Source organism: Pelophylax lessonae (genome assembly GCF_965119305.1).
Source record: "Pelophylax lessonae genome assembly, chromosome: 10".
In the NCBI taxonomy this organism is placed as follows: Eukaryota; Metazoa; Chordata; class Amphibia; order Anura; family Ranidae; genus Pelophylax; species Pelophylax lessonae.
The window spans coordinates 34,480,674-34,552,762 of NC_138777.1; the positions used below are offsets into that span (position 1 = coordinate 34,480,674).

Genomic DNA, 72,089 nt, shown 5'->3' on the forward strand with positions numbered 1-72,089 from the left:
TATATTTGCTATAGATATTAATGATATAACAATATTACTCCCACTGACACCAATGCTGGGATGCTTTTCCTCACAGTGACACCAACAATGGGACACTATTCCTTCCACTGACACTAATGGTGCGGCATAATTCCTTCCACTGATATAAATGATGAAACGCTATTCCTCTCACCGACACAAAGATGGGCACTATTACTCTCACTAATACCAGTGATAGGGCACTATTCCCCCTACTGATCACAGGCACTATGTAGATCTTGTCCTCCCACTGATCACGAAGCCTGAGGTATTGTCCACTCTTTATGATGCTGGGGCATTTTCTACTCCCACTGACCACAGTTCGCCCCCTTAAAGTCTGAAGGACAATTAACTAAATCTTTGCTTAGAAGGTTTGGTGACCCCCCTGGTATTGGATGTAACAATGCTTCTTGGGTGGGTAAATGGAGAAGATAATGCCATGTGGTGCATGGCTATGGCAAGGGTATTAGTGCCAGAGCATAGACATGGAATGCGATTGAAAAATCATATCGTCACTTTTGAAACTAGAGGGTGTATATAGTTGCTATGGATTGGTCTATTGGACCCCCAATGTCTCCCCGGCCCTCCAATGTAGCAAATCAAGACCGATGAGACTGATTTATATTGGACATTTGTAAACACCCCTAAGAACTTCACAGATACCAGATTTCACTTGATTGTGTCATCAATCCAGGAAGTAGATGGAGACCCTGGCTTGTGCCTTAGCAAAGATGGTGCCCTCCTTCTGTAGAGAAATGTAAAGAGGAGTACTATAATCGGAAATATCTGGAAGTGTTACTCTAATGCATTATTGAGCATGCATGTGTTTAATATGAAACAATATATTTGATGCTAGGTCCACTCTAAATGATATTGTCATGTCACGTCTTTCCACAGGCCCGATTAAGGATGGTGATGGCGTACTTGTTTGCTCAGCTCAGCCTCTGGACACGTAGCTTACCAGGAGGACTGCTGGTTCTCGGATCAGCTAATGTGGATGAAAGGTTAGATCGATCATTTATATATTTAACCAATGACAATAAATGTAGAATATGAATTCTGACACATTTTTAAGGAAATATTCTTTAAAATGGTTGAGAAATCCAGACATCTAGTTTAATTCTAGTCAGAATTCTAGCCGGAATATTTTTGGGGGGAAAATAGCCTGTTCTCCAGCCTTTTGTCTAGACCACAATAACGTCCATAGCTGCCCCAAGCCTCCAGGAATAATGTAAAGAAAAAGGGGTTTGAATAACCCCTTTTTCTAGATGGGATGGTGACAGGCTAGCTTAACGTTAAGGAAGCCATCTTAGGGGTTTTGGTGGGCATAGCTGTTGCTAGGGCAGGTTAGATAAACAAGGCTACGTTTGGTTAGAATAAGCCCCAATCAGAGTGGGAATTCACTGTAGCTAGGGAGTTTAGGCTGTTAACCAGTTTCTTCCTGTTTTTCCCGCCTCCAGAGCCTGCCTGTGGGATACTTAAGGGGGCTCAGTTGGAGATGTTTTCACTCACCTCAAGACTAGCTTCGTGTCAAGACAGCAGCGTTCTGTTCCAGTTCGGGAGCTGTCCGGGAGTCTTCTGAGCCATATTGTCGAACGGGCCGGTGTAGAGGGAGCGGAAGAGTGGATAAAGAAGTTTCTGGACATGCCGCCCTCTTCGGTCAAGCTGTGCCACCGGGAGCCGTTTTTCGTTTCTCCCCTTGAGATGGAGCCGGCGGTCAGATCAAGTCTAGGAGCGGATGTCGTCAGCGGAAGAGCGGATGTCGTCAGCGGAAAATCGGATGTCGTCAGCGGTAGAGGTCGGAGGGCACCGTCGTCACCGGATTCGTACAGAGACGATCGTTTGTCTGCTATGCGCAGGCGTAGTACGGTGAAACCTTCCGGCTGGGGAGGCCGTCTGAAGAGGAAAAGCGTCATTCAACACTGGAGCCGGACGGGGATTCGCGGTCGTCGGCGGAAGCGCGCGGGAGCGGCGCCCGGGGCTTTCTTCTATCTGTCGGTGCGGCGGAAAAAAGATGAGAGACACGCGCCCCGCCATTATTTCCCCACACCACATGGGCCCGGTCTATATCCAGGCGGACCCCGCTATCATCACGGAGTAGCAGAAGAAACAGAGCAGCAAGATGACCTCCTCCAGTTCCATGCCCTGAAGTTGCCGGAGCATCCCTCCCACCACGGGACAGGTGAGGTGGCTAACCCCTTTATGTCATTGCAGGGCTTCCTTCCTTTAGCTCCTGCCAGCGGGTCTCCCCACAGAGGAATTGCGGCAGCTAGGAATAGCTGGAGCGGTGAGTTTTCAGCTTTGTCCTCCCCTGTGGTAATTTCTAAAGCTGTTGCAAGATTCTCTGAATGCATTTAGGTCTCTTGTGATTGTTTATGCTGCCTGTGCAGCAGTTTTTTACATTTCTCCTTTTGACGCCTGGGCGCCATCTAGTGGCCCTTGGGCATTAGACACATTTTCACATGATTTAATATAGTTTTAAAAAAAAAAAAAAAAAAGGGGGAGGAATTTTAAATTAATTAATTCCTTTATTTAGGTTTATTTAGGTTTATTTAGGTTTGTTGAGCATTGGGTCAGTGGTTCAATGCTTGAGAACCTGACTGCTAATTGGGAAGCCTGGGTTCGGTTCCCGGACAATGCGGTAAAAATTTTACGTTTTATGTTTGAAACATTGTGAGCTTAGTACTTTTAAACACTTATAGATTTTGCTGTCACAATCGACAGGTCTATGGTGTTGAAGGTTCTGAGTTCAAGCCCAGGTGTCTCTTCCTTAAAAAAAAAAAAAAAAAAAAATATATAATAATAATTAATTGTCCTTTTAAAAAAATAGAAAACCCGACTGCCAATTGGGAGGCGTTTATGGGCTTGGCAAGGGGTGTTTTCCCATAGCGGGTTATATTAAATCAATAAGCTATCAAACTAACGGATTGTGGAGCGATTTGCGGACAGGCTTCGGAAGTAGACTGCTGCAAAAAAAAAAAAGAGTAACTAAGCCTATAGCTTAGTGGTTAGAGCAGCGGGTTCTCAGTGAGCAGGTTATGGTTTCTAGCCCAGGTAGGGGACACCATACTATATTTAAAAAAAAAAAAAAAAAAAGAGATTTTGTTATTGCAACGCTTAAGTACTATAGTTTGTTTTTCGATATTCAGCAATTTTGTGTAGTGATCTAGGCTTTCAGATATTATGGTAAGTATCCCCGCCTGTCCTGCAGGAGTCCAGGTTTCGTTTCCCCGACCGGGAGGCATACTTTTAGGCGACGATGATAACACCATGTGTGCTCACTATTGTATTATGTGGTAAATATTTTGGCTAACATCTGTTTTGGAAAACATAGCTGTTGATTGAATCGTGGAGGTATCTCCCGTCGGGAACATTTGTTGCCGGTCCTTTTGCTCCTCCGACAGATAGGGAACCATATACATATGGGCTTGTTTTACCATTTGTTACCCCCCTTTGGGAAATTTCATTGATGTATAACAAGGATTTAGCGTTTATCCAATGCTCCATTTTATGATTAGAGCGGCTCTGTGGCAAAAAAAAAAACAATGGATAGTGCATTGGACTTCTAGCAGCCCCCCAACATGGGATGCTTCTTTCATGTTTATTTTGAATGTTTTCTTCCTTTCAGGTGGATCACCAATTTTATGCTTTCTAGTTCGGACCACCTCAGGCTGCTGATGATCCATAGGAGCTAGGTATTGTTTGCAGAAGTACAATCGTTCTTAGGTCCATCCCTTCGGTATATTATTCTCTAGTAAATCGTATTCAGTCATTTCTGGTTTTGACTCTTTCACAGCTTATGTCAGGTTATCTCTGTTGGTAAGGTTTCGGTTTCTGCTTTATTTAAGGCAGGGCTATTTGGCAGGAGGAATTTATCCTTGTTCAGGAAATTGTTTTGTGGTTTCGATATATCTGGCACACCTATTGGTACGCTGAATCTTGGAACGGATGGGTGCAATTGGGTTGCGCTGACATCAGTGTCCTCCTAGAATTTTTTCCCTTAGTGGTTGCCCTAGGACTTTAGGGAATTGCTTTCCGAATTGACGCATTATGGTTCGGAAGATTAATAGGGTATTTTATTTTCGCATTAATTGTTCGCCCTCCGAATCGCCCACGTGATCGAATTTTCAAGTATCTTGTATCCAGATGTCTGTTTTGGTTATCTGGAGTGAGGCTACTTTTGCCGCGTCGGACCCCTTGTCTAGTACACGGACTGGAAATATCTTTCAGCTGTTTCCCAATGCTGATCAGGCGAGTTTCGGTACTATGCCCATATGCGGAACTTAGTTTGAGTCTCGTTTGCAGCACCGTATCTCAATTTCTTAGCCCCAGCTGATATGGCTGACTATTGATTGGTATGGTCAATTTGACTGTTTTATTTTGCGAGCCACAGGAACGCTTTTTTATGCACTTGTGGTCTGGCCATTTTAAATTTTACTTTGAAACAATACTCTTGGTCTTACATCGATGAGACAATAGCTAGTGTTTCTTTTGGCCATTTAACGTCAGGCAGGATTTAACGAGCTACCGTGGGGTTATTGGCGTCGGGATTTTAAACAACCCGTTGCAACAACAAAATTTTTTGGATATGCTGTGTACGGCCTTGGTGGCTGTCTGTTATTCGTTCTATAAGCCGACTCTGTTTAAGACGGCCTTTTTTCCGCTAACAATTTTTTGCTGCCTTGGGGATTTTGGAGCTTTTGCCTGTTTGGAAGTATAAGGTTTGGATTTATTGCTATTGGATGTTTTGCTTCTTTGGCTCAATCAGTTGACTATTGAATGATTTGACACCGACCAATTGGGTGTGGGTAAGTAGCTACATCTACATTAGTTTAAATGATTCTATGATATGCCCTGTTATATAAAAAAAAAAAAAAAAAAAAAAAATTTTTGTTGATTCAATTCCCTGGTACATTCAATTGGGATCAACGAAGCTAATGCAGCTGCCAGGTTGTACGTTGATGTTAGGCTTTTATAAAAATCTGTAGATGAAAGTAGAGTGCTTACATTTTATTACATTTGCGCTAATTCTCTTTATTGATATTTTAGGACACAGGTTTTCAGTTTGGCTCGTTGGCCATTCATTCGGGCATTGGGCCCGGTCGAGAGTTAAAAGGAAGATTTCTACTGGAAATGTTGGTCTACATTCTCAAGATTTCAAGGTTCAATGGTTACAGTAAGCGGGAGTGTGCTGGTCTGCATTCATTTAAAATTTTGTATGTTGTTACAAGTCATTTACCCTCAGGACGTTCTTATGGTTCCTCTGAAGGGGTATTACCGTCAAGCTACAGTTAAATCTTTACACATTGATTTCCAGAATTGTTGATGTTTCCAATTTCTTAAGTTATCCAGTTTTCGGATAGTTTTATTTTCTATGAAATGGTACTCCCCTCAATGTTATGTTAGCTCATCTGGGGGGTAAAAACATTGGCAAGTTCAGAACCCTTGATCTCGTATTAAGTACAGTGGTTTAGCGAGCAGGGCAGAATTCTTACCCGGGATTTGTAGACTGTCGCAGGTTCCCCCCCCCCCCCCCCCAATGTTATGTTAGTTCATCAGGGGGGAAAAAACATCGGTAAGTTTAGTAACCTTTCTCTCATATTTACATTCGGGCGGACTTTAGTTATTTCAGGTCCGCCTATCCGGGGTTTAAGTTTGTTTTCTTGGGGATCTTTCACCGTTTAGTATGGTGGTGTTTAAGTTTGTTTTCTTGGGGATCTTCCACCGTTTAGTCTGGTTAAAGCACCTGCATAATGCCGATTGAAAAAGTTCTGAGGCGAATTTCATTGGCATTAGCTAAAATGTTGGGTAGTGCTGGCATTCTATCATTCAGACCTTGCGATCTGGAGGATGGAATTGCCAGTTTTTATAGGTACGATGACACTCACCTGTTTGATCGTGGGCTCAATATTTTAATGCCAATCTAGGCACCTGTGTTAGAAAGGCCGCGTGGTGGGGTGGTGACAGGAGGGCTGGAGCCTCCTGTCTGTTGGATAATTTTTGGATGTTATTATTGTATTGGTTTAACCTGGATCTTAGTGATCGGGTTAATTTTATATGTTATTATATATATTGGTTTAACCAGGATCGTAGTGATCGGGTTAATTTTATGTATATGGATGTTTTAAAGTATTTAAACAAGCATTAAACGGCCGCGGCCTTTAAAATCCAAATTGGTGTGGAGTGTCATCATTTCTTTTAGAATAAGTTAAAGTAATAGAATTTAAGTCCTGTCTACCATCCCATCACTTTATGCATCCCAGAAGGCTTTGCGGCAATCTAGAACACACCTTGCATGTGAATGTCACCAGGGGGCCTGGTTGCACCCGGGAAAGACCGCTGGACACATGATGGTAAGTACAGAAGATGGCAGACGTGGGCTCAGTGTGCAGCGGAGGATTGGTGGGTTAAAGCAGGACAACACTGGACTTGTGTGAGTATGTATTTTGAAGATAACCCAAGAAACCTTAGAAGGTGAGGGGATAACAATGGGGGGAGGGGTGAAGTTCCTCTTTAAGACATGATGCCCGAGATACTGAAAAATAGATCTGAGGTTTGTAAACTCTTTTAAAACCAACATTGTTTTAGGGTTTTGTGGCGACTATTTTTTTTAAATTCGCTGTGCAAATGCCTCAAGCATTCGCACAATCCTCAATAAGAATGCTCTTAACATAATATCTTGCGCTTAACATGTCTAATAAGTTTTATTACCTAGGATTTTTCAGTGCCATTCTAGTGCCCATAATGTGGTATTTTCCTAAATACCTCAGTCAGGAAAATACTACATTATGGCCACTAGATGGCGGTGGCAATCCTAGGAAATAAACATATGAGGCAGATTACTGTGATTTTTCATGGTGGCTGTCTGAATGCTTGAAATATTCGCACACACAAATTGTTTAAAAAAACCTTTCACATCACTTTTTACCCCCTGATGTTTTTGAAATAACCTTTAAAATGATTTACAAATATTGAGTTCCAGTCAGCATCATTTTTATACTTTTGTTTATTAAAGCCATCGAGGATACCTGACAAAGTATGACTGCTCCAGTGCCGACATAAACCCCATTGGTGGGATCAGTAAAACAGATCTGAGAAGATTCATCGGCTATGCTATCGATACATTTCAGCTCAGCGCACTGACAAGGTGGGTGAGGATCAAACTTCCTTCTCAATAAATGTGGTGCAAAACAGGACAGTCCACACAAATCTGCTATTGTGGACTGTTTGTTTCTGACTGGTACTCCATACAGAGCTGTAAGAACCAGAGACAGGGAGGGGCTTGGATCTTTTTAGCTGTGTGTGTAATCTGAATAGACCTGAGCAGGTGCAGATAAAATTGCCTTCTGTTTGTAGCATAGCGGTAAGTTGCAGGAAGCTTGCAATCATCATTCTAGCACTCCACCTGCTCCCTGAATCTACTCGTGTGCACTATTTCCTGATTGTCTTTCTAATATTTTCCTGATTTCAAAAATAAAATGTGTACTTCTTCGTCCTGATCTGATGGACTGAAATCATCCTGAACTCATCATGTTTTTAATATTCCAGTATACTGTCTGCCCCGCCAACAGCAGAACTGGAGCCGCTCACAGATGGACGCATATCGCAGACCGATGAGGACAGTCATTGGTCTCTTATTATACAGTCTCTTCCTTGTTCTTGTCCATAGTTAACTTTATTTTTTTAAAGTTTTTTTAACTGTTGTTTGATATCCTTTAACCACTTTACCACCGGAGGATTTTCCTGCTAAAAGACCAGGGTTTTTTTGCGATTTTTTACTGCGTGACTTTAACGGACAATTGCGCGGTCGTGCGACGCTGTACCTAAACGAATTTCACGTCCTTTTTTTCCCACAAACAGAGCTTTCTTTTGGTGGTATTTGATCACCTGTGCGATTTTTTGATCACGCGCTATAAACAAAAAAAGAGCGTAATTTTTGCAAAAACAACAATATTTTTCACTCTTTTTTTATATGAAATTCCCCCAAAAAAAAATGTAAAAATCAAAATTTTTTAACATTTTCGGCCAATTTGTTTTACGCTACCTATGTTTGGTAAAAAAAATCGCAAAAAGCGTATTTTGATTGGTTTTGCGCAAAAGTTATCGCGTTTACTAACAAAGGGAAAGATTTTTGTCATTTTTGGTGTTTTTTTTTTTTAACGAGTAATGGCGGCGATCTGCGATTTTTTTTTTGCGGTACTGCGACATTGCGGCGGACAGATCGGACCCTTGACTGACATTTTTTACACTTTTGGGGGTACCAGTGACATTACTGCAGTAATCAGTGCTATAAATATGCACTGTTACTGCAAAAATGACACTGGCAGGGAAGGGGTTAACAGTATTGGACAGGGAGGGGTTAAGTGTGTCCTAGGGGCGTGATTCTAACTGTGCAGGGACAGGTCTACTAGTGTAAAAACAAAGATCAACAGTTCTACATAGTAGAACTGTCTGATCTTCACTTTTACACAGGGAGAACTGACAGGCGGCTTGTTTACATAAGCCGCTCTGTCTTTCTCCCGCTGTACCGGCGATCGTAGTGTGACCGGCGGACATCGGGGTCCGCCGGTCACACGCCCGCACTCCTCCGTGAACGAGCCTCAGCGGGCGCGCGCCTCAGCGGGCGCGCGCCCGCCCGCTATTGGCTCTAGAAGGAGTGACAGGCGAGCGACGTAGACCTACGTCACTCTGCCTGGCCGGGGCCGACTGCCGCAGTAAATATACTGTGCGCAGTCGGCAACCGGTTAAATAAATGGTTCTAAAATCATTATTAAAAAAAAAAAAAAAAAATATATATATATATATATATATATATATATATATATATATATATATATATATATATATATATATATATATATATATATATATATATATTTAATTAAAAGCTATTATCAGCAAAGTGAACAACCTTTGCTCCTTAATAGCATTAAAACACAGGCCAACCTTAGAGAACTAGATCACACAGCTTATAACAAGTATGGTGAGTTCCATATGTAAAAAAAAAAAAAGTGTGTATGTATATATGTGTGTGTGTGTGTGTGTGTGTGTGTGTGTGTGTGTGTGTGTATATATATATATATATATATATATATATACAGTGTATGTATGTATGTATATATATATATGTGTATGTATTTATATAATTTTTTTTTTTTTGTAAGCTCCAGGGTGCAGGGACTGATTGTATAAATAGTATGTATGTTACTGTGTGTGTGTATACATATACATACACACACGCCTACATACACAGTGTGTATATTTATATATATATATATTTATATATATATTGACCTATAAAAAATGGTTATAAACTGTGTGGTATGGTATGCCAAATAAATATATATATATATGTTGTGTGTGTGTGTGTGTGGAAATAAAAAAAAAAAATATATATATATATATAATATAGAAAGGCCAGCTGTCTGCTTTGTAATCCGTAATAGTTGAGGGCTTCATTTTTAGTTTTTAATAGTCCTATTTGCTGCAGCAAAGGTTAGTATAGCTAGTTCTAGAGAGGCCCTGAGAAGCGCTGTTGATTGGAGCACAGGGCAGAAGAGTCTAAATGCTGCCCTCAATGTTAAGCAGTGGCTTGACTCTCTAAGATGCTGATGGCATGGGCTGCTTTAACCCATGTAACAGCAACAGGACTCTGTAACAGAGAAGCCCTCAATTATTAATGTTTATGTGGACAGGTTGCCTTTCTTAGTGAAGTGGTTTTTTAGACTCATTGGCGTGCACAGGGGGTGTACTCATTGGCGTGCACAGGGGGTGTGTCAGGTGTGCCTGGGCACACCCTAATCACTATGTGTGATGCCGATTCCCCCTATTGCCTGGGCCTCCCCCGTGCTACGCCCCCCCCACAGTGCTGCTGGCTTCCCTCTTCTCCCCCTGGCTGCTGTGGGGGATGTTTCAGAATGGAGAGTGGGGGCAGGGGCTAGTAAATATGTAATTTACCAGCCCCTTCCTTTTCTAAATGAACACAGCGAACAAACTCACTCACTGTGTTCATTTTGTTTACTATAATTCAGTTGGCAAATGAACAGGAAGCCACTCAGCACAGAGTATTATCTTGTTCATGCACTGTCCAGTGCAGCTGAGGCTGCAGAGAAAGGCATGTGTGTTTGAGCTTTGGGGTGCGCACCCTAATGCAATGGGCTGCACACACCTATGATCAGAATAAAGTATGTTACATGTTAGCGGATTTCTAGCCATGCTCAAATAATTTTCTAACCAACGTGCCCCCTACAGGAGGATATGGGAATGACATATGATGAGCTTTCAGTCTATGGAAGGCTAAGAAAAGTTGTAAAAACTGGACCGTACAGCATGTTCTGCAAACTAATTCTTATGTGGAGGATGATATCACCTAGACAGGCAAGTACAAAGTCCATTGTGCCCTTTAACAGGTTCAAACATAAGGCAACCTAATACTTGGGTGCAAGTGGGAAAAGGGTTAGAACTTCTTCATTTTTTTTTAGGTAGAATTCTGCTTACTTAGAATGATACATAATTATGGTAAAAAATGTGAGTCAAAAAAGTTTGGGATAGGACCAGCCCTATATTTATTTGTACCAAGAAAAAGGAGGGGAATGGATCTAACCCCACCGGAAAGTGGGCTTTTAAATGGTACCTCCCTAAAGATATATAATTATACAAATCTTTTGTTGAAAATTTAACAAAAATATAATAAAAAATCCTATACATAGCCTTATTCCAACCAGGGCCACAAGAAAGAGGAGCCCCTGGGACAAAATACATACAGCGACATCAATAATGTACGGCGACATCATATATTACATACAAAATACATACATACAGCGACATCAATAATGTAAGGCGACATCATATATTACATACAAAATACATACATAGACATCAATATATTTTTGTACATTTTTAACAAGATCTTTGTATTATTTATCTTTTGGGAGGTACCATTTAAAGCCCTCTTTCTGATGGGGTTAGGCCACTCTTTCTTACCCTCATTTTTCTTGGTACAAATTCTGCTTACTGTACTTCCTGTGCTGGTGACAGCTAGCAGACAAGCAAAGCAACCTGAAATAGGATGCCTTCTTTATGCTGTCCTAAAAAGGGAAACAAAGTTGCTTTTGGAGTTGAGCATTAAAGGGTCAGACCACTCAAAAGTGATATTTTAGGTAATGGTGAAATCAGTCCCCGGGGTGTCTTGGTTATTCCGAAGAAATCTCCTTGCCATTGTTCCTGTCTACCCGGGAATTTTATATGTTCTGCCACCTTTTGTGTGTTCCAGCTCCTCCTGTTCCAGGCTACCAAATATTTAATGACTAAACAAACTGGGTGAGTTGGTAATGCTTTTAATGGTCACGGGAGGTGTGCAGACCCAGGAACCTAGCACCGAGATCTCACCAATAAAGTCCCTAGGAGATACTCAATATGGCCAAAAGATACACTTGACCATCACACCAACTGTATGACTAAAAGTGTGTGGGCAGCTCTCCAAATTATTCACTTCAGGCATTTTAGTAAAAATAATTTTTAACTACCGTATTTATCGGCGTATAACACGCGCCGGCGTATAACACGCACCTCAATATTTGGAGAGAAATTTTAGGAACAAAGCTTAAATTTTAAAATAAACAGCTTTGAACTCAGAACATTTTTTTTTAATCAAATGACATCTCACCAGTGCCCATGAATGCAGCCTCATCAGCAGTGTCCATATATGCAGCCTCAGCAGCAGTGTCCATATATGCAGCCTCAGCAGCAGCGTCCATATATGCAGCCTCATCAGCAGTGTCCAGCAATGCATCCTCATCAGCAGCGTCCATATATGCAGCCTCATCAGCAGTGGCCATATATGCAGCCTCAGCAGCAGCGTCCATATATGCAGCCTCATCAGCAGTGGCCATATATGCAGCCTCATCAGCAGTGTCCATATATGCAGCCTCATCAGCAGCGTCCATATATGCAGCCTCATCAGCAGCGTCCATATATGCAGCCTCATCAGCAGCGTCCATATATGCAGCCTCATCAGCAGCGTCCATATGCAGCAGTGGCCATATATGCAGCCTCATCAGCAGTGGCCATATATGCAGCCTCGCAAGCGCCATTGGAACTATCCAAATCTGTTTTAAAAAAGGCCGGGAAGCAGCGCCGAGAGCAGAAGGGGCGGGCCGGGCCGAGGAGAAGGAAGGACGAGCGAGCGCAGTCATCGGAAGTCCCGCCTCCTCTGCCGAGACGTGTGACGTCTCTCATAGGCGCGACTTCCGATGACTGCGCTCGCTCGTTCTCCTCGGCCCGGCCCGCCCCCTTCTGCTCTTATGACAGCTTGTCCTTTCTTCTCCTTGGCCCGGCCCGCCCCTTCTGCTCTCGGCGATGCTTCCTGGCCTTTTTTTTTTTTTTTAATATCGGCGTATAACATGCACTGCTGCTTTTTCCTCCATTTTTAGGAGGAAAAATGTGTGTTATACGCCGATAAATACGGTACTTCAGCTCTGGAAGGTTTTACCCCCTTCATGACCAGGCTGTTTTTTGCTATTTAGCACTGTGCTACTTTAACTGGATATTGCAAAGTCATGCTACACTGCACCCAAATGAAATTTGTATCTTTTTTTTTTCACACAATTTTTTTTTTTGGTTGTATTTGATCACCACTGGGACCAAAAATTATGAAAAGAAAAAATATTTTTTACTTTTCTGTTTTATAAAACGTATTAAAAAAAAATCAAATTTCTTCATGAATTTAGGCCAAAATGTTTTTTTGCTACGTCTTTGGGAAAAAAAATCCTAATAGGTGTATATTGATTGGTTTGTATGAAAGTCTACAAACTATGGTGTATATATAAAGAAAATGCGAAGGCGCCTGGCCCTTTTCAAAGATGTTAAAAAACCTGCTGCCCTTTTAATTGTTAGGTAACAATAAATAAATAGATAAATGGTTAAAAGGCGCTGGTAATCTTAGGTGTAAAATATAAATTATTTGAAAGTGTGTGATCTTATTTAACCACTTGCCGACCGCCGCACGACTATCTACGTCGGCGGTCAGCCCCTCACAGGCAAACTAACGTAGGTCTACGTCGCTTGCTTGTGAGGGTCTAGGGAGCAAGCGCGCGCCCCCGGAGGCACGCTCCCGCGTGGTCACGGACCCCCCCCCCGCGCATGTGACCAGCGGACCCGATGTCCGCCGGCCACTCGGCGATCGGCGGGGGAGAGGGAGAATGTCAGGCAGCTTGTGTAAACAAGCCACCTGTCATTCTCCTCGCTGTAAAGACACTGATCACATGGATCTACTATGTAGATCCGTTGATCAGTGTCCTTACAGCTCAAGCCACAGCCAATCACAGTAGAAATCACGCCCCTAGGGACACACACAGCCCCTCCTCCCAAATAAAGTTAACCCCTTCACTACCAGTGTATTTTTACAGTAACAGTGCATATATATAGCACTGATTACTGTAGAAATGTCACTGGTAACCCCAAAAGTGTCAAAAATGTCAGTCAAGGGTCCGATCTGTCCGCCGCAATGTCGCAGTACCGCAAAAAAAAACGCAGATCGCTGCCATTACGCGTTAAAAAAAAAAACAACAAAAATGACAAAAATCTTTCCCTTTGTTAGTAAACGCGATAACTTTTGCGCAAACCAATCAAAATACGCTTTTTGCGATTTTTTTTACCAAACATAGGTAGCATAAAACAAATTGGCCGAAAATGTTAAAAAATTTTGATTTTTACATTTTTTTTGGGGGGAATTTCATATAAAAAAATGTGAAAAATATTGCTATTTTTGCAAAATTGACGCTCTTTTTTTGTTTATAGCGCGTGATCAAAAAATCGCACAGGTGATCAAATACCACCAAAAGAAAGCTCTGTTTGTGGGAAAAAAAGGACGCCAAATTCGTTTAGGTACAGCGTCGCACGACCGCGCAATTGTCCGTTAAAGTCACGCAGTGCCGAATCGCAAAATACCCCCTGGTCGGAATGGGGGTAAAATCTTCCGGGGCTTAAGTGGTTAAAAACTTACTAAAAATTCACATAACCAGGTACAAATGCCAGTGGTGCATACATATACAATATATATAAATAATGAATATATAAAGTGCAAGTGCTGTATAACAATTTGTGCAAAAATAAAAAGTGCTTAAATGTGCAGCCAAGGATATGTTAAATAATATGTACCATAAATAAATAATAAAACATTAAAAAAATATTGTGACTACTATTTCAGTGCTTAAGTGATTTTTTAAAGTGCTTATGGGTAGTTCATAGTCCAAGTCAATTCATGCAGGGAAAAAAAACTTGAATGTATTAATTGCTTGGATCTTGGGTGCTCCGGTGATGGGTGTGACACTCTTTGCTTCTTACCAGATTGAAGCAGGTCGCAAAGACCCCCAACGCCTGCAATCCCTTTTATATAGGTGGATCAGACCTTACGGACTCCTCTTTCTTTAAACAGAATATACTGCTCCTTTCTCCTATTTTTCCTTGTGTATTACTCATACGGGTGAGGGTAGAGCCCACATATAGAAAGACACATAAAACAGCCAAAATAGTGTAATACTGTTGATTTAATATAGGTGCATAGTAATTACAATGATTGGCTCCTTACATTTAGTTGTGCCCTCCTGGCACTGGGCAATTCGCATTGGTTGCTGCGGGTATCAGGAAAAAAAGCTCTACGAGGATCTGCAGTACCCTCTCTTGAGTCTCCTTCCCACCTTCTAGCGTGCGGCGGTCGGCGTGCCTTAAAGATTAAAGGGTGGCATTAATCTTGCCAAATATTGAAAACCTTCTAAATGGAAAGACACTGCTGAGATTTGAACTCAGGATCTCCTGTTTACTAGACAGGTGCTTTCACCAACTAAGCCACAGCGCCTCACTTCACGCCGACCGCCGCACACTCAATCATTTATTTCGTAAAATAACATCACAGAAAAAAACGCAATATAACGGGGAGAAACTGAACCGTAATGGAGCGGGGGTTTACTGTATCTTTGTTCCCTCTCCCTGCGCGCCCTGTACCCGAAAGAGGCCAGCGACGTACAGGTACGTCAGTGTGGCTTTAGGAGCCGACCGTCTGCAGTACAAAGCAGACCGGCAATCCTAAAGAGGTTAATACAAAGACATTTTAGACAGTTGTGCTCTCCTAACCTTGTGGTAACAGTTTGAGGAAGGCCATTTTCTGTTTCAGCATGACTGTACACCTGTGTACAATTCCAGCTCCATGAAAACATGGTTTGGTGTGGAGGAATATAAGTGTCCTGTACAGAGCCTTGACCTCAACCCTACTGAACACCTTTAGAAATTGAAATTTGGAAAGCAGATTGCAAGCCAGGTCTTCTCATCCAATGTCACTACCTGTCCTCCACAAATGTTTTTTTGGCTGAATGGGCACACATTTTCACCAACGTCTTCCACTGGACAACCTTTCCAGAAGAGTGTACGTTGTAATGGCTGTAGGTGGAAGCCATGGTCATGGTTTTGGAATGGGATGACCAACAAGCAAATAAAGGTGTGATGACCAGGTGTCCACCGACCTTTGGCCATATAGAACATAAAGAATATGTCAGGTTCTCTAACAATACCGTGGCTACTAAACTCCAAAATATCAGTTTTGGGTGGACTGATCCTTAAAACTGAACTTCAGCTTTTGATATTTACATAGTTACATAATGGCTGAGCGCTGATACGCTACTGTGTTCCGGGTATGAGACCGGAAGTCTCGACTCCAACCCGGAACACAGCATGGTATGCTGTATGTGGCCTCAGCTCAGGGCCGGCGCTACCACTAAGGCAAATTAGGCAGCCCCCTAGGGCACACTGTAGCCTAGGGCGCCCGGCCGCTGGTTTCCCTACTCAGTCCCACTGCTGCCTGTGCTGTGCAGCCGCCCTGGACCATCACTATATGTAGCTGCCGTGGCAGCACTGAGGAACAGACCTGATGTCACGGTCTCCCGAGTCCTGAAAGTCTCCGGAGACCTGACAGTGACAGAACAGAGGCAGTCTGCGCCTCAATGATCAATGACAGACAGGACAGTCTGTGACTTGTCTGTCTCTCTCTCTCAGAAACTCTCTGGTGCCATCCAGCTTTGGAAGTGGTGATCGTTCGATTCGTCTGTCCCTGGCTAGTCCCTCCCATCAGTGCCATTACTCCCATGATGAGCTCTGCTCCCCCCTTCCTCCCCCCCTCCCCCCCTTCCTCCTCCTCCCATTTTCTCCTCCTCCCTATGTCTCTGTGTAACCATGTACTTTTCTTCAGGATGTACGCCATTAACCGGCACAAAATGACGACCCTGACGCCTGCATACCATGCCGAGAGCTACAGTCCAGATGATAACCGGTTTGACCTCCGACCTTTCCTGTATAATGCATTGTGGGCGTGGCAGTTCCGCTGCATTGATGAACAGGCAGGTCTCTTTCTATTGTTGTGGCTGCATGAGAGTTCTATTGAGCTTTTATAATGAATCTGTAATGAGAGATATACAGGGACTGCCATTGCAGACCTCCTTCTGAAAATTCACCATACCTGGCTGTTATGCTGAGCCCCTGGCTTCGGTACTTGAGTCACTGACAAGTCTGCACAAAACATTGCAGAAAAGTCAGAAATCCCTATCTCTATATTTGATCACCGAATCATTGTTGAAGCAAAGGATCTGTGTGACAGCCAGACAACTTAACTTTCAACAGAGATCTCTGCTGTGACTACTGCCATGTTTGCCTCATGACTGGTTTCCCTTCTTGTAGATGTATTTCTTCTTGATAATTACCCACTTGAGCCCCGGAAGGTTTTACCCCCTAATGACCAGGCCATTTTTTGCGATACGGTATTGCGTTACGTTAACTGACAACTGCACGGTCGTGCGACGCTGTACCCAAATAACATTGATGTCCTTTCTTTCCCACACCTCTGCGGTTTTAATTTTTTGCGCTATAAACAAAAAAAGACCGACCGTTTTCAAAACATTTTTTTTTCTATCTGCTATAAAACATATCCAATAAAAAAATAGAAAAAATCGAATGCCTTATACATTTAGGCCACTATGTATTCCGCTACATAGTTTTGGTAAAAAAAAATCCCAATAAGCATATATTGATAGGTTTGCGCAAAAGTTATAACGTCTACAAACGATGGGACATTTTTATGGAATTTTATTATTTATTTAATTTTTTACTAGTAATGGCGGTGCTCAGCGATTATTTTTTTTTTTTTTTTTTAGTGGGACTGCAACATTACGGCGGACAGATCAGACACCAACACTTTTGACACTTTTTTGAGGCCCAGTTACACTAATACAGTGATCAATGCTAAACTGTACTAAAGACACTGGCAGGGAAGGGGTTAACATCAGGGGTGATCGAAGGGTTAAATGTGTCCCTAGGGGGGGTGCTCTGACTGAGGTAAGACAGAGATCCATGTTCCTGCTTAGCAGGAACACAGGATCTCCATCTTCTCCCCTGTCAGAAAGGGCGATCTGCCTTGTTTACATAGGAAGACTGCCGTTCTGTCTCTCCTGGGAATGATCGAGGGAGACCGGTGGAAATCGGGTCCGCCGGATCCACTGATTGGCAATCCCTGTGTCCAATCAGCACACGACCGCGCCTTTGGCGGCGCACGTGCACCCCCCAGTGGCTATTGCACAAAATTACGTACAGGTACTGTATGTAGTAGAATTTCATGTGGTCGGGTAGGGAGAATCGTTCCTGTAACTGCGCAAATGTTAGCATGACCCCTCCATGGAGGATATGCCGCAAATGAGTCACCCCCAAAGCCCGCCATCTGTCCGCCTGATCTAATTTGCACAATTCCGGGTAGGCACGGTTACCCCAGATCGGACTAAATTTGGTATATCCCGTCACCTGTTGCATTTGTTTTGTCTTATCCCATACCTTCTGTAGGAGGCGATACGTCGGGTATCGCCGATTGGGTTTGGTGAACAGCTGTTCCTCCAGTGCCTCTGGCACCCCAATTGCCCCCGTAAATTCCTGCATAACTGTCAACGCTGCACCAGCCGGAGCCCCCGACAGCGCACCCGCCAGGTGCTGCAGCTGGGACGCCAGATAGTACAGCCAGGGGTTGGGCGGGGCAAGGCCCCCTCCATCTCTGGGCTTCTGCAGTTGCTCCAAGCGGATCCTAGCCACCTTTCCCTTCCACAGCAGGGACCGGAAGAGGGTATTAACACTTGTTTTTTTTAGTGTTCACGTATTTTTTGTGTTCTGTTGAGCAGGCAGCACAAGCAGACACGCACCCTTCTTGTATTGTTTATCAGCAACTTCAAGAGAATCTTCCACTTTGCTAATTCAGAGAATAGTGACAGGCTCCCTTTACAGGCTAGTCACGCACCTTGTAATAAGAAAAAAACAGAGACACACACAGCGGGTAAGACCAGTAATAGAAATAGAGATGTAAAGACAAGCTTCAGTCTCGTGCCACACCCACTGACGCATTTCACCCTCTCACGATTAAGCCTGTGGAAAGGTAAAATGCATCAGTAGGGCATGGCATGAGAGAAGACTAGCTGAAGACAGTCTTTACATTTCTATTTCCGTTGCTGGGCTAATCTACTGTTTGTAGCTCTGGTATTTCTTTTTAGGGGGTAGTGATACTGGGCCAGACAGGCCGTCTAAGTGTTGGCATTTTAAAATGGTTCTGAAGCGTTAAGGTTTTTTACCCTAATGCATTCTATGCGTTAAGGAAAACTTTCTGTACTGCAGGATTTCCCCCAGCCTCCCCCTTTATCGTACCTGAGTACGATCAAATTCTGCTCTCGCCACTCTCTCCCTCCTTATTGAGCAGATTGTTAGCAGCTGGAGCCATTGGCTCCCGGTGCTGTTAATCAAATGCTATGTCAAGGGAGAGGATGGCGGGACAGAGCCGCCCACTTTGTGTTAATAGATGCAGACAGGGTGGTTCGGGAGCGAGCGTGCACGGGTGCCCCCCGTGGAAAGCGGGTTTCCGTGGGGGCACTTGTCTAAGAGGAGGTGCTGGAATGACAGTGGGGGACCCCAGAATAAAAGGATCGGGGCTGCTCTGTGGAAAAGCAGTGCACAGAGCAAGTAAGTAGGACATGTTTTTGTTGTTCATTTAATTTAAAAAAAAAAAAAAAGTTTATTATCACTTTATGTGATTTTGGAGTCGCCAGGAGGGGAATACACAGTTGCGCAGACTGGTGCATTTTGCTATACATCCTACCATTCTTTCACCACTCCATCATTCCATTCTGTTTTTGGGGCCCTTAGAACTACCCGGTACTTCCAGGTATGAGGGAGCATCTTACCTTTTCCCTGTATCAGTATGTTGTGATTGGGCCTGAGGAGGAGGGCAGAAGAATATTAAAGTATAACTAAAGGCAAAACTTATTTTACATTTTGGATAGAGTAGAGAGGGATTAAAATGCTTGCCAAGTTTTATTGCTGTCTGTGTTAAGGAGATTCACCTGTCTGTCCTTTTTACCATTATCAAAAGTGAAAGTAAAAAAACATGTTGGGTTGTCTCCAGGAAAATAATAGAGAGAAAATCTTCCTATGGGGACACTAGTTCTGGTGACATGGGGGGAAGGGGGGTCCCCAAGGGATTCCCTTAATTTGCAGGGATTTCCTCTCACTTCCTGTTTGGCTATGAGACCAGAAGTGAAGAGAAATCTCCTCAATGGAACACAAATGGCGAAACAAATCTGACAGCGGTTATAACCCTCCGTTATAAATAAAATTACCTATAGTTCTACTTTAAAGCTAAGCTCCAGGCTTTAAAAATATAAAAGTTGCACCTCTGGTTGTAGTCCCCTTTTAACACATCGTTGTACACAGTTCTCTTCTTCACCACAAGATGTCCTCAGTCTTACGGGTTCAATGACACTGTGAGACTGAAGGGTGTCATGAGCCCCCTGAACCCGACACCCAGTATATTGATGCAGAGTGCTGCTCTGATGTCCCCACATTAGCTCCACTCTCTCCATCATCCATGACTGCCCATCACTAGGAGAAGATCAAAGAGGATCCAGCATGTCATGTGCTGGCCAGTACACATTGGAAAAACAAGCAAAACATACAGCTGTAGTGGACTCAGTGGAGGAAGTATGCCTGTCAAGAGAACCAGTCATTCTGCTCTGAATAGGCAAAGTGACAGATTCTCTTTAACAGGAGAAACGCCTGGCTGACTATTTTGCTGTCTGCGTCGTAAATGTACATACTGTAAGCACTAAATGTCAGCTGAACCCTTACATAAGAACGGTTCAGGTTCCAGCAGGTATAACATTATTTTGCTTTTGTTGCATTGTATTAGTGGAAAGCCAATTTAAATACGACCACTGATCGGTTCTACTCAACTGTCCGCTGCAGCAGCCAGTTGTACCAGATGGCCCAGCATGGGGATGAGTGTAATTTATATTGTGGTGATAGAAGTAGTTGCTTTTTAGGAGTAATTGATGGTGAAGAAATTGGCATAAATCGTTAAAATATATTTTTTTTAATGGCTTATTTTTATTTTATGTGTCTTCTCTATTTTGAAAGTAAAATGGGAGAGGTATCTGGAGAGATGTTTTTAAAAAAAAAAAAAAAAATCCGGCCGCCTCCGCCCCTTATAGCTGGCCAATCACGCTCCTTTTTGTGAGATGTGTTTAAAAAAAAAAATATCTGGCCTCCTCCCCTTATAGCTAGCCAATAATGTTCCTTTTTGAGAGAGAGCTGTGTAAAAAAAAAAAATATCTGGCCTCCTCCTCCCCTTATAGCCAGCCAATCACGCTCCTTTTTCTTTTTGAGAGATGTGTTTGAAAAAAAAAATCCAGCCTCCTCCTCCCCTTGTAGCCGGCCAATCAAGCACCTTTTTGTGAGATGTGTTTTAAAAAGAAAAAAATCCAGCCTTCTCCTCCCCTTATAGCCAGCCAATAATGCGCCTATTTCTTTTTGAGAGAGAGCTGTGTAAAAAAAAAAAAAAATAATAAAATCTGGCCTCCTCCTCCCCTTATAGCCAGCCAATCACGCTCCTTTTTCTTTTTCAGAGATGTGTTTAAAAAAAAAAATCCAGCCTTCTCCTCCCCTTATAGCCAGCCAAAAATGCGCTTTTATCTTTTTGAGAGAGAGCTGTGTAAAAAAAAAAAAAATCTGGCCTCCTCCTCCCCTTATAGCCAGCCAATCACGCTCCTTTTTGTGAGATGTGTTTAAAAAAAAAAAAAAGAATCCAGCCTTCTCCTCCCCTTATAGCCGGCCAATCATGCTTCTTTTTGCAAGATGTGTTTAATAAAAAAATCCGGCCTCCTCCTCCCCTATTAGCCGGGCCAATCACGCACCTTTGGCTCATTTTGGCTGTGTGAACTTCTCCTTTTCCCCTGGTGCTGACTCCTGGGTTTTTCTCTTCCCCTTTGGATGCCGCTCATTGAGCAAGTGCATCCTGGTGCAGTGGGTGCTACCCAGGTGGGGTGGTGAGTCTGGTAGGGTCCCTCCCTCCCTCTGCTGCAGGTTGTGCGGTGCTGTTTGCTGGCGACCTGGTGGTGCTAGCAGCGTGGTGGCGGTGTCCCTTTGCAGTGCTAGACACTTTGTGGGGGTCCCCCTATTTATTGATGGTGTCTCTGGAGCATGTTTACCCACCTGACTCCCTCTTAGAGGCTGCAGGTCCCTTCGGGGACCCAGCCATCCATTGATGCACTGACGGCGGTCCTGGAGTCCTTTGTGTCCTGGGTGAAGATAGCTTTTGGGCGGCGGGCTAGCATAAAGCATCCCCCGCTTACCCTACTTCATCTGTCTCAATAAAATCCTGAATCTAATTCGGCCGCTGCGGACAGGGCCAGAATGGGACTAAAAACCAGCCCTGGAAATAATTTCATACCAGCCTCAGTGGCGTAGCGTGGGCTGTCAGCACTCAAGGCAAATCATTTGTGCCCCTAATCAGCGGACGTTTAGCGCTCTCTGGGTCCCTACCACTCATACAGAATTAAAACCTCTTATGGTACATTTTAGGATTTACCACTCCTCTTTGTTCTCCTTTCTTTCCCTTTTATCTTTCTCTATCCTAATTTCTTGGGTTTTTTTTTCCATCTCTCTCTCTCTCTCTCCCTTTTTCTTTGTTCCTCCCCCACTTTTCCTCTCTTCCATGTATTCTTTCTTTTTATTCCTTCTCTTACTCCTTGTTGGGGGAGGGGAGACTGGGAGAGCGGGGTCCAGGCTCCAGGGATTGCACAGCTGGGAGGCCACAGGCTCTAGGAACAGCCCAGCTGCCCCCCCTCCCCACTATCTAATACACTGCTGACCCCCCCCCCCTCCCCGCTATCTAATACACTGCTGACCCCCCCCCCTCCCCGCTATCTAATACACTGCTGACCCCCCTCCCCGCTATCTAATACACTGCTGAACCCCCCCTCCCCGCTATCTAATACTCTGCTAACCCCCCTCCCTGCTATCTAATACACTGATGACCACCCCCTCTCCCCACTATCTAATACAATGCTGATCCCCCTCTCCCCCTAATACAATGCTGTTTCCCCCCTGGCCCCCTCCCCCTAATACAATGCTGATCCCCCCTCCACCTAATACAATGCTGTTCCCCCCTCCCCCTAATACAATGCTGTTCCCCCCTCCCCCTAATACAATGCTGTCCCCCCTTCTCCTAATACAATGCTGATCCCCTCCTCTGCTCTCCCTAAAACAATGCTGCCTGCCCCCCCCCCCCCCAATGCAATACTCAAGGTCCCTCCTTCATGACTCTTACCTGTACACTACAGGGCAGCTCAGCGCGCCGTCGGTCACCGGTGTCTGTATGGGAGCCTGGGAGGGAACTTCAGGGAAGGGATGCCGCCATGCTGTGCAGCCAGCTAATGACTAGAGATCCGCTGACTACTGCCACGCATCCTCTGGATATGACATCATGCCGCTCACATCCGGCAGCTAGCTCGACTCTGCATACCCAGCGGGGTGGGCCGGCGGCCGCGATTACAAAGGGGAGTAAAAACTTTCTTTCCGGCTATATCTCAAAGCGGCCCACCGGGAAATTTCCCAGTATCCCGGCAGGCCAGTCCAGCCCTGGCTGCGGACGTGGCCTACTGTGCAGAGTCTGCGGCCACCATCCCCGAATTATCGGATAGTGAGGATAATTCCTCCACACCTTTGGCTGCGCACAAGAAGGCACTGGTGGACGCACTGATGGTATGTGTGCGTGAAACTGTTAAAAATTGGCACTCACAAACCATCTTACGCTGCAAATGTGTTTCCTTATCCCTTATCTCACTTGAGAGCTGCTGGTCCTTTCAGGATAAAATTTTAGAATGTAAACTAATGCCCTTGTCCCTGAAGGTGATTAGCTGTCATTGCCCACACAGCCAGTGCAACGGATCTGAAATCTATAGTTATCTTCCCCTTCTTCCTGTAGTGCTTCTGGGATGGATCAGGGGGATTCTGACTGGTTTGTTATGTTGGTAAATGTTAGTATTTTTATGGGGATATGCCCTTGGTGGTGCTGTTACTTTACAGCTTCCTCTCTTTGGTGTTGTTTGAATTGCTGAGCGTGGAGCGCTCAGTATTGATATAGATAGAAGCTGTCTTCAAAGTCTGTGAGGCTGCTTAAGTAGTTAGAGTTGTCTTTGATTAGAGTAATCGTGTACTCTAGCACCTCCTGCACGCTGTCATCTGGGTATCCTTGTATACCAGTGAGGGTGACAGTCTTGTCTGGGCAGACAACCCATTCAGCAGCTTTGACACAGCAGATGGCCTGCAGTGATGGAGGGACAGAGCAGTAATAGTACTCTGTCAGGCAGAGTTTAACAATTGCTTTTGCACATACCATCAGGATATGGTTCTCCTCCACTGTCTGTGCAGTGAGCTCTGCACTGGCCATCCGCTTCATGATAAGATGCTGCAAGAAAAAGTTGGTGGTTGGAGCAATTAGCCGGTAGCTGAGTTTCCTCATGATTAATGCCTCCATAGTCCACATTGTGGTGTTGGTGAAATGTCTGCGACAACCCAGAATTATCTGGTCCAATTCTTCACTATATGTCTCTGATGTTTTTAAGGCAAGTACCATTGAGGTAATGGCCATAATGTTGTAGGTGCGCCTCTCCACCCTGAGGTTAAGTAGGAGCCTGTCCAGGTAGTTTATGGCCAGGCACAGGGACTCCAAGCTCAGGGAGTGCTTTGAGTGGGATTTGATAAGGCAGCGCACCATTTTTCTTCGGTCTTCTTCATCCAGTTCTGTACGACTAAGACAGTTCGCAGGTAGGAAGTAGAGTTCAACACTCCTCTTGCAAGCATAGTTTTCGTTTCCATATTCCATTACATACTGCAGGTCTCTTCTCAGGCTATGGAGGTTATATTGTCCCACACAAGGGTTCATTGAGCATATAGGGGATTCATAGGGCTTCAGCTTTTTGAAAGTAGGTTTAACAGAAGGGGAACTAAACTGGCTAAATGTCCCTCTGTCGTCCATCTTTCTTTTGCTTGGCTGAGTGAACTCCTCTAGTTCAGATGTGAGCTCCTCTTCATCGAAATAGCTTATAGGACTGTTGGTCTGTGAGCTGCTAGAGGTATCGGGCTGAACAGATGTGTCTTCATCGGAATAGGTCACTCGAGGTTTCAGCTGAAGTGTTCCAAGCGGAAGGGACTCCTCTTCATCAGAAAAGCTTACAGGACTGTTAAGCTGTGAGCTACTGGAAGAATCAGACCTACCAGATGTGTCTCCATTGGCAAAGGTCACTCGAGGTTTCGGCTGAAGTTTTAAAAGCGGAAAGGTCACCTCTCCATCAGAAAAGATTTCAGAACTGTTCAGCTCTGAGCTTCTGGCTCCATCAGACTGAACAGATTTGTCTTCAAAGGAAAAAGTCACTGTAGTGCTCAGCTGAGATGTTTCAAGCTGAAAGGACTCCTCTTCATCAGAATAGCTTAGAGGGCTTGTAAGTTGCAAGCTACTAGAAGAATCAGACCTACCAGATGTGTCTCCATTGGCAAAGGTCACTCGAGGTGTCGGCTGAAGTTTCAAAAGCGGAAAGGTCACCTCTCCATCAGAAAAGATTTCAGAACTGTTCAGCTCTGAGCTTCTGGCTCCATCAGACTGAACAGATTTGTCTTTATCGGAATAGGTCGCTCGAGGTTTCAGCTGAAGTGTTCCAAGCGGAAGGGACTCCTCTTCATCAGAATAGCTTACTGGGCTTGTAAGTTGCAAGCTACTGGAAGAATCAGACCTACCAGATGTGTCTCCATTGGCAAAGGTCACTCGAGGTTTCGGTTGAAGTTTTAAAAGCGGAAAGGTCACCTCTCCATCAGAAAAGATTTCAGAACTGTTCAGCTCTGAGCTTCTGGTTCCATCAGACTGAACAGATGTGTCTTCATCGGAATAGGTCGCTCGAGGTTTCAGCTGAAGTGTTCCAAGCGGAAGGGACTCCTCTTCATCAGAAAAGCTTACAGGACTGTTAAGCTGTGAGCTACTGGAAAAATCAGACCTACCAGATGTGTCTCCATTGGCAAAGGTCACTCGAGGTGTCGGCTGAAGTTTTAAAAGCGGAAAGGTCACCTCTCCATCAGAAAAGATTTCGGAACTGTTCAGCTCTGAACTTCTGGCTCCATCAGACTGAACAGATTTGTCTTTATCGGAATAGGTCGCTCGAGGTTTCAGCTGAAGTGTTCCAAGCGGAAGGGACTCCTCTTCATCAGAATAGCTTACAGGGCTTGTAGGTTGCAAGCTACTGGAAGAATCAGACCTACCAGATGTGTCTCCATTGGCAAAGGTCACTCGAGGTTTCGGTTGAAGTTTTAAAAGCGGAAAGGTCACCTCTCCATCAGAAAAGATTTCAGAACTGTTCAGCTCTGAGCTTCTGGCTCCATCAGACTGAACAGATTTGTCTTCAAAGGAAAAAGTCACTGTAGTGCTCAGCTGAGATGTTTCAAGCTGAAAGGACTCCTCTTCATCAGAATAGCTTACAGGGCTTGTAGGTTGCAAGCTACTGGAAGAATCAGATCTACCAGATGTGTCTCCATTGGCAAAGGTCACTCGAGGTTTCGGTTGAAGTTTTAAAAGCGGAAAGGTCACCTCTCCATCAGAAGAGATTTCAGAACTGTTCAGCTCTGAGCTTCTGGTTCCATCAGACTGAACAGATTTGTCTTCAAAGGAATAGGTCATTGTAGTGCTTAGCTGAGATGTTTCAAGCTCTGACCCCTCTTCATCGGAATAGTTTAAAGGACTGTTTAGCTGAGGGCTACTGGCTCCATCAGACTGAACAGATGTGTCTTCTTCGGTATTGGTAATAGGAGTGTTCAGCTGAGGGCTACTGCCTCTCTCAGAATGAACAAACTCCTTTCCATCAGTATAGGTCACTGGAGTGTTCAGCTGAGGTGTTTCCAGCTGAAGGGACTCCTCTGGTTTGCCATTAGTGTCAGTTGGCCTGGCAGCAGAGTTTCCTCCACTAGGCACAATAGGCACATCATGGCAGAGAGAGACATCAGACTGATATCTCTGTTGTTTTCCAGCCACTAAAGGCTTAAAAGTAATTTTTACCTTTGCCTGTGACTTTGGATGATAAGCTGTCTCATCAACACGGGTGCGTTTTTTTCTACAACAGTTTCCCATTTTTTTTGGAAATCACAAAAAAAATCGCAATAAAACCAACTCAACAAGGTTAAGAACTAACAGTGTGCTGCTACTCCTTCGCCTCTCACTGCTGGTTTGATCCGTTGACTCAGCTGCAGGTCTATTTATAGTCTCAGACTCACCAACTGTCACCGCTTGCTTGTTGCCATGGTGACAGTAAACAAAGTGACCTTTGCAGTCAGGCAGTTTTAAGGCTCCCTTTACTATGGGACAGCGGCAGTTAGGGAGTTTCAAGGCTCCCCTGAGTGAGAGGTTTCAAGACTCCCCATACACCTGTAATAACACATGAGGAGCCTTCTAGAAGGGTCAGCTGATTGGTGGGATGAACTTTGTAGGGGTCACTTGACCTCCTGGGCCTTCTGGAACGTTTTGGGGGGGCTATTTAAAGGGGGTTCAGACCCCAAGAGTTTACTCACCTCCGGAGGAATCTCTGTGCTGCTCCTCTCCCTCCCGCCTCAATTTTTGTCATGGCCTGATATTACGTGGTTGGGTCACCTTTTGTTAAAAGGGGGACTTTTGTGTTGTATAAGTTTCCAGCTTGAGTTTTGATGACTGAGCTGATATGGTAATTTAGGTTTATGAGTTATATTTATGGGATGGTTTAAACTTCCTATGTAACGTATGGCTTGAGTCGTAGTGGCTGAGCCATTGTTTAACCACTTAAGCCCCGACCCCTGACCAGGGGTTTTTTTGCGATTTTTTTTTTTTTTTTTTTTTTTACTGCGTGACTTTAACGGACAATTGCGCGGTCGTGCGACGCTGTACCTAAAACAAATTTGACGTCCTTTTTTTCCCCACAAACAGAGCTTTCTTTTGAAGGTATTTGATCACCTGTGCAATTTTTTTATTTTTTTTTTTGATCATGCGCTATAAAACAAAAAAATAGCGTCAATTTTGCAAAAATAACAATATTTTTCACATTTTTTTTATATGAAATTCCCCCCAAAAAATGTAAAAATCAAAATTTTTTAACATTTTCGGCCAATTTGTTTTATGCTACATATGTTTGGTAAAAAAAGTGTATTTTGATTGGTTTGTGCAAAAGGTATCGCGTTTACTAACAAAGGGAAAGATTTTTGTCATTTTTGGTGTTTTTTTTTTTTTTTTAACGAGTAATGGCGGTGATCTGGGATTTTTTTTGCGGGACTGCGACATTGCGGCGGACAGATCGGACCCTTGACTGACATTTTTGACACTTTTGGGGTTACCAGTGACATTACTGCAGTAATCAGTGCTATACATATGCACTGTTACTGTAAAAATGACACTGGCAGGGAAGGGGTTAACTGTATTGGAGAGGGAGGGGTTAAGTGTGTCCTAGGGGCGTGTTTCTTACTGTGATGGGACATGGAGACTAGTGTAAAAACAGAGATCAACGGTCTTACATAGTAGAACCGTCTGATCTCCATTTTTACACAGGGGAGAATGACAGGCGGCTTTGTTTACATTAGCCGCCTGCCTTTCTCCCTTCCCGGTGAATGATCGCGAGTGACCGGCGGACATCGGGTCCGCCGGTCACACGCACTGACTTCTTAGGGAACGAGCCGTGGCGGGCGTGTGCCTCAGCGGGCGCGTGCCTCAGCGGGCGTGCGCTCGCCCGCTATTGACTCACAAGCCGGTGACAGGCTAGTGACGTATATATACATCACTTTGCCTGGCTGGGGCTGACCGCCGCAGTACATGTACTTGCGGCGGTCGGCAAGTGGTTAAGTGATAACAATTTAAACTTCAAATAATATTGTTTCAATTTAGAATTTTGAATAAAGTGTTTTTATTAAAACCAATAAAAAAAATGGCCGTGGCCCAAGTTTACTCCCAGAAGGTTGTTTTTGGTGTTTATTAATTTAGTTAAAATACCAATAAAACTCCAATACTGTAGTCTCTGATGGTTTATCTGTATACTGGTGACATTTTTAAAAAGCCTCATGCTTTCTCTCATAGCGATTTTCTTATGATGTCTGTGAATGGAAGCTGAATTTCTGTAATTTGTGATAGAATTAGGAAGCATTAGAAGTTGTTTTTCTTTTTTTGCTGCCTAACATTTGGGAAACTTTTCTTGTGTGCGGTGGAGTCACTGGAGCAGAAAATAAGGAAAAATCTCTCCAATGGGAACACAGGTATCAATAAAAACACAGCAAAAGCTCTAACCCATTCTGATTCTATCCAATGATTCTAACCCTGTTAAAGTGTAACTCCAGACAGATATAATAAACAATGCAAAGTTAAGGGCCATACACACTATAAGATTTTCTGAAGACTTTTTCCTTCAGATTTACCTTTCTATGTAGTGTAAGGGCCTGCCAGATTGCAGACAAATTGAAAGTGTTTAGGTTTGACCTCATATTATATGGTTTTGGTAAATCTAAAGGAAAAAGTCTTCAGAAAATCTTATAGTGTGTATGGCCCTTTATGCCGTTACAAGGTTTGTTATTTTAAATGCAGCCAGAGTTAAAGTGGACATGACATTGCTAAAGTAAAAACAATGCTTACCTGCAGCACCTTGTGGTATCTGTAGCCCCACGCTTTATCATTGTATGCCAATGAATGTTAGCTGTTAGCTTTAATGGGCAGAGACGCTGGCATTTGACAGGTGTAATGACAACGAGTGGATGGGGCTTGATCTCAACTTGGTCCTAGAAGCCAGGAGACTTTTTCTTTTTAACCACTTCAGGACCAGGCCTGTTTCTGACACTTGTTGTTTACAAGTTAAAATCAGTATTTTTTACTAGAAAATTACTTAGAACCCCCAAACACGTTTTTTTTGGCAAGAGACTATAGAGATTAAAATGGAGATGGTTGCAATACTTTGTCACACTGTATTTGCGCTCGGGTCTTAAAAACGCATTTTCTCTTACGTCCTCGGACAGTCGCCGCCCCCTTCCAAGTCCTCACCAATGGGTATTGACCTTTGCTCCGTAGGAGTAGCTAGGCAACAAGAATTGTTAATACAAAAGCTTTTAGCATAGACACACCCCTAGGGGCTGTCCCCTCAGTCAATACCTCCCTGCACCAGCATTCCCAACTCAGTTTGATCTTGCCTAGCTTATGAGTAGCTGGCTTTCCTGTGCTGGGGCTCAGTCTCAGCCTTCTACCCTTTATTTGATTTTATTTCAAGTATTTTTCTCTTTTCCTTGCTAGCTGTTATTTTGTCAGCCTTAGTTTAGGGATCTTCTGATGAAGAATCATCATGCGGAGCTGGGTCTCGGACTGGCCGCCCTGGATCCCAGGGCTGAGAGCCAGATGGATCCCCAGCCTGCCAGCTTAGGTTTTACCCTGGCACATTGGCCCTGTTCGCTGCAGGGATACTGCCTGTGAGGTGGCTACCTCACTGGACGCCATGACTGCGGTCCACAAGCGTCATGGCTGCGGCACTCCCTGTCTGCCCTGATAGCGGTTTGTCGCTGGAGACGGCTCCCCATGCCATCTGGAACGGTAAGCACCTTCTGTGTGGGGACCTTCTGTATGGGTGTCAGTCTGTGGCTGTGTATTACCCTCCATGTCCCTGTCAGATCCCTGTGTGGCTGCACTGCCTGTGGGCTGCGGGGGGGGGGGGGGGGGGTATCCTGCTCTGCTGTTTATTATGCTCTGGGTGCAGTTTGGTGTGCAGACATGTGTGTGTGCGGCGGTCGCTGCGGCGATCCGCCATTTTTTCTTTGCCTGAATACTGTGACCGGCCCTGTCCCTATGCAGCGCCGTGTTTTGGCGCCATTCGCCGCCATTTTGGCCGGCGGTACTCATCCATGCACATGGCGGCGCCATTTTATTGTAGCCTTCTCCCCCGGCCGAGCGGCCATTTTGCCGGAGCCTTCAATAGGCTATATCAGTCAGCCAGCATTGCATCACTTCCTCTTTCTCTGGGAACAGCGATCGGTGGCAGCAGTCTGGTGTGCTCTCTCCAGGTTTTTACCTTCTTGTCCTGTCATTCCTTGCTCAGTATTGTCTATCCCTGCAGGGTCAGTGCATACAGCAGTGTGCGGTGGGCTGCGCTCGCCGTGGTATTAAAGGGCCAGTACCTTTATTACTTTTCTGTACTGGGGCATGGATTCTCAGGATAGCAAGTTTCCCCCCGCCCTGGTGGGGGACCAGGGGGCTGCTGCACCCCCCGAGGGGGCCGATCTGACCACTGTAGTGGCTTCCTTAGTGTCTCAGGTGCAGATGCTGATGGCTGAACGATCCGCAAAAAGGGCCAGGTTATCCATTTCCTCTGATTCAGAGGGCGATGTGGCTGCTGTGGCTGGCGTACCCTTCTCGGGGTCCCGCTCATCTTTGGACCTTATGGGGTCCGAGGGGGAGGCTGAGGTGGAGGGGGTTGATGTTTCTCCCCCTGGCTCGCCTGAAGAGCTTGCACTCATGAATGAGCTGATTGCTTCCATAAATGATACCTTGCACCTGGAGGATGAGCCTACTCCTCCTGCTAGGGTGTCTTCTTTTGGAACACAGAGGACTCGCAAATCAGCGCAGGTTTTTCCCTGCCCTGCTGAATTTCACCATACGGTTAATGAACAGTGGCGCAATTTAAAGAAGCCCTTTACTGTGCCAAATAAGTTTAAACTTCTTTATCCGTTTGCGCCTTCCACCGACGAGCGTTGGTGTGTGGCGCCTCCGGTGGATCACGCGGTAGCCGTTTTGAACAAAGCTACTGCGGTGCCTTCTGAGGATACCCCGGTTTTTCCGGGACCCTACGAACAGGAGAATAGAGTCTCTTGCCCGTCATGCCTATATGGTGGCTGGTTCTATGCTGAAGCCTATTTTTGCTTCCATTATGGCGGCACAGGCTGTTGCTGATTGGACCAAGATGCTCAGGCGCACCTTGGTGGCTGATTCCACTTCACCTACCACGTTGACTATGGTGGACCAGATCCATCAGGGTGTCATGTACTTGTGCGATGCGGACTTGAATTTAGCTCCCTTGGCTGTGCGCCTGTCCAGCGTGGCGATACTGAATCGTTGTCTGATTTGGCTGAAGAATTGGTCGGTCGACCAATCTTCTCGCAAGACGCTGGCGGATTTTCCCTACGCGGGGTCTCGCCTTTTTGGCGAGGCTTTGGATACCCTGATAAAAGGGGTTACGGGGGGCAAGAGTACTCTCCTGCCCCAGTCTCACAAGCATAAGTCTTTCCGTGGCAAGCGGAATTCCTCGTCTAGGCCCCCTCAGGGGTCCTTTCGTGCCTTTCGGTCGCAGTCCAAGGGCAAGCCCTTCAAAGGCCAAGGCTCCCAGAAGAAGCCGTCGGCGGGAAAGCAGAAGTCCGGCCAGTCCGGTTCGGCTTCCCATACCACTTCTGCCTGAAGGGGCGCCCTCACCCGTTTCTGGGGTGGGGGGACGTCTGCGCGGTTTCCTACAACCTTGGCTGGCCCGCATTTGGGACAGATGGGTTCAGGAAATCATTCGATCTGGTTACAAGATCGAATTTCTCTCTCGGCCGGCGGGCAGATTTTTCCCCTCAAATCTTCAGCTGTCTCCAGAGCGCTTGCAGGATTTGCACCTGGCGGTGCGGGACCTGCGGGCCCAGGGGGTGGTGGTCCCGGTGCCTCATCGGGACAGATTTCGGGGGTTTTACTCCAATCTGTTCACTGTGCCCAGAAAGGAGGGCAAGGTGCGTCCGATTCTGGACTTAAAGGCTCTGAACCGCTTTGTACGGGTTCGCAAGTTTCACATGGAATCCCTGCGCTCAGTGGTGGCTGCCCTGAGTCCGGGGGAATTCATGGCCTCCATCGATCTGAAGGATGCGTACCTACACATCCCCATTTTCGAGGGTCACCAGAGGTACCTTCGATTCGCCATTGCGGAGGATCACTACCAATTCGTGGCGTTACCTTTCGGTCTCGCTTCGGCTCCGCGGGTTTTTACCAAAGTGCTGGCGCCGGTTCTGGCCCTGTTGCGAGCACAGGGCATTGCTGTCTTGGGGTATATGGACGATATCCTGATACGGTCAAACGCCAGTCAGAGCCTGGTGACCGACCTGTCCGCCATGATGCGGACACTGCAGGAGTTCGGTTGGACTATAAACGTTCCGAAGTCGACTCTGTGTCCTTTGGTTCGTCTTCCCTACCTGGGAATGATTCTGGACTCTGTCCAAGCGAAGGTCTTCCTGCCGGAGGACAAGCTTCAGACTCTTCAGGACGAGGTCAGGTCCCTCAGGGACAACCGGCACTCGTCTCTCCGGACATGCATGAGATGTCTAGGTTTAATGGTCTCGTCTTTCGAGGCGATCCCCTTTGCCCAGTTTCACACGCGGGGTCTCCAAGCGGAGATTCTGGCCGAGAGGGACGGGCGGCCGCAATCCCTGGAACTGCGGATCTCGTTGAGCCACGACACCAGAAGGGATCTTCTGTGGTGGCTCCAGTCCCCGGCGGTGTTGGGGGGCAAGTCTTTTCGTCCATTATCGTGGACGGTGCTCACCACGGATGCCAGCCTGTCGGGCTGGGGTGGTGTTCTGGGCGTTCTGTCCGCCCAGGGATCTTGGTCGGAGGAGGAGTCCTCCCTTCCGATCAACATTCTGGAATTGAGAGCGATAAAGTTTTGCCTTCTGAGATGGACGGACCGGCTTCGGGGCCGTCCAGTTCGGGTTCAGACGGACAATGCCACCGCGGTGGCCTACATCAACCACCAAGGGGGCACCAGGAGTGCCCGAGCGGCTCGGGAAGTAGCCGACATTGTCTTGGGCCGAGACACACGTCCCGGCGATAACTGTAGTTCACATTCCGGGGGTGGAGATCTGGCGGGCGGATTATCTGAGTCGCCAGACCCTGGACCAGGGAGAATGGTCCCTTCACCCGGATGTCTTCCAGATGTTGTGCGCGAAGTGGGGTTCCCCGGATGTGGACCTGTTCGCGTCTCGTCTGAACAACAAGGTGGAAAGGTTCGTGGCAAGGACGCGCGATTCTCGGGCAGACGCCTCAGACGCGTTAGTGGCGCCCTGGCATCAGTATCGTCTGATGTATGCCTTTCCACCGATTCATCTGCTGTCCAGGCTTCTTCGCAGGTTAGCCTCGGAACCGCACACAGTGATTCTGGTGGCGCCGGACTGGCCTCGCCGGTCTTGGTACGCAGACCTCGTAAATCTGGCAGTCGACGCTGCGTGGCGTCTGCCACTTCGAGAAGACCTCCTGTCTCAAGGGCCGATATTCCATCCTGCTTTACAGTCGCTGGCTTTAACGGCCTGGCTGTTGAAAGCCAGGTCCTGAAGGATAGGGGTCTCTCCCCTGAGGTCATTCCCACTTTGATCAAGGCTAGAAAAGCCTCTTCGGGGAAGATTTACTACCGTACTTGGAAGGCATATTTTGCCTGGTGTGAGTCCAGGGGGTATTCCCCTCGCTCATACTCGGTGTCGAGAATGTTGGATTTCCTTCAAATGGGAGTGGACCAGCGTTTGGCGTTGGCCACGATTAAGGGTCAGATTTCTGCGCTGGCCGTTCTCTTTCAACGCCCTGTGGCGTCTAATTCATTGGTTAGCACCTTTGTTCAGGGGGTGCGACATTTGGCTCCTCCTAGGAGGGACCCTTTACCTCCATGGGACTTGAACTTGGTTCTGTCCGTGTTGCAACAGGCTCCCTTTGAAAAGATCAGGGAGATCTCGTTGTCTCTGTTATCCAAGAAGGTTGCCTTTTTGGTGGCGATCACTTTGGCTCGCAGGGTGTCGGAGCTGGCGGCTTTGTCCTGCAACTCTCCCTACCTGGTGGTCCACAAGGATAAGGTGGTCCTGCGGCCTAACCCATCTTTTCTTCCGAAAAGGATTTCGGAATTTCACCTGAATGAAGACGTTGTCTTGCCTTCGCTCTGCGCGAAGCCTAAGCATCCGAAGGAGGTTGCCTTACATTCCTTGGATGTTGTCCGGGCGATCAGGGGTTACCTGTCGTCCACTAAACCTTTTCGCAAGTCGGATTCCCTCTTTGTCCTTCCTGAGGGACCTCGGAAAGGGCATGGCGGCGTCGGCTGCGACCATCGCCAAATGGATCAGACAGATCATTGAACAAGCATATGCCTTGAAGGGGAAGGTTCCTCCCTTCCCTGTGAAGGCGCACTCTACCAGGTCTTTGAGTACGTCTTGGGCTTACCATCATCAGGCTTCTGTGGCCCAGGTGTGTAAGGCGGCGACTTGGTCGTCCGTTCACACCTTCTCAAAGTTCTATAAGGTGGATGTTCAGGCATCGGCTGATGCCTCCTTTGGCCGTAAAGTTCTCAGTGTGGCAGTTTCTTAGGGACCCTTGTTTTTGTGGACCCTTGGTTATTGGGGTGTTTTACCCCTGGGTTACTTGTTTTCCTGGGTTGTTGCTCCTGTTGAGCACGTTTTCCTGTTGCCCAGTTGGTTCTCTTACTGTGGTAAGGTTCCTTTCTCTGATGTGGGTACTGCGTTGCCTTTCTACGGTTGCGTCTCCCACCCCTCATGTCTTCACTGCTTTGGGACGTCCCATTGGTGAGGACTTGGAAGGGGGCGGCGACTGTCGGAGGACGTAAGAGAAAACGGAATTTTTGTAAAATCTTACCGTAAAATTCCTTTCTCTGAGTCCTCCGACAGTCACCGCCCCCCGCCCCTCTTTTGGGGTTTTTGTGTACTCTTACTGCTATGCTACCAAACTGAGTTGGGAATGCTGGTGCAGGGAGGTATTGACTGAGGGGACAGCCCCTAGGGGTGTGTCTTTGCTAAAAGCTTTTGTATTAACAATTCTTGTTGCCTAGCTACTCCTACGGAGCAAAGGTCAATACCCATTGGTGAGGACTTGGAAGGGGGCGGCGACTGTCGGAGGACTCAGAGAAAGGAATTTTACGGTAAGATTTTACAAAAATTCCGTTTTTTTTTTTTTTTTTTAAAATGCACTTCTTTTTATAAAAAAATAGGAAAACAGAAAAGTTAGCCCAATTTTTGTTTATGTTTAGTAAATTGATATCCAACACGTCATGCTTCAAAATTGCGCACGCTCGTGGAATGGCGACAAACATCGGTGCTTAAAAATCTCTTAATTTGCGACGTTTTCTACAGGTTACCAGTTTAGAGTTTCAGAGGAGGTCTAGGGCTACAATTATTGATCTCTCTCTAACGTTTGCAGCGATACCTCACATGTATGTTTAAACACTGTGTACCTATGTGGACGTGACTTGCATATGCGTTCGCTTCTGCACGCAAGTTTGGAGGGACAGGGCGCTTTAAATTTATTTTTTCCTATTTATTTTACCTTTTTGTTTTTATTGTTTACACTGTCCCATTTTTTTTTATCACTTTTTCTTATTACAAGGAATGTAAATATCCCTTGTATAAGAAATAAGCAGGACAGGTCCTCTTTAATGTGAGATCTGGGGTCAAAAGGACCTCACATCTACACTTAAAAGCAAAAAAATAACATTTTCATTTTTTTTTTTTTTTTTTTTAAGTCAAACTTATGACGTCGCTCTGGTCCTCCAAAGTCATAGAGTCGAGTGGGGGCCCTCATTCGACTTCCTGCCTTGGACCCGAGAGGACCGGATTGTTTTCCCAACTACTGACGGCTCCGGTAAGGGGGCACCTCTCCCGCCGCCCATAAAAGTGATCCCACGGCGAATCTGCCACTGGGACCACTTTTATGTGAAAGAGGGCCGCTGGCCACGTAGCTGCCATAAGCCTGGTATTTAACGTCAAAGTAGCAACATAAATATGTGCCGGGCGGTCTGGAAGTGGTTAAAGTGAACCTGTGCCCAGATTACGTGCTCAAAAATATTTACATGTTCTGAACTAGCAGTTATAGTACATTATAAATAGGTCATCCTTTATCTTTGTATCTATAGACATTGTGGAGTATATTGTAAAAATCTTTTGGAATAGAAGCTGTGAAATCTCAGCTGTTTTCTATGGTGGTCAGAATGTTGGCAGCTTGCCAGCCTTCTCATGCCAACAACCTGCAGATATTTCTACCATATTAGGCACTTGTTGACCAGGCCTTTTTCTGACATTTGTTTACAAGTTAAAATCAGTATTGTTTGCTAAAAAATTACTTCGAACCCCCAGACATTATATATATATATATATATATATATATATATATATATATATTTATTTATATATATATATATATATATATATATATAAATATATATTTATTTATATATATTATATATATAAATAAATATATATATATATATATATATATATATATATATATATATATATATAATATATATATATATTTTTTTTTTTTTAACAGAGACCCTAGAAAATAAAATGGCGGTCGTTGCAATTTTTATGTCACGCGGTTTTTTCAGCAGATGTTTTTTAAACACAATTTATTTGGAGAAAATACACTTAAACCACTTCCCGCAAACCGACGTACCGTGGTTGTACCGGGATGATTCCGTGCAGCGGCAGCCATCAACCCGGTACCATTTTGTTAAAGCCAGCGGTCGGCTTTCAGGAAATAACAGCCAATGCGGCTCTGCAGCCACTCGGCCGTTATCCCAGCGAGCTGGAGGGGACTTCCCCCCTTCTGCCGCCTTGAGCGGCTCTGCCAGGGTCTCCAGTCTCACCGGAAGGCCCGAGCAACCAGCCAACACTTCTGCCGGCTGGTTGGAGTCCCGAACAAAGTTGGATTCGGCTTCGATCTGGCCTCTGATCATGTAACCCAGAAGCGACGCCACAACCTCACTTCCGGTTTACTTGGCTACCAATGGCGCTGATTTAAAAAGAATTTCACTATTCAAAAATGCCAATTTCCGAATTTTTAATACTTTGAAGTGCAGTGGAGGGGTCTGCTAAAATGAATATGTAAATAAAATAAATAGGAAAAAAAAAAAGTAAAGTGCCCCTGTCGCAGTGAGCTTGAGCACGAAAGAAAAAGTATACATAAGCCAAATGAAACCCAAATGAATTTGAAACGTTGTTCAAATCACACATGTGAGGTATCGCTGCAATCACCAGAGCGAGAGCAATAATTCTAGCAAAATGCCTCCACTTTAACTCTAAACTGGTAACCATTAAAAATTTTAAAACATCCCCTATGGAGATTGTTAGGTATCGTAGTTTGTCGCCATTCCACGAGTGTGCGCAATTTTAAACCGTAACATAATAGGTATCTATTTTACTCAGCTTGATGACATAATCTTTCACAATATACAAAACAAATGGGCTAACTTTACTTATTTTTTTAAAATGCAGTGAAATGTTGTATTTTATTTCGAAAAAAAGACCAGTGCACGAAAATGACAAGCTAGTCTTTACTTTACTACATATATATATATATATATATATATACAGGTCCTTCTCAAAAAATTAGCATATTGTGATAAAGTTCATTATTTTCTGTAATTTACTGATAAACATTAGACTTTCATATATTTTAGATTAATTACACACAACTGAAGTAGTGCAAGCCTTTTATTGTTTTAATATTGATGATTTTGGCATACAGCGCATGAAAAACCAAAATTCCTATCTCAAAAAATTAGCATATTTCATCCGACCAATAAAAAAAGAGTGTTTTTAATACAAAAAAAGTCAACCTTCAAAAAATGATGTTCAGTTATGCACTCAATGCTTGGTCGGGAATCCTTTTGCAGAAATGACTGCTTCAATGCGGCGTGGCATGGAGGCAATCAGCCTGTGGCACTGCTGAGGTGTTTCGGAGGCCCAGGATGCTTCGATAGCGGCCTTGAGCTCATCCAGAGTGTTGGGTCTTGCGTCTCTCAACTTTCTCTTCACAACATCCCACAGATTCTCTATGGGGTTCAGGTCAGGAGAGTCGGCAGGCCAATTGAGCACAGTAATACCATGGTCAGTAAACCATTTACCAGTGGTTTTGGCACTGTGAGCAGGTGCCAGGTCATGCTGAAAAATGAAATCTTCATCTCCATAAAGCTTTTCAGCAGATGGAAGCATGAAGTGCTCCAAAATCTCCTGATAGCTAGCTGCATTGACCCTGCCCTTGATAAAACACAGTGGACCAACACCAGCAGCTGACTGTGGGAACTTGACACTGGACTTCAGGCATTTTGGCATTTCCCTCTCCCCAGTCTTCCTCCAGACTCTGGCACCTTGATTTCCGAATGACATGCAACATTTGGTACTTTGGACCACTGAGCAACAGTCCAGTGCTGCTTCTCTGTAGCCCAGGTCAGGCGCTTCTGCCGCTGTTTCTGGTTCAAAAGTGGCTTGACCTGGGGAATGCGGCACCTGTAGCCCATTTCCTGCACACGCCTGTACACTGTGGCTCTAGATGTTTCTACTCCAGACTCAGTCCACTGCTTCCGCAGGTCCCCCAAGGTCTGGAATCGGTCCTTCTCCACAATCTTCCTCAGGGTCCGGTCACCTCTTCTCGTTGTGCAGCGTTTTCTGCCACACTTTTTCCTTCCCACAGACTTCCCACTGAGGTGCCTTGATACAGCACTCTGGGAACAGCCTATTCATTCAGAAATTTCTTTCTGTGTCTTACCCTCTTGCTTGAGGGTGTCAATGATGGCCTTCTGGACAGTAGTCAGGTCGGCAGTCTTACCCATGATTGCGGTTTTGAGTAATGAACCAGGCTGGGAGTTTTTAAAAGCCTCAGGAATCTTTTGCAGGTGTGTTGAGTTAATTTGTTGATTCAGATGATTAGGTTAATAGCTCGTTTAGAGAACCTTTTCATGATATGCGAATTTTTTGAGATAGGAATTTTGTTTTTTCATGAGCTGTATGCCAAAATCATCAATATTAAAACAATAAAAAGGCTTGCACTACTTCAGTTGTGTGTAATGAATCTAAAATATATGAAAGTCTAATGTTTATCAGTACATTACAGAAAATAATGAACTTTATCACAATATGCAAATTTTTTTAAGGGGCCTGTAGATTGATATACAGTATCTCACAAAAGTGAGTACACCCTCACATTTTTGTAAATATTTTATTATATCTTTTCATGTGACAAGACTGAAGAAATTACACCTTGCTACAAAGTAGTGAGAGTACAGCTTTTATACCAGTGTAAATTTGCTGTCCCCTCAAAATAACTCAACACACATTAATGTCTAAGCTGCTGTTAACAAAAGTGAGTACACCCCTAAGTGAAAATGTCCAAGGTGTCAATATTTTGTGTGGCCACCATAATTTTCCAGCACTGCCTTAACCCTCTTGGGCATGGAGTTCACCAGAGCTTCACAGGTTGCCACTGGAGTCCTCTTCCACTCCTCCATGAAGACGTCATGGAGCTGGTGGATGTTAGAGACCTTACGCTCCTCCACCTTCCGTTTGAGGATGCTTCACAGATGCTCAATAGGGTTTAGCTCTGTAGACATGGTTGGCCAGTCCATTACCTTTATCCTCAGCTTCTTTTAGCAAGGCAGTGTTGGAATAATGCCCTGCGGCCCAGTCTCCGAAGGGAGGAGATCCTGCTCTGCTTCAGTATGTCACAGTACATGTTGGCATTCATGGTTCCCTCAATGAATTGTAGTTCCCCAGTGCCGGCAGCTCTCATGCAGCCCCAGACCATGACACTCCCACCAACATGCTTGACTGTAGGCAAGACACACTTGTCTTTGTACTCCTCACCTGGTTTGCCGCCACACACACTTGACACATCTGAACCAAATAAGTTTATCTTGGTTTCATCAGACCACAGGAGATGGTTCCAGGATTCCATGTCCTTAGTCTGCTTGTCTTCAGCAACCTGTTTGCGGGCTTTGTTGTGCATCATCTTTAGAAGAGGCTTCCTTCTGGGACGACAGCCATGCAGACCAATTTGATGCAGAGTGCGGTGTATGGTCTGAGCACCGACAGGATGACCCCCCACCCCTTCAACCTCTGCAGCACTCATTCGTCTATTTCTTAAAGACAACCTCTGGATATGACTATGAACACGTGCACTCAACTTTTTTGGTCGACCATGGCTTGGCCTGTTCTGAGTGGAACTTGTCCTGTTAGGCTCCATGTACATGGGACGTTGTTAAAAGTCCCTTTGAATGCTGGAATTTTTAGGATGTTTGAAACGTCCGTTCGGTCGCGTTTGTACCCGCGTTTAGCGGGCGTTTAGTGGGCGTTTGTGGGCGTTTGCGTTTAGAACTGTTCCTAGAGGTCAAAAAAATGATTCCCCTCTAAAATGGAAAAACGCGAAGGCTAAACGCGGGTCATCGCATTCGGACGCGTTCAGACGTGTTCGGACGCGTTTGTGCGTTTGAAACGCCGGTAAACAGACGTTCGAACGTAAATAATTGCGTTCTAAAAAAAGTCCCTGAACGCAACTGCCTGCAAATGACTGTAAACGACCTGGTGTACATGGACAGATAAGATAAAATGTAGATGGGTTCAGGGGGCTTCTGAAAAAAACGCCCAACTGCTCCTAAACGGCCATTTCCAGCGTCCCGTGTACATGGAGCCTAAAACCGCTGTATGGTCTTGGCCACTGTGCTGCAGCTCAGTTTCAGGGTCCTGGAAATCTTAGAGCCTAGGCCATCTTTATGTAGAGCAAATATTATTTTTTACAGATCCTCAGAGAGTTCTTTGCCATGAGATGCCATGTTGAACTTCCAGTGACCAGTATGAGAGTGAGAGCGATAACATCAAATTTAACACACCTGCTCCCCATTCACACTTGAGACCTTGTAACACTAACGAGTCACATGACACCAGGGAGGGAAATGGCTAATTGGGCCAAATTTGGAAATTTTTACTTAGGGGTGTACTCACTTTTGTTGCTAGCATTTTAGACATTAATGGCTGTGTGTTGAGTTATTTTGAGGGGACAGTAAATTTACACTGCTATACAAGCTGTGCACTCACTACTTTACATTGAAGAAAAGTGTAATTTCTTCAGTGATGTCCAGACTTGTATAAAGTACTCGAAATTTCTACTTGAGTAAAAGTACAAGTGCTCGATCAAAAAGTGACTTGAGTAGAAGTGGAAGTGCTCGCAGAAAAAGTTACTTAAGTAGAAGTACTAAAGTATTCAACATTTTTTTTACTTAAGTATTGCAAGTAGTTTTTTCAAAAAATTTGCTACTTAAGTACTAAAAGTAAAAAGTACCAGTAGTTTTGAAAAAAAATTTCTTCTCAAGTACTGAAAGTAGAAGTAGAAGTACTGTGTTATGTAGTTATTAAAGAAAGAAGTCAAAAGTTTGAACATCATATTGTTTTTTATTATTTCAAATGATTTATTCAAATGATTAACCTGTGTTTGTTAGTAGTTTCTTGATGCACTTTAAGCGCTGTAGCACCATTTATTTGTTGGTTTCATATTTTCTTTTTATTGGAAAGATTTGGTATAGCAGCTTTTATTATACACAGCCTTTATTTTCATATGCGCTGATTTACAAATTACATTATACACATTTTTTTGAGCTTTATGCAACCTGCCATCTACTGTTCTGGCAGTGGTAATTTTTTTAAAAGTAACGAGTAACTATGCAGCACAAAAAAAAAATATCGGAGTAGAAGTATTGAAATCATCGAAAAAATGTAGTGAAGTAAAAGTAGAAGTAGGAGAAAAAAAATTCTACTCTAGGAAAGTACAGATACCGCATTTCGGTACTTAAGTACAGTACTTAAGTAGTTCTACTTCGTTACTATACATCTCTGGTGATGTCACATGAAAAGATATACTAAAATATTTACATAAATGTGAGGGGTGTACTCACTTTTGTGAGATACATATGCACAAACTATGAGATCATTTACAGCCCTGGGATTGTGGATTCATTCACCTAAAATGTATAGAGTTGTGTGTGGCCATGTCTAATGATAACGTTTACAAACAAAAAATCTGGTACCTACATCCCGATCAGAAATATATCGAAAAATTGGTGGGTGGTCCGTGAACTGCCCCACTCCCTACAGTCCCAAGAGGGGATGTTGAGTAAGGTAGGCAGCTACAGGGACCACTGGGGGACTACTGGGACTTTTTATGGTACCATATCACATATTGTTAGGACAGTATAGGTAAAAAAATCTCAAAGTTTATTTAACCTCCCTGGCGGTAACCCCGAGCGTGACTCGGGGTGGATTTTTCATACCAGGATCGGTAACCCCGAGTCACGCTCGGGGTAGATGTGCAGAGAGCGCAGCGGTGTTCTCTTACCTTCTCCTGGCGATCCAGCGATGATCTCTCATTGCTGTGACCGCCAGCCGAGATACCCGCCGCTCTCCATCGGTCTCCGTCGGTCTGATCACTTCCTAGTTCCGTTCCCTGCAGCAGCAATGCTGCATGGGAGCGGAACTAGGGAGGGAAATTCAAAAAAAAAAAAAAAAAAGTTGCACAAAACACAAACACATTACACATTTTATGTTATATATATTATATGTATATATATGCATATATATATATATATATATATATATATATATGTGTTTATATATATATATATATGCATATATGTATATATATATATATATATATATATATATATATATATATATATATATATATATATATATATATATGCACACACACACACACATATATACCTATATACACATATATATATATATATATATATATATATATATATAAAATTATATTATTGATTCGATTATAATTCATGCGTTTGTGTTTCAAATTTATCACATCTGGGATGTCTACTAGACTCTTGTTTTGGTCAGGTTTAAGTCAGTAATTACTAAGAATTGTAGGCCTATAATACATAACGCCAAATTTCCATGAAAAGAATTGTACCGCTTTTGGTACAGAATTCCTGACAGAATCATACCGCCAGGGAGGTTAATAGACCGCCAAAATCTAATATTTTTTATTTTTAGTGGTGCTTGGTCTAATCATACAGAGGTTTGCTAATAGATGTACTCAGCCTGAATAACTGGAAAAGGTAATGATAACATCACCCATTGTCAAAGCTCCAATTAGGACGAGCCACTCAGTATCCCTGCCAACCAACCAGCATGTCACATCCCTGTGGATGCCGCTGCTCCTAGGCTCTGCCACATCTAAAGAAGCCTAGGGATGAGCTGCTTCTAGACCCTGTCACATCTAAATGGATGTCCCACTGAGTGGTTTTCCTCACCACTTAAACACCCCCCCCCCCACCCCCACCCCCACGGATCCTCGGCCCTGTCATATCTAAAGGAGATCCAGGGATGTGTTGCTCCTAGACTATGTCATAACTAAAGGAGTCAGTCCTGGGGGTGTGCTGCTCCTAGGCTCTGTCACATGATCCCCGGAGATGCGCTGCTGTCTGTGTGTCTATGTCCTCACCATCTAACACCCCCCCCACAAATGAATCAGGTCCTTGGATCTGTCATATCCAAATGAGCTCCGGGGATGCGTCGCTCAGATTGCACAAGCGACAACTCAATGACTCCCACAGCGCATGCGGGATCTCTGGCTGCAGCGCCATACAACGGGAGGAAAAGAAGCGGCTGTTTCAAAAGGCACCAGGGACAAATCCGGGAAATCTGAACCGGTATGGAGGCAGTAAGTAGCCCCAGTAATCACAGAAGTGAGATATCAATTCTTCTATTGAACACTTTCCTCTGGTTGGCCATTACCAAATAATCCTTCACTGCTATTCTCCACATATACTTTATTGTATTTATTCTTGGGGCAATCTATGGAGGCCTGTGTGCCATCTAGTGGCCAAATAGAGGTGGTGAAAAAGTTTACAGCCTATGTACTATTGTTGCACCCTAATAGAAATAGGTGCTAAGTCTATTAGCCACTTAAAGCGGAGTTCCAGTCTTTTTTGTGTTTATAAAATTTAGCAGCTAGAAGAAGTGTATCTCACCTGTCCCAGGATCCAGCCATGTGGTCACCCGAACCATCGCTTCTTTCCCTCTCCCCTTCCCAGCTGGCATTACAACTGTGGGCACCTGGCTAAAATACAGCTTGGAAGTGGGTACCTGTCAAAACTAGGTACCCCCTCCCCACCAAAAAAAGTTACATGGCAAATGTGGCAAAGGAGGTGGAGAGGCATGCTTAGAGCGGAACTTCCTCTTTTGGGTGCAGCTCTGCTTTAAAGACCAGGCCTTTTTCTAACAATTTTTAAATACAAAAATACATGTTAATGAATTAAAAACAAATATTATAATTACCCCAATTTTTTGTGTATATTGGGAAAGATGAAGTTACCCCGAGTAAATTGATACCCAACATGTAATGCTTTAAAATTGCGCGCGCTCATGGAATGGCGCCAAACTACAGTACTTAAAAAAACTCCATAGGTGACTCTTTAAAACATTTTTTACAGGTTACCAGTTTAAAGTTACAGAGGAGGTCTTGCACTAGAATTCTCACTCTCGCTTTCACGATCGCAGCGATACCTCACATGAAATACTTGGAGCAGCCTGTCTGGCACCAACAACCATGCCACATTCAAAATCATTTAAATACCCTTTATTCCCCATTCTGATGCTTGGTTTAAATTTCAGCATGTCATCTTCACCACATCTTGATGCCTAAATGCATTAAGTTGCTGCAATGTGATTGGCTGATTAGCAATTTGTGTTACCATGCAATTGAACAGGTGTACCTAATAAAGTGGCCGGTGAGTGTATATCTAACATTCTAGGAATGTTGGTGTATATAACACACGCCGGGCCCCAGTATATGAAGGATCAAATGGCGTATTTTCTATTCCCCATTTTAAGATATATCATCAGAATTCATCCCCAAAGCATTACATGCTGTCAATGAAGAAACCAGGTGATCCTTCCAAAGATCCATGCATTATAGCAGCAGTCCCCAACCTTTTTGGCACCAGGGACTGGTTTCACAGCAGCCAATTTTCCCATAGACCGAGGATGGGTTGGCGGGAGGGGCTATTCACTGAGTCTTTCGTCAGCCCCCTTTACATCACAGTCCCCCTTTATATCAGTATCCTCAATTCACTTTTACATCACAGCCCCCCTTTAAATTACAGTCATTACAGTGTCCCTTCACAGTGCAGTCCCCTTTACATCACAGTGCCCCTTTACATTAATGTAACTGGGACTGCTCTGTAAATGGGCACTGTAATGTAGAGGGGGCACTGTAATGTAAAGTGGGGCTGTGATGTAAGGGGGGCTGTGATGTAGAGGGGGCACTATAATGTAAAGGGGGACTGTGATGTAGAGGGGGCACTGTAATGTAAAGTGGGGCTGTGATGTAAAGGGGGCACTGTAATGTAAAGGGGACTGCTCTGTAAAGGGAGCACTGTAATGTTAAGGGGGGCTGTGATGTAGAGGGAGCACTGTAATGTAAAGTGGGGCTGTGATGTAAAGGGGGCACTGTAATGTAAAGTTGGGCTGTGATGTAAAGGGGGCACTATAATGTAAAGAGGGACTGTGATGTAGAGGGGGCATTGTAATGTAAAGTGGGGCTGTGATGTAAAGGGGGCACTGTAATGTAAAGTGGGGATGTGATGTAAAGGGGGGCTGTCATGTAAAGGGAACTGCACTATAAAGGGGACACTGTAATGATTATAGTCCCCCTTATATTACAGTGCCACTAGCAACCCTGCACAGGACTCCTACCTTTGGCAGGGCAGAGGCTGTGATTAGTCCATGTGTCTTCTCCTGGCTCCCCCACCCACCCAAAGATGTCATCCTATCAGTAGGGCAGGGGGCGGGAGAAACTCTCCATTCTGCTATGCAGCTCCTCCTGCCCTGCTGATTGGATGACATCATCGGCCGGGTGGGCGGAGATGCTGGGAGAGGATATGCAGGCATGGTCACACAACAGGAGATGAGCGGCGACCGCAGTCCGCACGGGTCTATCGCAGTCACTACTCATCTCCTGCTGTGCAGCCCGGTCATCAACAGGCTGTGGACCATCACAGGTCCGTGGCCCGGGGTTGGGGTCCCCTGCACTATAAGACCAAGACAGAACCACAGTGCCATTTACAGAGAACTTCTAGAACAGGAGCTTCAGCCGTGTATCATGTTCTATACACACATGAGCATAGCCAGTCCCGCCTCAGGCATATGAACTAGAAATCCCATCAAAGGGAATAGTGGTTTCTCTATCGCTCATTGACAGACGTAGTCTTCTTGATTCTCAAGAGCTGGGTTATGTTGTCTCCGCAGGAGTAGGACTAGGCAGAAAGACAAAACGTTCTGGCTCCACCTTAGGGGCAGTCCCTGAGGGTATATCCTCCCTCTCTCTGCTACAGGGAATCAGTTTTTTTCTGTCTAGTCCGGTAGGGAAACTCCAAAAGATTCAATCAGCAGTCCAGTTGTTACTATCCAACAGCTGGTCTTCCCTTCGGACTTGCATGAGGGTTCTGGGGTTGATGGTGGCTTCCTTCGAAGCAGTCCCATTTGCCCAGTCACATACCCGAATTCTTCAGCAAGAGATTCTTCTCAGATGGAATCGGAATCTGGAATCCCTGGACAATCAGATCCGATTGAGCAAACAGACCAGAGAGTCTCTGGTCTGGTGGCTTCGGTCTCCGATGCTCAGCCAGGGAAAGTCATTTCTGCCAATATATTGGACGATAGTGACCACGGATGCCAGTCTATCCGGATGGGGAGGAATTCTCGGTCAGTTATCTGTCCAGGGACTTTGGTCCCCGGAAGAATCCAGGTTGCCGATAAATGTATTGGAACTGAGAGCGATCAGACTTTGTCTGATTCACTGGACCGAGCAGCTCCAGGGCAGCCTGGTTCGGATCCAGTCGGACAATGCCACGGCCGTGGCTTATGTCAATCACCAGGGGGGCACCAAGAGTGTCCGAGCGGCCAAAGAAGTGGCTTGCATTCTTCGCTGGGCGGAACGATTTGTTCCAGCTATCTCTGCGGTGTTCATTCCGGGGGTGGAGAATTGGCAGGCAGATTATCTCAGCCGTCACTCTGGATCAGGGGGAATGGTCCCTCCATCCAGAAGTTTTCCACCAGTTGTGCCTACGGTGGGGCACACCGGATGTGGATCTGTTGGCATCACGATTCAACAGGAAAGTACAGAGATTCGTGGCTCGCTCCCGCGATCCTCTAGCAGAGACCGCAGACGCACTGATCGCCCCGTGGGGGCAATACCAGCTAATGTATGCCTTCCCTCCTCTCGCGTTACTGCCAAGACTTCTTCGCAGGATGGAGGAGGAAGGAATTCCAGTAATTCTGGTAGCTCCGCACTGGCCTCGTCGAGCTTGGTACGCCGACGTGGTCAGACTGGTGGCGGACGTCCCGTGGAGACTTCCTCTCAGGGAGGACCTACTGTCTCAGGGACCGATCTTCCATCCTGCTTTACGATCGCTGGCTTTAACGGCCTGGCTATTGAGACCCAGGTGCTGAAGGACAAGGGATTGTCAGCTTCAGTTATTCCTACTCTAGTTGAAGCAAGGAAAGCGACTTCCAGAAAGATTTATCATCGCACATGGAAGTCCTACATTGCATGGTGTGAACCTCTGGGGTTCCGTCCAAGGTCTTATTCGGTTAGTCGAATATTAGCTTTTCTGCAACAAGGGGTTGAGCAGAAACTGGCCTTGAGCACTATCAAGGGCCAGGTCTCAGCATTAGCTATCTTCTTTCAGAAGCCTTTGGCTACTCATTCCTTGGTGCGGAATTTCATCCAGGGGGTGCGACATCTGGCTCCGCCAGTGCGCGCGCCGTTACCACCCTGGGATCTTAATTTAGTATTGTCGGTTCTTCAGAAACCTCCCTTTGAAGATATCAGGGAGATTCCTCTACCTACGTTGTCCCAGAAGGTGGCCTTCTTGGTGGCTATCACTTCTGCACGCAGGGTGTCAGAACTGGCCGCTTTATCTTGTCGTTCCCCATATCTGGTGGTTCATAGAGATAAGGTGGTTCTTCGTCCGAATCCATCCTTCCTACCAAAAGTGGTTTCAGAATTTCATCTGAATGAAGAAATTGTATTACCTTCCCTGTGTCCTAAGCCCAGTCATCCTCGGGAGTTTGCTTTACACTCCTTGGATGTGGTCCGGGCGATCAGGGTATACTTGAAAACGACAGGCTCGTTTCGCAAGACGGATTCACTTTTTGTGATCCCGGATGGACCCAAAAAGGGGTTGCCTGCATCTGCCGCGACCATTTACAAATGGATCAGACAAACGGTGGTACAGGCTTATTCTATTAAGGGTCGGGAGCCCCCGTTCCCTGTTAAGGCGCACTCCACTCGGGCGCTTAGTGCGTCATGGGCCTTTCGCCATCAGGCGTCAGTGGTCCAGGTGTGCAAGGCGGCTACCTGGTCGTCGGTGCATACCTTTACAAAACATTATAAAGTTGATGTAATGGCATCATCTGATGCCGTGTTTGGCCGCAAGGTTTTGCAGGCCGCCATTTGAGGAGACCAGTGGTCTGCCTCGAGGGTTTTTTTCCGTTGGAAAATTTTCTTTTGAGTCTCATTCTTTGTTTATAATGAGCCTTTAAAACTTCTAGTTTGGCACCGGTTGGGCCTTCTAGATTGGATTTGATTTTTGTCAATCCCACCCCTCATTTGTGGCACTGCTTCTGGATGTCCCAGCTCTTGAGAATCAAGAAGACTACGTCTGTCAATGAGCGATAGAGAAAAATGGATTTTTGTAAGATCTTACCGTAAAATCCTTTTCTCTTAAGCTCATTGACAGACGTAGTACCCGCCCCTCTATCATTGAGTTGGGTTGGGTTAAATTCTCTGTTACTGCTTTAGAACAGAACTGATTCCCTGTAGCAGAGAGAGGGAGGATATACCCTCAGGGACTGCCCCTAAGGTGGAGCCAGAATGTTTTGTCTTTCTGCCTAGTCCTACTCCTGCGGAGACAACATAACCCAGCTCTTGAGAATCAAGAAGACTACGTCTGTCAATGAGCTTAAGAGAAAAGGATTTTACGGTAAGATCTTACAAAAATCCATTTATCCTCAAAGTCTGTGCGTACTTCAAACCTGGGGAGCCCAGGAATGGCGGCAGGAGGGAAAGAGGTGTTCAGGTGGCTGTAGAGTCACTCAGATCATTTTTACATCATAGAGCATTGGCGGCACCATAAAATTATACCAGGATCATGGCTGCAGCCCGAGGACATGCAGGTATATCCTAGGGTCTGGAAATGGTTAAAGCCCCCTAAAGTCTAATCTGAATGGACACAGAGCAGCGGCTCGGGTTTCCCCATAGCAAGCTGCTCACTGTGGGGGCACTCGGCAGGAGGGAGGGAGAGGCCAAGGGAGCTGAAGAGGGACCAAAGAAAAGGAAAGTCTGGGCTGCTCTGTGCAAAACCAACTACACAGAGCAGGTAAGTATAACATGTTATTGTTATTTTTAAATGAAAAAACTGAGTCTTTAGTATCACTTTAAATAGTTTTATTTTGGTAATAAGACAAATAAATCCACTGACAAGAGATAAAGATATAGATTTTTATTATTTCCTGAAATGAAAAAACCAAGATCCTATAATAAAAATCACAAAGCAGTGTTATTTCCGCACATGTTCCTGTTTCCGCACTTAAGAAAGTTGCATATCCTCATTCTTCCAGCAGGGGCAGTGAGCAGTCCTTCCATTATACTGAAGGGGTGTCACATGAGCACCGTCCGGTGCTGGAATACTAAAGAAGGGCTTATTCACATCATGTCCATCGAGCTGCATTTTGCTGCACACCTCCACACATGTATAGTATGAGCAGAGCCGGTACAGGGGGGCGGAAGGGACGGGTGCCCTGAGCGGTAACATCAGTGGGGACTCCGATGCACAGGGCAGGCGACTCCGATTGCCGCCTGACACCCGCGTTCGCTCCCCACTGAGAGAGAACAATGGTCAGCTATTGTAAACACAGCTGACCGTTCTTCTCCCTGGAATGATCACAGAGCACCTCTGATCCTTCTATATGGGATCACAGGTCTCTGTGATCATTTCACGCCCCCATACAGTTAGAAACACGCCCCTAGGTACACATTTAACCCCTTGATCACCCACAGTGTTAACCCCTTCCCTGCCAGTGTCATTAGTACAGTGACAGTGCATTTTTATAGCACTGATTACTGTAGTAATGTCACTGGTCCCCCCAAAAGTGTCAAAAATGTCAGTCAGGGGTCCAATCTGTCCACCGCAATGTCGCAGTCCCGCAAAAAATGACAGATCGCCGCCATTACTAGTGAAAAAAAAAAAAGAAAAAACAATAAAAATTACATAAATCTTTCCCGTAGTTAGTAGATGCGATAACGTTTGCGCAAAGCAACCAAAAATATGTAGCAGAAAACAAATTGGCCTAAGATGTTAAAACAATTTGATTTTTAAATGTTTTCTATTGAATTTGTATTGTTTTAAGTATTTTCTTGTTTTGAAACGACATTGACTCTCATATTACACCCGGGACGAGGACGGGTTTGGGGATGGGGGGGCGCAGTTTGCCATCTTCGCCCTGGGCACCAAATGACCTTGTCCCAGCCCTGAGTATGAGTAGGACCCATAGGAAACAATTGTTTTCTATGTGCCCTGTTCACACCATGCATGTGTGTTGTTGTGCAGTAAATGGATATGGTGTGAAGAAGCTGTAAGTGGCAGTTCACACATAGTACGGTGACTGGCATTTCTCTGCACTGGAAGAACGCCAGTCACACAGTTGTTGGAGCCGCAGTAAAATGCAGACATGCTGCGTTGTATGGTAGCGCACAGGAAGGCACTGCATGTCACTGTACAGAAGCTCATCACACTGCACTGCTCTACGGTGACATGAATGATGTGTCACTTTGTGCGCTTCACATAAAGTTGTGCAGTAAAATGTACATCACTCCGCCTCCTAGGGCTGGCTCACTGCGACTGGAACGGACAGCTGCCTGCACACTAAACCGCTCCAGTTTGATGTGTGTGGGCGGTGTGAACAGACCCCTAATGATCAAAATAAAAATTCCGGCTTCCTCTTCCTGCTTATAGCTGGCCAATCACGCACCTTTCTTGTAAAATGTTAAAGCGGCACTAAACTCTGGTTTAAAAAAAGAAATGTTCTGTTCAGGTATGTGTTCTTAAGGCGTTTGTTACCCCAACACTTTATATTCCTGATATGTGGCTGCTGTACCATGTACTTGTATGAGAAAGTCTCCTGTTCTCTTTCTATTGCTTCCTTTATGTGAAATCCCCGGTGTTCCTGCCAGACCCTCTGTTTTCCTATTATAAACTGTCCACACCAAGCAGAAAAGCACAGCGTGGTCAGTTCCCTAGCTGTGCTGTGAAATCATTGTACTGTTGTCCTGACACGCCCCCATCTGCATAGCCATTCACTGGGAAGCCCAGTGTGCTGCTGCTTCTCCTCCCCCAGCTCATATGAAGCTGAGAACAGAGAGAATGTGATCACTTATAAAAAAAGAGGAAAAAGTATTTATAATGTTTTTATATCTACACAAAAATGTTTTGCCTTTCTTTTTTATTTTCACCTGAATGGGTTGTCTTACTAGGTGATCGTTTACAATCACTTTAACTCAAACAAAAGTCCCTTCTGTTGGTCTCCTATTCTCCAAATTCCTTTTGTTTTCCCTGTGATGTCACTTCCTGTTAGATGGTGGCTACATTCATTCTCCATGGTCCTCACAGTAAGTAAGAGCATTGCCTGTGCAATGATAATCAAAATGCAGTGTACAACACCACCGGTGCAATATGATGAAGTGATACAATAGATAAAAAATTATCCACAAAAAGAATCCACAAACAAACCCAAATACTGTATAAAACACCAACGGTGCACTGTGATGAAGTGATGCAATAAATATAAAAAGTCCACAAATTAAATGAATTAAAAAATAAAACAAGTGAGTCCACATAAGGTGATGATATTCCTAATCTGGAAATGCAGTGGTATAGAAAGGGCTCTTTGTAGTGCAGTGTGTCCTCAAAGCGTGCGGTAAAATGGCTCCTTACCAGAATTACCAGAATTAACCAGTAAATCGCATAAAGATGCATCCAATTACCACGACCCAAGCTATGGTGTAACCACGGCACACAGTAGGACACCTCGTGCAGATGGATAAAATTGTCTCTTACCAGATGGAAAGGAAAAGTCAGCCAATTAAAACTCTATCCAGAGTATGGATGGCCACAGACCAGCAGGGATGGATTACAAGGCTTAAAGACTGTTTCCCCCGTGCACGGTATCCCGGAGTTCTATCACCATGTAGGGCTGCTGCATGTAAACCTTCCTCCATGCAAGGGACTAATGTACATAAAGAAGAATACTTACATAAGCCCAATGATCAATTGCTTCCGATAGAGGTATTCGCGGCCGCCTGCAGTGCGGATCGCGAAGATGTGACGCTGCGGCCCCTCCTATCTGACGCGTTTCCCCTCAGAAGGCGACCCTCGAGAAAATTTTAATTTTTTTTTTACAAAAAGTGTTCACTAAATGATATATTGCTCACACATGCCATGGTATATGTGAAATGACACCCCAAAATACATTTAGCTGCTTCTCCTGTGTATAGGGATCCCCATGTGTGAGACTTTTTGGCAGTCTAGCCACGTACAGGACCCCGAAAACCATTCAGCACCTTCAGGCTTTCCAGGGGCGTAAATTGTTGATTTCACTCCGCACTACATATCATAGTTTCGGAGGCAATAAAATGCCAAGACTGCAAAATGGGGTCATTTGGGGGGGGGGGGGTTGTGCTATCTTGAAATTTCAGAGCCCCTGAAACTGTGATAGGTAGTGAGGAAGTAAAATAAGCAATTTACGCCATTAGAAAACCTGAAGGTGGTGATTGGCTTTCGGGGGTTCCATACAAAGCTAGGCTCCCAGAAAGTCTCACACTTGTGGTATTCCTGTACTCAGGAGAAGAAGCAGAATGTATTTTGGGGTGTCATTTCACATATACCCATGGCATGTGTGAGCACTATATCATTTAGTGACAACTTTGTGTAAAAAAAAAGAAACAAAAAAAAAAAAAAAAACTGTCATTTTACCGAAACTTAGAGCAAAATAATTAAATACTCCATGGACTCAACATGCTTCTCAGCAAATACCTTTGGGTGTCTACTTTCCAAAAAGGGGTCATTTGGGGAATGTTTGAACTGTCCTGGGATTTTATGCTCAACCTTAGCCACACATCACCCACTCTTCTAACCACTTGAAGACCAAGCCTTTTCTGTGACTTTTTGTTTACATAAAAAATATTTTTTTTAGGGCTGCAACTAACGATTATTTTCATAATCGATTAGTTGGCCGATTATTGTTTCGATTAATCGATTAATCGGATAAAATCATTTAAAAAACTCAATATGCCATTTTTTTCCCCCTGGCAACACCAATGATGGGGCACTATTCCTCCCGGCAACACCAATGATGGGGCACTGTTCCCCCCGACAACACCAATGACGGGGCACTATTTCTCCCATTGATACCAATGACGGGGCACCATTCCTCCCGGGAACACCAATGATGGGGCACCATTCCTCCTGGGAACACCAATGATGGGGCACCATTCCTCCTGGGAACACCAATGATGGGGCACCATTCCTCCTGGGAACACCAATGATGGGGCACCATTCCTCCCGGGAACACCAATGATGGGGCACCATTCCTCCCGGGAACACCAATGATGAGGCACCATTCCTGCTGGGAACACCAATGATGGGGCACCATTCCTCCTGGGAACACCAATGAGGGCACTATATTTCACTTCTGTTATTCCAAATGCTGACATTTTTTTTATTTTGCTGACTCTTGCAAACACATTTTAGCTATCAACCTGTACAGCCACCCTAATCCCCATTTCCATAGGCTTTGGAATGATCTTTGAGCAAGTTTTGGGAATAAAATCATTAAAAAGTAACCATTGCAGGGCACATAATGCTCCCTGTACATTCATACCTTAGGCCCCCTTTTTTTTTTCTCAATGGGGGATCGATCCCCCGCTGAGCAGGCGGATGGCAGCTCTGTCTCCGAGACGGAGCTGTCAGGTCCCCGCTGTTCACTATGGGGGAATCGGCTGAGAACGGACCACCTGTCCATTCTCACCCGATCCCATCCGATCTGTCAGACAGATGGGAAATAGGGTTTCCATCCGTCCGGATTTGACGGAGAGGATCGGATGTCAGCGGACATGTCTCCGCTGACATCCGATGCCCAATAGAGATGCATGGGGCATCCGTTCAGATCCGCCTAAAAAACTGACAGGCGGATCTGAACGGTCTGCAAGTGTGAAAGGGGCCTTAACGGCTTTTTTTTTATTATTATGCTGCTATATACTGTATAATATAACAATAAATCCTAATGGCAGCTTACAAAAGGTGCCTTTCACTAACCACATAACCACAAACCAAAATTAAACAAAGAATCAATGCAGAGCCAAAAGCCTAAGAAATATGTGCTTATCCGGATAAAATAGTTCCGGCCACAAAATTTTTTTCAATGAACATACCCCCGGGACAGTCAGGGCTAGTGCATTCCACAATGGCTAGCCTCTGATCTGTCCCGGTTCGTACTTACCTTTTAGAATAAATACTTACTTTTAAAATTTCTTCTCCAGCGCTGCCATCTCAGGTGTGGGCAGCTTGAAGCCAGCGCGATCCTCTTCCCCGTCCTCTTCTGTCCTCTTCAGTCCCACAATGCACTGCGCCGGCCCCGCCATCACTTCCGGGTCTGCAGCGTCATCCCTGCACAACTTCTGGGCATGCCCAGAAGCTGTTTAGCAAGGTATGACGCGCCTGCACCGAAACTGACGTCGGGGCCGGTGCAGGCGCATTGATTCCTGGGAGCGATGACGTTCAGCTCCCAGGAATCATTGCAAAGCGGAAGTGACGGCGCGGGCCGTGCGGCCGAGGGAGGAAGTGGAAGGAAGATGAGTATTTTTTTTCTGCAATTACAAGGTAAGTAAAAAAAAAAAAAAAAATCCTAACTACCCATTTCTTTTTCAGGTGACCTATAGCAAGCGGATGGCCCAAAAATCGACTATGTCGATTTTGTGACCGGAACTCCGCTTTAATATTCCTTATAAGGTGCAATATTATAGTAGAAAAATAAGTGAATGAAAACGTCAGCCAGAGATATGCAAAGGATGTGAAAAATTAAAAGTGCAATTTCACTAATAAAATGAGGCTTCACTCCATAATAATAGGGAGCATAGAAAGACCCACTAATGTGCTAGAAGGACGTTTTTAGTCACTTATTTTTCTATTATAATATTCCTTATAAGGTGCAATATTATAATAGAAAATAAGTGAATAAAAATGTCCTTATAGCACATATAGTGGGTCTGTCTATGCTCCCTATTATGGAGTGAAGTCCCATTTTATTAGTGGAATTGCACTATTATAATTTTTCACATCCTTTGCATATCTCTGGCTGATGTTTTTATTCACTTATTTTTCTATTATAATATTGCACCTTATAAGGATTATTAACTATCCGGATAAGCATATATTTCTTAGGCTGTTTGGCGCTCTTTATTTAATACTGTAACTTAGAGCAGTTCGGGACTCACGTGATCAGCTGCTTCTCTCCTCGCTCTCCCCTCTCTCCTCCCTCGATCTGATTGACTGCAGGGCTGAGAGTTCCTCACTGACGTCAACAAGAAGGCGGAGAGGAAAGGAGGAAGGAGGGGGCGGTCACTTGGGTGCAGAACGACACTGTGAAACACAGTGAGTGTATTCACACAGCAGCTTGTAGAGACGGGATGGCACTGACAGGCAGGGAGAAAAGCCCTGTACGCAGACCAACTAATCGATAATGACAATCGTTGACAACGATTGTAATTATCGATTATTATCGATTTAGTCGATTAGTTGTTTCAGCCCTAATTTTTTTTTACTAGAAAATTACTTTGAACCCCCAAACATTATATCATTATATATTTTTTCATAGCAGAGACCCTACAGAACCAAATGGTGGATGTTGCAATTTTTTTTATCACAGTATTTGCGCACAGATTTTCCAAACGCAATTTTTGCAACAAAAAAAAAAAACACTTTTTTTAATTTAATGCACAAATACAAAATATATTTCCTAATTGTTTGGTAAAATGTAAAAGATGATCTTACGCCAAGTACATAGATACCAAACATGACATGCTTTAAAATTGCGCACGCCCGTGCAGAGGCAACAAACTGCGTACATTTTTAAAAGCCTTTGTACGTCTAAAGTGGTAACCTGTAAGACTTTTAGAGGAGGTCTACTGTAAGAATTACTGCCCTCGACCTGGCGTTCGCGGCGATACCTCACATGCTGCAATTGCTGTTTACATATGACACTAGACCGGCGCTTACGTGCGCCTTTGCGCGCAAGCACGGTGGGACAAGGATGCTTGAATTTTTTTTTTATTATTTATTTTGCTTTTTTATGTAATTTTGACACCTTCCCTTTCATTTTTTTTTTCTTTTCATTTTTATTATTATCACAGTGAATTTAAACATCACCTATGACAGCAATCTGTAGTAACAGGTACTCTTGGGGTCTATTAGACTCTAGATCTCTCCTCTGCCCTTAAAGCGTCTGACCACACCAAGATTGGTGTGATAAGATGCTTTCCCAATTTCCCAATGGCGCTGTTTATATCTGGCAAAATCTAAGTCATGAAATGCTCATAGCTTTTGGTATCTTAGGCCATAGAGATGATTGGAGCCATTCTAGTCTCCAATCAGCTCTATGGTCAGATAATGGAACCACCGGCTGCATTCTCGGGTTACCCGGTGGAACAGGAGAGCCCGAGAAAAAACGCAGAACGCGGTAGGAGGGGGGGGGGGTGTCCTCTCCCACTGCTTGTAAAAGCAGTCTAGCAGCTAATTATCCGCTAGGATCATTTTTACATGTAAGCCGACCGCTGGCTGTAAAAAACGATACCAAGATGATGCCAAAATCTACAGGCATCATCCTGGTATAACCACTCAAAGTCCAGCAACGTACCAGTACATTGCTGGTCCTTGCATATATTGTAGGTTTTTTTTTTCATGCAGCCTGTGGGCTGAACGAAAAAAGAGAACCTAACAGATTCCTCCATCCACATCGATCAATGTGGATGAAGAAATCTCCGCCAGAAAATAAGTGGTATACCCATCATTAGACCGCCCAACATCCACCCACTTCTAATGATGGGCATACATGATGAAAGCCACGTATTGCCTATTTTTTTTAACTGCGGTGGTGAAATCACCTCCTACAGCGCTGCCACAGTAGATCTCTATATATGCTGAGCGCAAACGCTGTTGCTGTCAGAATATATAAATCAGTGTGGCAGCTGATGGGCGTACCTGCAAGGCAAACAATAATTAACAATAAAACAGTAAAAATAAAACATTACATTATAATAGCATGGAATGTTGGTATCTGAAAAGTAAAAAATGGTTAACAATGAAAAACAACAATAAAGTACAGTAAAAGTAGAAAGAGTAGAAGTAGAAGAGCAGAGTAAGAACAGAAAATTAACTCAATAAAACGACAACTATTTTTGGCTTTTTTATTTAATTTTTTGTAATTTTTTTTGTAACTTTTTTTTTTTTACACTTTTTTTTCTGTAACTTTAAAACTTTCCAGGGTAGGAGGGTCTCTCAAAATGCGATCGCCATTGAACATCTTGTGTAAGTGTGCCCTAGACTGTACCATGCTGTACCCTATGCTAACACTCCACTAGTGTGTGGTAGCGATGGAAACATTCCCTGATGCAGAGACCAGGTTGGCCAGGACAGGAGGGACAATAAATTTACAGGTACGTAGTGTGGCTAACAGGTAAAGAAGCACCTGGTTGTCGAGAACTGCTTGAATCGCTACGAAAAAATTAAAAAACTGCTAGTGCTAGCAGAGATCAGGCCTGACTCTGCTAACGCTGCGGCTTTGTGTTTTGGAAATGACAGTAATCTATTGATTACTGCACTTGCTTGGGTGGGGTGGGCTGGGCGGAGGGGCTAAACACAGGTGCTAAAAGGTGTTGTGGCCGATCCTGCTAACGCTGCGTTTTGGGAACCCTAAACTATTGGGGACCCTAGTACATTTCTGATCAGATCAAAGATATTGAGCCATTCAGACACTGTACTAGTAATGGAGGTGTATAGTGCGTGTATGTGTGTGTCACTGGCAATCAAAGGGTTACATTGTATTTCTAAATATGCGGCGGGGATATGACGCTGTCCTAGATTGACGCTAACTAGCGTTAACGCTAACTAATGTCCCCTGTGACACTAATATAGTGATCGGAAAAAAGATCGGTACACTATAAAACTGACACTGTGACAGGGCATGAAGGGGTTAACTGGGGCTGATCAGGGGGGTTAAATCTTTATTGGGGGGATGGCGGGTACCCTAAACCTATTTGGGACAGAAACGAACGGTCGCTAAACCTAAATGAAGGCACACTATTACAGTAATCAGCAAAACAGCTATACGCTGTATATAGTGTGCACTATGAAAGGGAGTGAAAGAGTTAACTGGGGGTGATCAGGGGGTTAAATGTGCCTATCTGAGGTGGTGTATGTGTAGTGATTGGTGTACTCACGGTTAGATGCTCTCTCCTCTCAAGCTGGAACCGAAAAGATCTCCACGAGGGGAGAGAGCAGCATTTCCTGTGCCTGTGTTTACAAAACACAGGCACAGGACAGTCTGCCATTGGTCAGAACTGATCACTAGGACCAGGCCAAAAAACATTGACTTGATGACTGATCGGTTCTGTACCGAATCAGACCATCGTGGAAACGGAGGGCGCGCTCCCGCGTGCCCCCAAGCCATGCTCGCGACCAACGTAGCCCTACTGCCTGCCGCAGTATATCTGCGGCGGGCGGTCTGGAACCGGTTAAAATATATATATTTAATTCAGGTATGTGTTCTTTATTATTATTATTATTAAGGATTTCTATAGCGCCAGCAATTTACGCAGCGCTTTACAATATTAGAGGGAGACAGTGTTCTTTACCTGTTAAAATACTTTTTACTGATCTCAGACTCCTCCACATATCTATTTATTTTATCTTTTTTCTGATCTAACTTCCTGAAATGGGTTTTGGGCTGCGAGCTGTGGGTTTGGGTAGTGGTCTGCGGGCTTTGGGCTGCAGGTTCTGGGCTGTGGGTTTTGGGCTGTAGTCTGCAGGTTTTTGGGCTGCGGGCTGTGGGCTCTAAAAAAGTGATTTTTACAGATCTCAGACTCCTCCAAATCTCCATTTTTTTTTTTTGTGTTCCGACTTCCTGCTGTGGGGGTAGGACTTTTGAGGAATGGGCGGTGGGCTGTGGACTGTAGGCTATGAGCAGTGGGCCATGGACTGCAGGCTATGGGCGGTGGGCCGTGGACTGTAGGCTGTGGGCAGTGGACTGTAGGCTATGGGCGGTGGGCAGTGGACTCTAGGCTATGGGCGGTGGGCAGTGGACTCTAGGCTATGGGCGGTGGGCAGTGGACTCTAGGCTATGGGCGGTGGGCAGTGGACTCTAGGCTATGGGCTTTGCAGTGTACACGGAGCAGTGAACATAACTGTAACTAAGGTGCACTGCTCGTTCCAAAAAAGAAGTGAAGAGGAAAAGGAGAGGTGTGGGATCTCATGGAGGATGTTACAGAACAAGGAAGCAGAAAAACAAAGTAAGAAATGAGTTATTGAAAAATAGGTAACAGGGTCATTACCTACTGGATGTGTATGGATTTTTACAAAAAAAAAGAAGGATATTGTTTAGTGTTAAAAAAGTCGGCATCCTCAGAAGCCCAACCCCCATGCAGTTAGAATCACTACCCTAGGAGGGCGTGGCTTGACGCACGATGCGGAAGGTAGCACACTGAGGAGTAGCGGGAGGTGAGCGGCTCCATAACAGAGGCGTGAGGCTTGGCGCCATAGGCGGCTGCGGACGATGGGCAGGGTGTCCCGCCATACACACCACACCGCACAGAGCAGCAAGCAACAGCGGACATCCTTGGCGATGACAAACCGCAACATTTCGGATCTATTCAAGTCCCAAACAGCCACGAGGGGCGGCATGAGGGCGGACAAGATGGCGCTGACAGACGGAGATGAGGAAAGTAGTGAGTACTCCCAAACCTCATCGGAGGAAGGGGTAAGCAAAGGGTCCGTGGAGGATCCCCCTCTTACACTTACCGTGATGAATAATATTGCGGCAGATATTAAGTCCACTTTGTCAGCGGCCATTACGGATCTAAAAACGGACTTCCTTAAACTCTCTGAGCAGTTTTTGGTGGTGGAACAGGCAGGTGCCCATAGAGACAGGTCAATTGGGAGACTAGAGCATATAGCCGTTTCCCCTGCGGTGCATCTGATTGAGATTAATAAGAGTCTGGAGGATTTAGATAACAGAGGGAGGCGCTGTAATCTGAGAATAAGAGGTATTCCGGAGGACGTTATGCAAGATCAAATACATTAAACCTTACAGAAAATGTTTAATTCATTATTGGAGAGACATGAAGATGCAACAATTGATTTTGTACGTGTACATAGAACACTGCGGGCCAAAGGCGCAGACAGTGGGCCTCCAAGAGACATTATATGTTGTTTTCAAAGCTTTCAAGTGAAAGAGGAGGTTATGTTTAAAGCAAGACAAAAAGGAGAAATTAAATATAAAGAAACACAGGTTCAGATATTCCAGGATCTTTCTCAGATCACTCTGAGGAATAGAAGAGCCTTACGTCCCCTTTTAACAGTTTTGCATGAAAAAGATTTGAAATATCCAAATGGAGGTTTCCCTTTGCATTAACAGTGACTTTACAGGGCAAAATGCATACTCTCAGATCTCCCAATGACTTAAGTGAATTCTGTGAAGGGTTACAGATACCAGTAATGGAACTTCCGGAGTGGTATCAGGAGTATAAACTACCTATGTTAACCTCCCTGGCGGTATGATTCTTTTGGATTTTAGGTGCTGAAAGCGGTACCATTATTTTAGGTGCTGAAAGCATGTAATTCTTGTGAATGAGCAGCCCAAACCAACTGTATACATTTATTATACATATTATATATATATATATATATATATATATATGTATGTATACATATATTATATATATATTATATATATATATATATATATATATATATATGTATATATATATATATATATATATATATATATATATGTATATATATATATATATATATATATATATAATGTATACAGTTGGTTTGGGCTGCTCATTCACAAGAATTACGTGTATATATATATATATATATATATATATATATATATATACATACATATATATGTATATATATATATATATATATATAATATGTGTGTGTATATATATATATATATATATGTATGTATATGTGTATATATATATATATACTGTATATATATATATACATATATTTACATAAAAAGTACAGTAAAACTGCAGGAAAGGGCACTGGGGGGTAATGTAATGTGATTTTATTTTATTTTGAACGATATCAGTGTGTTTGGTGCATTTTACATTCGAATTTGCCGCCGGTTCCACCCCCCGGCGGACGTCACGTCGCCGGAGACGGAAGCCGGGGCTCGCAGACGATCGGGAGAGAGCTCCGCCGCCGCACACCGCTCGCAGACATCGCTGGATCCCGGAGAAAAGGTAAGTAAAACCTCCTCCAGCATCCAGCGATCTTCTTAGCGCTACCCCGAGTGTGACTCGGGGTTACCGCTTTTGGCACTAAAATCTTACCCCGAGTCACACTCGGGAATACCGCTAGGAAGGTTAATCGAGGATGCTGGACGTTCACCTATACAATCACCAGAAAAAAGACCACAGAATAAGAAAAGCAGGAGTAATAGATCTGGAAAGTAGTAACAGAGACACTCTGCAGTAAAGAGAAGACAGAGGGAAAAAAAAAAAAAAAAAAATATTTTGAAGTAGCCAAGCATAGAAGGAGACGGGAGGGGGGAGAATGGGGGGAGAATGGGGGGAGGGAGAGAGAGAAAATATTTTTCTTTTTTTTTCGGCTGGGCTTTTTGGCCCAGTCTAATGATACTGGGGCATGTCTATAAAATGAGGAAATGTATGTTTTTGATATAAGCTAAGTTGAGATAAGATGAAGGGGGAGAGTGGGGGGGGGGGGGAGTCCCAACCCCCTCTTCCCCTTTTTTCTTTTTCTTTTTCTATCTCTTTCCCCTTGTCCCTTACTAATTCACCGTCTCCTTCATAAACATTTTTTCTTTTGAAGGAGCTGTGCCCCATGTGTTATAGTTATTATAAATAAAATAATTTGTGAGTCAGTGCTGATGTGGAGTATGAAAAGGGAGTTGGTGTTCCTTTTCCCCTTTTTTTTTCTTTTTTTTTTGGGTCCATCGGCACTTGTACTGAGTGCTTTTCTTATTCGTGCTAGACTCCCACTAACCCCCACCAGGGGTTTTGCTCGGTTCTAAACTGAGAACCGAGTAACACCCCCGTTTTCTTTTTCTGAAAACTTAATCACAGACATTTAGTTACTCTGTGATTTTGGAACCTAGATACTCCTTTCTTAAGGCAGAGTACTATCCATTATTAAAGCTTTGCTTATCACTGGGTTATACTAGTGGGGTGTTTTTTTTTTGTTTTTTTGGGGTTTTTTTGGGGTTTGTCTATTTGGTCTTAGGTGAAGGGCAGGAAGAGATAGTGAGGCACCGAGTCGGACGAGAGTAACTGAAATAAGGTATTAACCATGACTTATAAATCGGCAGGCAAACATGTTACGGTATTATCCCATAACATACAAGGCCTAAATATCCCAGAAAAAAAGACATTTTGTGCTTAGAGAATTGAAAAAAGTGAAACCACACTTTGTATTTTTGCAGGAGACACATTTTAAACAAACTAGCGTTCCGAAATTGACTTCAGCATATTTCTCCACGGCGTTTCACGCAACTAATCCTATAGATAAAACAAAAGGGGTATCTATATTGATTAGCAAGACGGCGGGTTTCCAGGTGGATACATCTTTATTGGACCCTAATGGAAGATACGCATTTGTGAGAGGAATATATGCCGGGGTTCCCACGACTCTCGCAAGTGTATACTTCCCGAACAGGTCACAATGGGGGTTCTGCCAGAAAATGGTAAATATGCTCATGGGATTTGCTAGAGGACGGGTGATAATGGGGGGAGATTTAAATATCCCCCTTCATCCACTGCAGGATACCTCAAATAGAAGTTCATGCATACGTTATAAGACCCTGGCCCGGATAAAAGAATTAATTCATTCATTGAATTTGGTAGATTCTTGGAGGACTTTACATCCGGATGACAGAGATTTTACCCATTACTCAGCAATACACAATAGATACGCACGTATCGATTATCTATTTATCACACAACGGGATATAGATAACCTATCACAAGCACGGATTGGGACACAGGTACTTTCGGACCATGCACCAATATCCGTAACTTTAAAAACAAATAAGACTCCCAGAGTTTTTAATTGGAGATTGAATGCTGAGCTAAAAATTGACAAAGATATTTTTGGCTAATGACCCCAACATTTTTGGGATGGTAATGGTAAACCTTCTCTACCTCCCTACCACATGTGGACTCCCCGGACATGTTCAGGGCCCGAGCTGTGGCCCTGCAACTGTGCCCTCTCCAAGCTTGCCACACTGCTCCAAGCTGACCTGACCCCGGGGGCTAGGAGCACCAAATTTGGCACAGGGATACTAGAGGCCCCCAGAGGTAGACCTCCCCTATCTCTGTGCCAAATTCAGGACCCTGGCCCCTCAATGTTCACCTACTGTGACTGCACCTAGAGTAACATGAGTGGGCCCCCCACTCCTCTAACCACTCATGTGGCCACCCCACTGACAGATCCACCATCTTCATGCTACAGCCGCTGTGAAATCCCCAGGGATAAGCACTGATCATTTGGCATGCAAGGGGTGTGTCCCCCCGTCATTCAGCCTGTGGTCCCCGCTGTCATTCAGCCTGTGGTCCCTGCCGTCATCCAGCCTGTGGTCCCCGCCGTCATCCAGCCTGTGGTCGTGTCCCCGCCAGAGTCCTCCTTCACAATCACATCCTGTGTGTCCCCGTCAGAGTGCCCCTTTATGTGTCCTGATCAAAGTTCCCCTTTATTATTGCGGTCAGAGTGCCCCTTTAATGTGCCCCGATAAGAGCTGTGTGTTCTGTAATCAGACAATATTCCCGTCATTTGCCAATAAGAATCTCAAATAAGAATAATCCGCCCAATAAGAATAGATTTCCGTCGGGCGCATGCGCAGATAGTGCAGAGAGCGAGGCAGAATCTGACATTACATTCTATTCCCTCCCCCCTCTGTTTCTCCTCGGATAATACATCCAACAAACTGCGCATGCCAGTGTCCTCACCGCCAGCTGATCTCCGCTGGAGTGACGTCATTTACTGAGTATGCGCAGTTCCTCGGATGCATTATTCCACAGGACACCGGCCTCACTGGTAAGGTGACATGACAACCAGGGCCGTCTTTAACGCAGGTCAAAAGGGGCATCTGCCACGGGCCCTGGTATTGTTGGGGGGCCCCAAAGTAGCTGCTCCTGGAGCCCGTGCTGCCCTCAAATAGCTCTTCTGGTTTGGCAGTCACAAATACAGCTGTCCCGTCCTCCCCTGTTTTCTCTTCCAGGCAGGTTAACACAAGCGGACACACTAACAGGGCCGGGGAGAAGCGACAGCTGTGGGTTCTGTGTGTAGCTCGTCCTGACAGGGAGTGAGTCAGAGCTGCTCTCCGTGCTCCACCGCCCCCTCCCACCTTTGACTTCTATAGCACAGCACAGAACAGTGAGTGAAGTGTTCTGGCTGTATGCTAGCTACGGATCTGATAGGCGGAGACTGCAGAGTGTGTGTTGGAAAAAGAGCGCGCACACATAACAGAATGGTGCAGCATCGCTGTGAGGATGAGAAGGAGTGGGGTGAATTTGTTTAAAAAAGAGGTGAGAACTACAAAAGGGGAATACAGAGGTGGCTGTGGATGGGGGGGGGGGGGGTACAGAGGTGGCTGTGGGCAGGGTGGGGGTACAGAGTTGGCTGTGGGCAGGGTGGGGGTACAGAGGTGGTACAGAGGTGGCTGTGGGCAGGGTGGGGGTACAGAGGTGGCTGTGGATGGGGGGGAGGGTACAGAGGTGGCTGTGGGAAGGGTGGCGGTACAGAGGTGGTACAGAGGTGGCTGTGGGCAGGGTGGGGGTACAGAGGTGGCTGTAGGCAGGGTGGGGAGGTACAGAGGTGGCTGTGGTACAGAGGTGACTGTGGACAGGGTGGGGGTACAGAGGTGGCTGTAGTACAGAGGTGGCTGTGGTACAGAGGTGGCTGTAGTACAGAGGTGGCTATGGACAGGGTGGGGGGTACAGAGCTGTGGTACAGAGGTGGCTGTGGACAGGGTGGGGGGTACAGAGGTGGCTGTGGTACAGAGGTGGTACAGAGGTGGCGGTGGTACAGAGGTGGCTATGGACAGGGTGGGGGGTACAGAGGTGGCTGTGGATGGGGGGGAGGGTACAGAGGTGGCTGTGGGAAGGGTGGCGGTACAGAGGTGGTACAGAGGTGGCTGTGGGCAGGGTGGGGGTACAGAGGTGGCTGTGGGCAGGGTGGGGAGGTACAGAGGTGGCTGTGGTACAGAGGTGACTGTGGACAGGGTGGGGTTACAGAGGTGGCTGTAGTACAGAGGTGGCTGTGGTACAGAGGTGGCTGTAGTACAGAGGTGGCTATGGACAGGGTGGGGGGTACAGAGCTGTGGTACAGAGGTGGCTGTGGACAGGGTGGGGGGTACAGAGGTGGCTGTGGTACAGAGGTTGTACAGAGGTGGCGGTGGTACAGAGGTGGCTATGGACAGGGTGGGGGGTACAGAGGTGGCTGTGGGCAGGGTGGAAGTACAGAGGTGATACAGAGGTGGCTGTGGTACAGAGGTGGCTATGGCACTAAAAAGGAGAGAGGGAGAAGAAGGGAAAACCGCTCAGGTGAAAAAAACGTCCCCATAATCAGGACGGGTACCAGTAAGATCCGCAGTCAAGGCAGCTATGATTTGTATAGAGAAAAGCAACCGCACTCCCATCTGAAAATGTGAAGTATAAAACACGTTTATTGAAAATCCAAACGATAAAAGCAATCCACGATACAGTCAGAAACAGGGGATGAAGACACATTCATTTATTGGGATTCGATTCCAGCTGTATATATGTTTTTTTTGTATTTTTTGATTTGGTCCCCTATTTCTTTTATTTTATTTCATTTTCTCTGTATGTGTTTTTACTTTATATTATTCCATTTACAATTTTTAAAATTTTTTGTTTATGTCATTGTTGCTTATGTCATTTCATGTATTTCTATTATTCTGCTATGGTTGGTGCTGTTTCTTTTTTTCCCTTCTCTTTTTTTCCCCTTCCCCCTCTTTTCTTTCCTTTTTATACATGAAGTCTGCTGGAATGTCTCTCCACTTTGACAATCAAGCATTGGTGATTTACAACTGTGTGCTCAATTAACAATGATTAATGACCAGCTTTGGGAGTGCACGTTACTATTTAAGCAGTAACTTCACATGTATTCACATGGTTATGACGAAGCGAATGTAAGTTCGTGAAACGCGTCAACTGTGTCTTCATCCCCTGTCTCTGACTGTATCATGGATTGCTTTTATCGTTTGGATTTTCAATAAATGGATTTTATACTTCAGACTTTCAGACGGGAGTACGGTTGCTTTTCTCTATACAAATCACAGAGGTGGCTATGGACAGGGTTGGGGGGTGCAGAGGTGGCTGTGGTACAGAGGTGGTACAGAGGTGGCACAGAGGTGGCTGTGGTACAGAGGTGGCACAGAGGTGGCTGTGGGCAGGGTGGGGGTACAGAGGTGGCTGTGGGCAGGGTGGGGGGTACAGAGGTGGTTGTGGGCAAGGCGGGGGGTACAGAGGTGATACAGAGGTGGCTGTGGTACAGAGGTTATACAGAGGTGGCTATGGACAGGGTGGGGGTACAGAGGTGGCTGTGGTACAGAGGTGGCTATGGACAGGGTGGGGGGTACAGAGGTGGCTGTGGTACAGAGGTGGCACAGAGGTGGCTGTGGTACATAGGTGGCACAGAGGTGGCTGTGGTACAGAAGTGGCTATGGACAGGGTTGAGGGTACAGAGGTGGCTGTGGTACAGAGGTGGTACAGAGGTGGCTGTGGTACAGAGGTGGCTATGGACAGGGTGGGGGGTACAGAGGTGGCTGTGGTACAGAGGTGGTACAGAGGTGGCTGTGGTACAGAGGTGGCTGTGGTCAGGGTGGGGGGTACAGAGGTGGCTGTGGTACAGAGGTGATACAGAGGTGGCTGTCGTACAGAGATGGCTATGGACAGGGTGGGGGGTACAGAGGTGGCTGTGGTACAGAGGCGGCTGTGGTAAAGAGGCGGTACAGAGGTGGCTGTCGTACAGAGGTGGCTATGGACAGGGTGGGGGGTACAGAGGTGGCTGTGGTACAGAGGTGGCTGTGGACAGGGTGGGGGGTACAGAAGTGGCTATGGACAGGGTAGGGGGTACAGAGGTGGCTGTGGTACAGTGGTGGCTGTGGACAGGGTGGGGGGTACAGAGGTGGCTGTGGGCAGGGTGGGGGTACAGAGGTGGCTGTGGGCAGGGTGGGGGTACAGAGGTGGCTGTGGTACAGAGGTGGCTGTGGACAGGGTGGGGGGTACAGAAGTGGCTATGGACAGGGTGGGGGGTCCAGATGTAGCTGTGGACAAGGGACATACAGAGGTGGCTGTGGACAGGGGGGTACAGAGTGTGTGTTTGTTTTTTGGAGTGGGGGGGAGGGGAAGAAGATGCTTCCCCAGGGCCCAAACAATATTAAGGCCCCATGCACACGGGGCGTTAGAAAAAACGTACGTCAAAGTTAGTTCTGACGCCGGAAAAAGCAGCTGTAAAAACGTGCTTTCAGTAGCTTTTTCCATTGGCGTTATTGCACGTTTTGCCACGTTGCTTTTAGCAGCGTTTTTTTTTCTTCCATTCAAAATCAATGTTTCCCTATGGGAGCCTATTGATTTGAATGGAGGTCGCACCGCAACACCGCAAGTCGGATCCGACTTGCGGGGTGACGTGCGCTGTGGGAATCTTGAGGGGGAACTCCACGCCAAAATGTGAAAAAAACGGCGTGGGGTCCCCCCCCAAGGTTCCAAACCAGGCCCTTCGGGTCTGTTATGGAATTTGAGGGTAGCCCCATGCCGAAAAAACGGCGTGGGGTCCCCCCCAAAATCCATACCAGACCCTTATCCGAGCATGCAGCCTGGCAGGCCAGGAAAGGGGAGGGGACGAGCGAGCGGCCCCACCCCCCCTGGACCACACCAGGCCACATGCCCTCAACATGGGGGGGTGTTGGTGCTTTGGGGCAGGGGGAGCTCTGCACCCCCCACCTCAAAGCACCTTGCCCCCATGTTGATGAGGACAAGGGCCTCATCCCCACAACCCTGGCCGGTGGTTGTGGGGGTCTGCGGGCAGGGGGCTCATCGGAATCTGGAAGCACCCTTTAACAAGGGGGCCCCCCAGATCCCGGACCCCCTCCCTATGTGAATGGGTATGGGGTACACTGTACCCCTACCCATTCACCCCATAAAAGGCAGTGTATGGAAATAACGACAAGAGACGTTTTGGAAAGTTTATTAAAAATCTTCATCCGACTCTTCTTGTCTTCTCCTCTCCGGGGTCTTCTCCGGGGTCTTCTCCGGGGTCTTCTGCTCTTTTGCTGTCCGCCCTTCTTGTCTTCTCCTCTCCGGGGTCTTCTGCTCTTTTGCTGTCCGCCCTTCCTGTCTTCTCCTCTCCGGGGTCTTCTGCTCTTTTGCTGTCCCCCTCTTCTTGTGTTCTTCTCTCCGGGGTCTTCTGCTGTCCCCTCTTCTGCTGTCCCCCTCTTCTTTTCTTCTCCTCTCCGGTCTTCTGCTCTTTAGCTGTCGGCTGTCGGCTGTCTTCTTCCTCCGGTCCTTCTCCTCCGACGTCTCCGCTGATTATGCCTATCTCCGGTCTCTTCAGCTTATTATATAGCCATTAGGGGCGTGGCCCCGATGACGTCATCGGGAGGCCCCGCCCCTCATGTCACATATGACGTCATCTGTGACATGAGGGGGTGGGGCCTCCCGATGACGTCATCGGGGCCACGCCCCTAATGGCTATATAATAAGCTGAAGAGACCGGAGATAGGCATAATCAGCGGAGACGTCGGAGGAGGAGGACCGGAGGAAGAAGACAGCCGACAGCCGACAGCCGACAGCAAAAGAGCAGAAGACCGGAGAGGAGAAGAAAAGAAGAGAGGACAGCAGAAGAGGGGACAGCAGAAGACCCCGGAGAGAAGAACACAAGAAGAGGGGGACAGCAAAAGAGCAGAAGACCCCGGAGAGGAGAAGACAAGAAGGGCGGACAGCAAAAGAGCAGAAGACCCCGGAGAAGACCCCGGAGAGGAGAAGACAAGAAGAGTCGGATGAAGATTTTTAATAAACTTTCCAAAACGTCTCTTGTCGTTATTTCCATACACTGCCTTTTATGGGGTGAATGGGTAGGGGTACAGTGTACCCCATACCCATTCACATAGGGAGGGGGTCCGGGATCTGGGGGGCCCCCTTGTTAAAGGGTGCTTCCAGATTCCGATGAGCCCCCTGCCCGCAGACCCCCACAACCACCGGCCAGGGTTGTGGGGATGAGGCCCTTGTCCTCATCAACATGGGGGCAAGGTGCTTTGAGGTGGGGGGTGCAGAGCTCCCCCTGCCCCAAAGCACCAACACCCCCCCATGTTGAGGGCATGTGGCCTGGTGTGGTCCAGGGGGGGTGGGGCCGCTCGCTCGTCCCCTCCCCTTTCCTGGCCTGCCAGGCTGCATGCTCGGATAAGGGTCTGGTATGGATTTTGGGGGGGACCCCACGCCGTTTTTTCGGCATGGGGCTACCCTCAAATTCCATAACAGACCCGAAGGGCCTGGTTTGGAACCTTGGGGGGGGACCCCACGCCGTTTTTTTCACATTTTGGCGTGGAGTTCCCCCTCAAGATTCCCACAGCGCAAGTCGGATCCGACTTGCGGTGTTGCGGTGCGACCTCCATTCAAATCAATAGGCTCCCATAGGGAACCATTGATTTTGAATGGAAGAAAAAAAAACGTATAACGTGGCTTAACGCACGTTAAGCAACGTTATAGCAAAGTTATTCAGCTTTTAGCAGCGTCAGGCGTTTTTAACGCTGTAACGCTGGTCCTCAGAACGCGCAGGTGGTGGGTTCTTGTTGCAGCCTTAAAACGCCTAAGCCACTTACAGCTCAAAAACGTCTGAGTGTGCATGAGGCCATAGAATAACATGGAGAGGCGTTTTTAGGCTGCAAAAAGAAAACGCCTGACGCTGCTTACAGCAGCGTTAAAAACGTCCCGTGTGCATGGGGCCTAAAGACGGCCCTGATGACAACTAATGACACTTACCGTCTCTCCTGGATACAGACAAGAGATTTGATGTAGAAGCTGTGGGTGAAATCTCAGATCTATCCACTATAGGGCTCTGTGCCGGCAGCAGAGGCGGCTCTAGATTTTTTAAGGCCTTAGGCGAAATTCAAATATGAGGCCCCCCACGCACGATAAAAAAAATAAATAAGCAGGCGATATTAAAATTGACTGTATAAATTGCATATTTTAAGGCAAACATCAATACATCTCAGAACCTCAGTATTCACAGCTCTTAGAATCTTATTTTTGTAATTAAATTATTCTACAAAATATCTATACACAAACATTGGGTATAGATAAAAAGATTGTGAATGACTACTCAGTTATTCTTGTTGGTGTCTCCTAAAAGTGAAAAAAAGTTGTCGACAGTGTAGTAAAAAAACACTATAGGGTCAGGAACACAAATGTGTATTCCATCCAATGCAGAGTGACCAGTGCCCCCAACAATGCAGAGTGACCAGTGCCCCCATCCAATGCAGAGTGACCAGTGCCCCCAACAATGCAGAGTGACCAGTGCCCCCAACAATGCAGAGTGACCAGTGCCCCCATCCAATGCAGAGTGACCAGTGCCCCCAACAATGCAGAGTGACCAGTGTGCCCCCAACAATGCAGAGTGACCAGCGCCCCCATTCAATGCAGAGTGACCAGCGCCCCCATTCAATGCAGAGTGACCAGCGCCCCCATCCAATGCAGAGTGACCAGTGTGCCCCCAACAATGCAGAGTGACCAGCGCCCCCATCCATGCAGAGTGACCAGCGCCCCCATCCAATGCAGAGTGACCAGCGCCCCCATCCAATGCAGAGTGACCAGCGCCCCCATCCAATGCAGAGTGACCAGCGCCCCCATCCAATGCAGAGTGACCAGCGCTCCCATCCAATGCAGAGTGAACAGCGCCCCCATCCAATGCAGAGTAAACAGCGCCCCCATCCAATGCAGAGTGAACAGCGCCCCATCCAATGCAGAGTGAACCAGCGCCCCCATCCAATGCAGAGTGACCAGCACCCCCAACAATGCAGAGTGACCAGTGCCCCCAACAATGCAGAGTGACCAGTGCCTCCATCCAATGCATAGTGACCAGCACCCCCAACAATGCAGAGTGACCAGTGCCCCCAACAATGCAGAGTGACCAGTGCCTCCATCCAATGCAGAGCGACCAGTGCCTCCATCAAAATACAAATATTAGAGCTGCTGCTACAAGCCACTACTGCCTGGGCTGGCCATATAAAGAATTGTGGATGGATGGTGGTGGGGTAGTATTCCATTTAGGTCACTCACTCGCTCCGCCTGTCCTCAGGGCTGCTGATAGAAATCGTGGGGCCCTGTACAGCCTACCTGACAAGGCCCCCCTACAGAAAATATCAAAGAGATATTTTGCTAAATATACACTAAAACCAGTATTAGCTGACACAAAACACAACCTAACTTACTAAATTTCTACTAAATCTAAAAT

At 45.6% G+C, this 72,089-nt stretch overlaps 1 protein-coding gene across 1 annotated transcript; it reads right to left on the bottom strand.

Annotated features, from left to right (window-relative positions):
• Positions 1–23,494: 23,494 nt before the first annotated feature.
• On the bottom strand, positions 23,495–26,536 carry LOC309565592 (uncharacterized protein; the record flags this gene model as incomplete). The annotated part of the gene is made up of 5 exons (XM_082270545.1): positions 23,495–24,313; positions 24,980–25,327; positions 25,457–25,518; positions 25,768–25,954; positions 26,006–26,536. The coding sequence occupies 5 exons, from the start codon at positions 26,534–26,536 to the stop codon at positions 23,495–23,497; spliced, it is 1,947 nt and encodes a 648-aa protein (XP_082126671.1).
• Between the last annotated feature and the right edge of the window lie 45,553 nt (positions 26,537–72,089).